Raw genomic sequence first — 72089 nt, forward strand, 5'->3', positions numbered from 1 at the left:
TAATCATCTAATGTTAAACAAAGAGCTTAGTTGACCATGCCCCCCCTAAGAATATACCAGATCCTCTAATGATATGTAATAAAAATACAAGGCTTGTTGTAGCAGATGCTTGTTCATACATGATTGATATATACTTGATCAATACATGGCATCCAACAAATAGAGTATTTCAAGCCATCAACCAATTATCATCAACAATAAATATCATGGCATATGCATAGATGAAATCACAATGAAAATAGTTGGAAGCATATGAGATCTTCATAACCATGTGGTATAGTATCAATATGTCAACATGTCAACCAATAAAAGAAGAGATGGCAGAAACCCAATTTCCAATCACTATTAAGAAATGCAAGAAGACCGATCAATGACAACAATGAACTTATTATAGATTTACATAAACCATGACATAGTGACATCAAGATTTATCTTCCAAACTCAAACAATGTACCAATATAAGAAGATTGATAGAAAAATACCATATATCATATTAGATAAGTTGTGCTCCTGCTAATCATAATGAACCATTGGAAACATAGGATAAGATTCCCTTAATCTTGTGATATTTATTCATCACCAATCTTGATCATAATAGATGCATAACTCACATCACACTCAAACATCAAATTTGAAATAAACCAATGTCATAACCATAATGCCAAGAATGAGTTGTTGTATCAAATAAGAAGATCCTCCCAAACATGTGATATATTATCTTGTACATCACAGATGTAGTATTTATAGCATAAATCATCACCAAAAGAACAAACAACATATGAAATCATCATCAATGCAAGGCTCCCCCTGCGATCATGCACCATAGATCTTGTGAACCTGATTTCTCCATATGCACTTATGCAGTCCTTACAGAAATAACATCGGACATTATAGACTGTAGTGGGGACTATTTTCCTTTACTCTAAATCTGAAGAAGAGGAGATAGACATCTTATTTCAAACTAGATTCTTCTTTATTACATATAATTTATCTGCATTTCTGAATCCTTTTGCTATAACTTCTCCAGTGTGTTATTCTATGACCTTGCAACCAGTTGATGTAAATATAATTATTTTCCCTTTATCATATATTTTTCCCACACTTAGAATGTTTTTCTTTAGCCCTTCAACCAATAATACATTAGTTTCTTCTCTATTCTTAACATCAAGATCAACATTACCCATTCCTAGTATCTCTGCAGGCATAATATTTCCAAGAATAACCTTATCACTCTTGTCTTTCTTGAGAGAGATAAATTTTATATTGTTTCCAAACATGCGATGAGAGAATTCTCTATATATGTACCATTTATCTTCTTCTTCAAATGAACACAGATCAAGGCCACACCTTACATGTTCCTCTTTCTTCTGATTAGTGTTGGTGGATCCATCTTTTTAAAGTCTTTTGATAACAATAATCTTGTCTGGTTTCTTACTTTGCATGGAGTCTACTTGTTGTTTGTATGAATTCATTGTCTTGTTCATGAATTCTTTTGCTACATGTCAAAGCTTGTTACATGTAGAACACCATAGATGACCAGATAAGGGAGCAAGAGAATAATAATATTTGTGCTTCATAATTATCTTATTGTAATCAATAGCTTTGTGACCTAACATATTGCATGTAAAATAATATCCCTTAAACAAACTTGAGTACCTGGGAGTCTGATATCTAAAAAATATGCTTCTATAATAGGCTACAATATGCCCATATATATGATAGATAAAACATTCAATATCATTGTTCAAAGGTGAGAATTGGTTGTTGTTTCTATAATTGGGAGAAAATTATTTCCTTTCAAAATTCACATTCCTTAGTTATTGGTCTAGCTGATTGCTTAATTCTTTACCTAGATTCTCAAAGTTTTCTTTGTTACCCTTATAATTGTTTGCATAGGCTTATGAATGAGATTCTCCCTTAACATATTCATGAAAACCAAGGCCTGATTTGATGGAGGGTGATATTTGACTATTAAGTAGATTGTCCAATATCTTTGTACTATCATGGAATTTCAAATGTTTGTACTTTTATATTAATTTACCTTTTAGAATGCTTACCTCAGCCTCCATACTTCCATATTGATCTTCATTTTAGATATATTGCTTCCTCATTCCTTCTTTAATATGTCTTCCTTCTTCTTCTTGTGTTCCTAATTCAATAATCTCTTCCTTAAGCCCATTCGCTTGTTCTTCAAATACTTGGAGTAGCTCTTCATTTTGTTTTTTTTACTTTTCTAGATATGATCGTAGAGAGATGATCTCAGCTTCAAGTCCTTCACAATATCATCTTCTTTCATTAAGTTTTTCAGTTACTGCTACTGATTTATCTTGAACCCTGTTTTCATATACCTACAACTTATTCTCAAGATTGTTAATATTTTTCAAACCAGAAGCAAGTTTCCTTCTAATTTTAAGTACTTCCTTTAACTTGTATTCTTCTAAATCAATAACTCCATCTAATATAAAAAGGGCTCTTTCATGATCACTCTCATCATATAAAAAATAATAATTTCCTTTAGGTTCATTCAATGTATCAGGAACAATATTACCTGTCGGTTTACTTGATGAGAAATATTCTCTTACATTCTTTTCTTCTCCTTCATGGATGGCCTGTAGATTATCCCATACCTCCTTTACGGTTTCACAATGCATAACTTTCTCTAATACTGAATATGGTATGGTACAATAGATTTCATTTAATGCCTGACTATTCTTCTAAACTTCTTGTCCTAATGGTGGAGTTTTACTATAACGATTACAGACTAAATTCCAAACATCAGATTTGTGGAACATTATATTCAAATTTTCTTTCTAACCCTCATAGTTAGTATTATTAAGTACAAGCATACCTTTATTTTCCATACTTTCTGGCTTGGCTTGTTTTGCAACTGATTATCCTTGATCTATGAATGTAGATATTACCACAACATCAAATACATTATTGTTACTACTTGACCTCTTCCTGTTAGAAAATAATAAAGGCACAAAGATTTTATCTTGTTGATAATTACTTGTGATTTGTTTGAATTATTATTATCTTTCTTATGCTCTTCTTTTATCTTAGTTCATCAATAAATTACCAAAACCAAAACACAAAGATCAAGGACACCAGACATAGGCATACATCTAGGGAAAAACCCCTATATAGGGGAAAACCTAGTCAAGAACTCTTCCTTCAGTAATTCAAATGAGATAGACCAAGACCTTATATCGACAAACCTTCCTCGTCCACCAAGTCAGATTGAAGGCAAAAAATCAACAAGAAGCATACATTCAATAAAGACAACTATTTAAAATGATAATGTCAGGCTTAAGATGAGCACCTATAGGTCCTACATTTGATGTCGATCCCGTGGGGTCAAAACCCTCTACTTCCTCTGAAGTAATCATACCTACAACACAACTCAGAGAAGCATATACATAGCAAGTAGTTCAAAGTGTGTACATAATAAACATGTTAGATAATCAAGCATACATATTAATCATGATATATTAGACATGAATCATAAAAAACATGAGATCATAACATTTAAGGAACAAAACATAGCTTCTTCATTGATATCAACAAATAGGAGTGGAAGAATACAACTTGATCTGACCATGGCACCAATGAAACCTTCCTCTAGATCCGTTCAGCCCAAGCCTCAAAGATCACCTCTCAAGCATGTGAAAAAGGATGTCCAATAATGGAAGATGAAGATCTATGCAAGGAAACAAGGGTCTCCTATGACTGGGAGTGCATGAGGCACAGGGAAAATAAGACTTGATTTGGGGGCAAAAAGGACTATAATGTAGATATCCTATCTCCTAATATGATTTTGGCCTTCCTATGAGTGTATAAATACCAGCAAAAATAAGTTGATTCAGTGAGGCCATGAACTCCTGTAGGTGGGATTTCGGTGAAACCCATAAACACTATCCGAGAAATAGGAAATATTTTTATTTTTTCATATTTTGAATTATGTTCACGGGTTTTGTATTATGGTACCCACATGTGTACGCATTTTTTAAAGGGCAATGTCGCGTATGGAATTGAAATTATTATTTTTTAATAAATGATCAAGTGTGAATATGAAAGGTGTTGGCTTGATGGGAACTGACCCAAGTTCAGAGTTAATTAGCCAAATAAATCCCTATACTACTGGCCCATTCAGCAACAGTCTGCGGAGCGCGGACTGAGGTCTCACTTGAAGCAGTATGGGGGGATGCTGGAACCAGGTATCCGCACCCTTGAGATGTCTTATGGGTTGATTTAGTCCAACTGCGAACACCTTCGCATAGGTTACTTCACGCACTTTCCTGGCCTGCGAGGCCTTCACGCTCTTGTTCTATTTGTCTTCACGTAGCCCTAACCAGGGGCTATGGGGCTTTCGCACTGCTAGAGCAGTGATCTATGCTATTTACAGAAGTCACACTGTGGATCTTACTTATCTTCTTATAACAATTAGTTATCTTCACGTAAATGGATACCTTATATTATATTTACTTATTCAGCACATTCATCTAAGTTCGCGCAACAAATAAATAGTAACTTGCCATTCATACCCAATATAATTCAATGCATAAAACAAGAAAAGATACATAGAACTATTGCAAAACTTCTCTTTATTAATGATTCAATTGGTTACAGACTCAACCTGCCCTACACACTCAGCTATAGGGGTCCGTGCACTTAGCTGCAGATTACTAGGCCTCTGTGCACTTAGCTACAGAGCCTTCTCCTACTCTATGACCCAAAGACATGACTCTACACTTCAACTCAATGCTTCCTTATTAGATTTTCCATCAATTTCTTAGATATCCCTTTACATTTAGAGCCTCACTCTATTTATACAATCCCATGGTCCGCGGACCATGGGTAGATCTCTCAAACTGACATTACATTACAAAAATGAGGGCGTACAACCCTCTGACTCATTTACCATCTTCGCGCTCCACACCCATAAATCGTGGAGTCTTTACATCGAACTTAGTCAAAACGTGGGCTTTAAGCCCAAAAACTAGCCTTGGGGGGATCCCATGCCCAATAGGCCCCCAACACAAACATCGTGACTTGCCCTCGAGTCACTCTGTTGGTGCGGAGATCTTCGCGTGGAAACCTCCCAACTCTGCTTAGACGACTGCAAGGTCGGTAGCGCACTGAGCAGTTACCTATCGTATCTCTTGTACGTGCTGTTCCGAGACGCCCTCAGGTGCCCAGGCTTTACAACGACCTCAAAGTCATATTCTTGGAACAATAAAAGCCACCTGCATATGCGCCCCCCCAAAACAGGGTTATTGACCAAGTATTTCAGCGCGGAATGATCTGTATACATCTTGAAGTGCCCCCCTAGCAAATAGTGCTGATATTTATGGAGCACGTACACCATAGCCAATCGCTCGAGTTCAGTTGTGGAATAGTTATTTTCTTCTTTAGACAACCTGAGACTCGCGAACATAATAGGGTGATCCAAGCTCTCTTCCCCCTCCTGTGTTATTACCGCTCCCAACACTATTCACGACACGTCAACATGGACATGAAACTCATCGTCCCATTTTGGGAAGACCAGGATCGGTGCAGAGGCCATTTTTTCATTTAGTACATCCAGTATTTTCTTGCAGTCATCGTTCCAACAGAACGTGACATCTTTTTTCAACGGCTTCTCCATTGGCATGGTGATCTAGGCATAGCTTTTGATGAACTTCCTGTAGTACCTCGTATGTCCATGGGTAGCACGTATCTGTTTCACACTTTGTGGTGCTTCCGAATTTAGAATCACCACAATATTCACGGGGTCTATCATCAGTCCTTGGTTGCAAACCACGTGTCCCAGTAGGTTCCCAAAAGGAATGAGGAACGTACACTTCTTGAGGTTCAACGCAATTTGGTGTCTTCGGCAAGTATCCAGCATCAAGCGTAAGCTTGCTACATGGTGCTTAACCAATTAAATACAGTCCAATCATCTAGATAAACCTCTAGGAACTTGTGGATATATTCCTTGAATGCTACAACAACTATGTGTGAAAATATGGCTGACGCGTTCTTCAATCCAAATGACATAATAGTGTATTTAAAGCAGCCCCACTCAGTTGCGAAGGTTGTATTACTCCTATCTTCCTACGCGATTTTGATGTGGTGGTACCCTGAGAATCTGTCTATGAAAGAATATGCTTCCTGCCCATCGACATTTTCCAATACTTCATCTGTGAATGGAGTTGGGAATGGATCGTGCACACATGCGTCATTCAATTTTCTGAGGTCCACACATATTCTTATCTTTCCTTTCTACTTCTTTTCCTACACCACCATAGGGCTTACCCAATTGGATTCTTCTACCGGCTCAATTATTCTTGCTGCAAGCATTTTGTCTAGTTCTACACGGGCCTTCTTCTTGTATTTTGGATTCAAGCAGTAAGGTTTCTTCTTAACTGGCTTTGCGTTAGGATTTAATGTGATGTGCATCATTCCTAAATCTTCATGATTCCTCTTAAGTCCATGATCTTGTTCGGGAATAAGTCTCAGTACTTGTGGAGTAACTCAATGACCTTATCCACCATCGCGTCATCATAGTAATCGCCGAGCGTTGCATACTGAGGTTCAGCTTCCGTACCAATGTTCACCTGCTTTGTCTTTAACAACACAGTTATTTCAGGGTCTTCAATCAGGGGTCCTTGAACCTCGCGATGTGCTTCAGTTTCCAGAATGTTAATATTTCGCAGATCCTCGTCGTCTTCTTCAGTATTGACATTGTAACACTCTAGTGCGCAGCGCAGCTATAGCCCATGCAGGCTGAATCAATTCTATTGGTTCCTGGGGCATCTTAAAGATAGTTGCTTTTACATCTTGTAGCGTGTCATCAACAATGTCCCACCAACGATCCTCAAAACTGAAGGTTAATAGGAACCCTTCACTCAAGATATCCCATTCACTCGTCCCATGGTGGAGCTTCGTCTCCATATACCAGTTCATGGGTATAACATCTAGGGTATGACAAAATAGGTGCACCCACTCAGATTGTGGCTCTTCCCCATAGACCTTTGTCCACTTGGTGAGGTGCGCGTGCGGATCATCCCGTCCATCATACTTGTCTGTTAGACGCATCTGAGGCTTCCCAAAATGCATGCGCATCATTCTCCCACATTCGCGCCAGTCCTCAAAGCTTCCTTGGTGCGTACCCCACCACCTCATGGGCGTAGCGCGTAGTACCCATTTTAGAGTCTCGAGATGTTGTGGTTCCGGCACCTCTCTTTCAAATATATTTAGGAAAGCATCTACCTCACTTAACCCATCATAAGTAGGCAGATCCCTTACTTCCGCCGATACGCAGCACAACGATCTTGTCATCATGTTGTAGTTCAGCGTGGTTTCCTTGTGTAACCGGTTCTACCATCGCTCTATCTCTTCATCCGAATCCGATGCACAGGAGCTTTCACATTCCCATGAGATTCGTCCATCCGTAGTGGGAGTTACCCAGTCTTGTTCTCGTGCTGTTATCTCGTAGATACTGTCTAAGTTGTCGTCACTTTCATAGTCATGCACTAGCTCTGTGTAGCGTGATCCTTCTATAGGGTCCAACGGTACGACTACGTGCAAAGACTTTTTCTCAAAAATCATCTTGCATTTCTTCAGATTTGTCACCCCATTCATGTCAGTGGCCCAATCGATTTCTAATAGCGTGGGGTAGGGATTGCTGTCATCAACAATCTCTATCACTTCAAAGTCTGCTAGCGCGCTTGCCCCTTCAATATCCATGGTGATTCCTTGCAATCTCCCCATGGGTATTATCTTTTGCTGGTTCACCATTCACAGCTGGATAGGAGACCATTGCACCGTAGGCCTTCCCATGCGCTCCCATGTCTGCTTCGGCAGAACGTTCGCGTCTGACCCTAGGTCCAGAATTACTTGGTCCATCTCATATTCTCCAATCTGCGCGGTCAACCTCATTTCTCTTCCCATCCTTGTCGCATGCTTTCCAATTTTTTGGACTACGCACGGTTCTCCTGGCATGGTCCCAACACATCTATTAATGAGTTCTTGAAATCCCTTTATAGCCTTACTGTCGCGTAGTATCTTCATGCATGTTTCCAGGAACGTCGTGAGCATTGATGGGTCCATTTATGGTTTTAGTCTATCTTTGCTTCTTGAAGTGGAGGCATCAATGAATATCTTCCTAACTTCCATAAAGGTTTCCTTAGTGTGCTCCAAATCAAACTCTGGTTCTTTCATCAGAGCCTTGCGAACCCAAGTACTATCTTCAGGCTGCTTGTGTTTATCATCCCCTATCGTAATTCCACTTCGGAGCACAATGTTGACATTAGGGCCTTCCTCGCATAGCTCAGACCTCATCATCTGCAAGTTCTGAGTCGGGGGAGGTTGGAGCGCTCCCTTGTTGTGCAACCTCGCTATCAGTGTGGGACAATCCTTCGTCTCATGATCAAACAAGGTACAATACAGACATGATGGATGCTTTGGATTCATACAATCACGGGCATAATGCCCTAGCCCCCTGCAATTGTAACATATCAGCTATCTGTGACCTCTTCCAGGTCCTCCTCCCCCTCGGCCTCGTCTGCACTCCTGAAATCCGGTTCGCGCCACCACTACATTCTAGTTAAGGGGTCGTGTTTCGGCTGAACTTTGTAGGTGGGAATCCTATCCATCATCAGCTCATAGCTTCTACAGGTGTGCTCATCATGTCCCACTGATCTACAGAAATTACAAAACAACTATTGCGAGTTCTGCGTGTACTTCTGCAACAAATGGCAGTTGTCTGTAGCATGCTTTCCTTGTTGGCATTATGAGACAAGTGTTGTCCTTGATGGAAAATTACACAAATGATAAATTATAGTGTAGCAAATTTATTTGATAGATTATAGTGCAACAAAGTTTCCTTCATGTAGAGAAAATTTTATTCCATGTAGAGAAACGTTCACGCACTTTTATGCAGAGAAAAGTTTATTTCATGTAGAGAAATGTTCACGCACTTTTATGCAGATAAAAGTTTATTCCATGTAGAGAAACGTTCACGCACTTTTATGCAGAGAAAAGTTTATTTCATGTAGAGAAAAGTTCACGCACTTTTATGCAGAGAAAAGTTTATTTCATGTAGAGAAAAGTTCACGCACTTTTATGCAGAGAAGAGTTTATTTCATGTAGAGAAATGTTCACGCACTTTCATGCAGAGAAAAGTTCCCTTCATGCAAGAGAAAAGTTCATGCACTTTCATGGTTGGTTCATGGTATTAGTCCGACAGTTTTTGATCCTATGGTTTTGGTCCGTGGTATTGCATCCAAAAGTGTTGATCTCACGCACTTTCATGGTTGGTTCATGGTATTATTCCGACAGTTTTTGATCCTATGGTTTTGGTCCGTGGTATTGCATCCAAAATTGTTGATCCCAAGTATTGGGTCTGTGGTATTGTGTTATTATGGTTTTGGACCGTGGTATTGTGAAAGGACTAAGGCTATAAAAGAGGAAGGAGATCATTTGGCAAAGCATCATCTGAATTATTGAATATCTAGATCTGGAATACTGTGATTGGGTTATGGTGTAGATCTGGATCTGAGCTAAAGAGGGATCTCACTGGTTGATGGAGAACAAGATCTAAGGATAGATCGGGATCAAATGGTTTGAAATGAACTATCTCTATATAGTTGATTATGCTTATTCTAGATCTGTATACTGACGCTTGTAATGATCTGAACTGGGTATAACTTAAGTTTGAAATCGCTGCAAGTCATGATTGAATATTTATAGATCTGTACGTGGGTTGGCTTTGGTGAAAGCACGTATGTACGCAGGTTTGGTTCATTGTAGTAGCATATACCATTTGAGCTATGATGTTTAAAGTTACAGGTGGTTCAGGTTGTTGATGTGTTCTGATGACTGTTTAATGGTGTTAGTATTCTACATATTCAGTTTGAATGATTGTGTTGATGGATGAGATCTAGTAATGGATCTAATGGACTAGATCAGGTTGCTAACACTCATATTATCCTTGTATATGTATTGATCTGGTGATTGGGTGATCCAGAAGATTGATTGATTATGTGCTTCAATGATATTTATGGGTCCAGTATGAAAATTGGATGAAACGTGGCCTTTCAGATTATGTGTTGTGCTTCAGGTGTATCCAGTCTGAAAATGTATGAAACGTGGTACCCGGAGGAGAGAAGATTGTAGGCCGGCGCCTACGTACTAGTATCTTAGCTAGTACAAGATCTACGGGGGTGGTAGCTCCCTTACAGTAGCAGTTGAAAACTTTGGAGCATTGTAGCAGGTAGCAGCATGCGTACTAGTAAATGGATCGGCTAGTACAAGAACTATGGGGGTTGTAGCTCTCTGCAGGTAGAAGCCTGCGTACTGGTATAAGACTGCACCAGTACATAAATATTGTAAAAGGATTTTCTTAATAAGAAGAAGATTGAGATTACTTGCAGCAGGTGGTTTTCTCCCACATTGGGTTTCCACCTTATATCATGGTGTTCATGTGTGTGGCTTATGTGTGATGATTTGTTCTATTTTACTGCACCTGTTTACTGTTAATATGGTTGATAATGTTCTAATGCACTCATTAAGGATCAAATAACTGAATCATAAGAAATTGTGGAAGTAGCATATATGAACCTGAATATGGAAATGAAAAAGTTTTATTGATGTGATAATACTGATTCACCCCCCCCCCCAGTATTATTTCGAACAATTGGTATCAGAGCAGGTCCTTTGGTAGAAGCTTTATCGCTTGAAGGAGATCCGTGGAACAATGGGAAAGAAGCTTAAGAAGAAAGCTCATAAGAAGAAGAAGACATTCCAGAAGAACTATGACAGTGGAAGAATCGATTAGGGATTAGGTATAAGAAGCTCTTCAGATTCAGATTCAGATTCAGAATCAATTCATAATGAAGATGAACTATCAGGTATGAATTTTCTATCCTCTGATGTTCCAGCTATCTATCCATTTGGAAAAGATGGAAGTGATAACGAAACAACTGAATGTGCTCTTATGGGTGAGGAAGAAGGATATCAAATAGAAGCAGAATTTAACAGGCTGACAAACAAAATTAGTGAACAAGAAAGACTTCTGAACATAAAGAGTGGTGCCCTCAAAGAAGCTGTTACTAGACAAAAGGCTCAATGAGATTTATTCAAGGAGAAATATCAAAAGTTGCAGGTTGAAGCAACATCTCTAAGAAATGAAATCAATGAAAAAAACACAACCATCAAGAAACTCAGAGATAGATCCAGTTACAATGAAAGTCGTGAAGCCACGATCCGCTCTCTAAAGGAAGATCTTGAAGAATCAAAGAAGCAGAATAAAGATCTAGTCCAAGATATTGAAAAACAGGGAAACAAAGTTATCAGCTTAAAATCTCAGCTAGAATGTGCCTTCAGAATTCATCAAATGCAACAGGATCTGAATGAAGAACAAGAAAAGGAGATTCTCAAGCTAAAGCATCAGTTGGAAGAAGAAAGGAAAGCTGAAGAAGACATGAAGAAGCAATATCTAGAAAAAGAAGAACAACTTCAGGTTGAGATATTCCCAATTGATGATACTTGGTTCATGCAGATTTGGATGGCTATGGTGTTTCTCACATATGATAGAATGTGAATGATTCTGTATATACAGAATTCTATTCAAAATGATGAGTTGATACGGACATACCTTGATGATTCATGCACTAATACAAGTTGCTGATCTAGTTGCTGTTGACAGATGCTATGGAGCAGATCATACAGTGTTGTTGCTGATATTTATCATGATCTTATTTAGGTGTTTGGTCTTTGTTATAAATGTCATGTATATCATTCGATGTAAAGGTCATATCAAGACTCATGATGTAATAGTGTGTCTCTATTTATTGTAGTCATTTGATGAGATCTCTTCAGGTCATGTAACGGCCTATGTTGGTTTCCCCACTATGCTTGGGATGAATGATGTTATTCTCTTATGTTATCATATGTAAACTTTTGGTATATCACCATTGTGATGGGAGATAGATGTATGTATGAGTCTTTGGTGATAGGAAGGTCATTTATGATGTATAGAGTCATGTTCTTCTTGTAGAACATCTTTTTGCAGACCTTGCTTACAGTCAGGGGGAGCATGAACAACATATTTCAGCAGAGCAGAGATTTCAGCATGGACAGATTGGTGCACCATGGCATATACAAAGGGGGAGCTCATTTAGAGATTTCAACAGGTACTCAGGGGGAGTATGGACAACAAAGGAAGAGAATATCTTGGTCCGCCCTTTGCCCTTGATGTCAAAGGGGGAGAGTGATTTGGTATTGTTGCCATCAAGTCCAAAGGGGGAGATTGTTGGCATTATGATGCATGTGTTGTACTTGATGGCACCAACTCGTAGAAGATCAACTCACTTATATATATCTAGATGAATCTACGGAAGAGATATCAGATGTGACAGAATGCATGGGATGCCGGAAAACTCAAAGGAATCAGATGACAGTTCTCAGTATGACAAGTTAGCTTTGCCATCAAGTCCAAAGGGGGAGATTGTTGGCATTATGAGACAAGTGTTGTCCTTGATGGAAAATTACAAAAATGATAAATTATAGTGCAGCAAATTTATTTGATAAATTATAATGCAACAAAGTTTCCTTCATGTAGAGAAAAGTTCACGCACTTTGATGCAGAGAAAAGTTTATTCCATGTAGAGAAAATTTCACGCACTTTTATGCAAAGAAAAGTTTATTTCCTGTAGAGAAATGTTCACACACTTTTATGCAGAGAAAAGTTTATTCCATGTAGAGAAAATTTCACGCACTTTTATGCAGAGAAAAGTTTATTTCATGTAGAGAAACGTTCACGCACTTTTATGCAGAGAAAAGTTTATTTCATGTAGAGAAAAGTTCACGCACTTTTATGCAGAGAAGAGTTTATTTCATGTAGAGAAATGTTCACGCACTTTCATGCAGAGAAAAGTTCCCTTCATGCAAGAGAAAAGTTCACGCACTTTCATGGTTGGTTCATGGTATTAGTCCGACAGTTTTTGATCCTATGGTTTTGGTCCGTGGTATTGCATCCAAAATTGTTGATCTCACGCACTTTCATGGTTGGTTCATGGTATTATTCTGACAGTTTTTGATCCTATGGTTTTGGTCCGTGGTATTGCATCCAAAATTGTTGATCCCAAGTATTGGGTCCGTGGTATTGTGTTATTATGGTTTTGGACCATGGTATTGTGAAAGGACTAAGGCTATAAAAGAGGAAGGAGATCATTTGGCAAAGCATCATCTGAATTATTGAATATCTAGATCTCGAATACTGTGATTGGGTTATGGTGCAGATCTAGATCTGAGCTAAAGAGGGATCTCACCGGTTGATGGAGAACAAGATCTAAGGATAGATCGGGATCAAATGGTTTGAAATGAACTATCTCTATATAGTTGATTATGCTTATTCTAGATCTGTATACTGACACTTGTAATGATCTGAACTGGGTATAACTTAAGTTTGAAATCGCTGCAAGTCATGATTGAATATTTATAGATCTATACGCGGGTTGGCTTTGGTGAAAGCACGTATGTACGCAGGTTTGGTTCATTGTAGTAGCATATACCATTTGAGCTATGATGTTTAAAGTTACAGGTGGTTCAGGTTGTTGATGTGTTCTGATGAATGTTTAATGGTGTCAGTATTCTACATATTCAGTTTGATTGATTGTGTTGATGGATGAGATCTAGTAATGGATCTAATGGACTAGATCGGGTTGCTAACACTCATATTATCCTTGTATATGTATTGATCTGGTGATTGGGTGATTAAGAAGATTGATTGATTATGTGCTTCAATGATATTTATGGGTCCAGTATGAAAATTGGATGAAACATGGCCTTTCAGATTATGTGTTGTGCTTCAGGTGTATCCAGTCTAAAAATGTATGAAACGTGGTACCCGGAGGAGAGAGATTGTAGGCCGGTGCCTACGTACTAGTATCTTAGCTAGTACAAGAGCTACGGGGGTGGTAGCTCCCTTCCAGTAGCAGTTGAAAACTTTGGAGCATTGTAGCAGGTAGCAGCCTGCGTACTAGTAAATGGATCGGCTAGTACAAGAACTATGGGGGTTGTAGCTCTCTGCAGGTAGAAGCCTGCGTACTGGTATAAGACTGCACCAGTACAGAAATATTGTAAAAGGATTTTCTTATTAAGAAGAAGATTGAGATGACTTACAGTAGGTGGTTTTCTCCCACATTGGGTTTCCACCTTATATCATGGTGTTCATGTGTGTGGCTTATGTGTGATGATTTGTTCTATTTTACTGCACCTGTTTACTGTTAATATGGTTGATAATGTTCTAATGCACTCATTAAGGATCAACTAACTGAATCATAAGAAGTTGTGGAAGTAGCATATATGAACCTGAATATGGAAATGAAAAAGTTTTATTGATGTGATAATACTGATTCACCCCCCCCTCTCAGTATTATTTCCAACATTCCTCATATTTGAAAAACCGCGCACCACAAAGCAGGCACCGCGCTAGGTCTTTCCTGGGCCTCCGGTCTTAACAACATCGGTCCTCCTCCTGCGAGGTAATTCGTGAGCACTGGGCAGTGGTCCTTGTTATGACCCTGACCCTTACATTTAAGACACCATACCTCTTTGCGCACTTACGGGCAAGCTGTCCTGTCCTGTTTCAGACTCTGCATCTCAAGACATAAATTTTTAAACTGCATGTGGATCTGCTAAACTCCTAGGTTAGGATCCTTTATAGGGGTCTCATGCAGCCTCATCGCGATATCCAAGGCCTCTGCCTGAGTTGTTAACCTTTGTTGTGACAACGCATTCCTTAAATGCGACATTAGTGATGCTACAAAACATTCGCGGTGTTGTCCATCCGTTAAAGTCATATTAGCTTCGCGAATCGTGCACTTCAGTCTCTGGTCCAATTCCGAGGGGGTCTCGTTTGATAGCATCGTGATCTCCTTGAACCCAATGATCGACTGTGCATCTGACTTTGGCCTACTAAATTCTTTGTTCAGTGCAATTTGGATATCCGTGATCCCCACATTCGGATTGTCATTAGAATGCTTAATATACCAGGTCAACGAACAATCCTACAGAGCGCTGACCAACATTGCTTTCTTTATATTTTCATCTGTAACTCCCTACGCTTCCCATATTGCTTTTATCATGAACCAAAACTGGTCTGAATCTTCATTTCCTACTCCCTTAAACACTGGAAAATTTATCGTGCTTGCCATATTGACTCGCGGTGGTGGTACGGGCGAAGATGGCAGTGATTGCGGTGAAGCTGGTGGTGGTGTGGGTGGGGGTGGTATGCACAGAATCCTTTTCCTTCTCAAGTTGATCACACTTCTTGGTGATACCTTCACGAGCTCTTCCTTGTCCCCTCATGGAGGTGAAATCAAGGGGCCAGTTTCTAGTTCTGCACTACCTTCATTTCTGTAAATTCTCCCACATTGCGTAGCCCCAAACATTAATGTATTCGCATAATCCACTTTTCACACAGTAGCATTTTAATCCAAGTGTTCAGAGACTTAACTTACTTACCTCATGGTCCTTTGAGAAAGTGTCGCTCGGCCTCGCTGTAGCTTACCGTAGTGTCTACTGCGAACTCAGTAATGAATCCTCCTATAATCAGACCAACCCAGTGATCAACAACACGCATGATCTTATCCTCCAATGCTTCCAATATGCACATCAACTCTAGGGTCCACATAATAAGATTGTCGAGCTTGCACCTTCCTTAGCTATCTGCTAACTTTGCGATCCACTCGGACAACTCAGTAGGGAAATATGCGAAGAAAATTTCATGGATCTCTGTGTATAGGTAGTAGTCTAACCACTCTTCTTTTGATAGTCGCAGATTCCTGTTCTCCTGCGCCGTGAACTCGTGAATTCTTCTGTCTAGCCAACCTTCAATTTCTTCTTAGTTGGATTCCAATGATACGAAATCAGACATCTCTATGCAGATTCCGGTCCTAGCAACGGAACCATTTGTTGGCTTGATGGGGCTTGACTAAGGTTTAGAGTTAATTATCCAAACAAATCCCTGTACTACTATCCCTTTCGGCAACAGTCCGCAGAGCGCGGACTGAGGTCTCACCCGTAGCAGTATGGGGGGATGCTGGAACTAGGTTTCCGCACCCTTGAGATGTTTGAGGGGTTGATTTAGTCTAAATGTGAACACCTTCATGCACTTTCCTGGCCTGCGAGGCCTTCGCGCTCTTATTTTATTTGTCTTCGCGCAACCCTAACTAGGGGCTGTGGGGCTTTCGCGCTGCTAGAGCAACAATCTGCGCTATTTCCCCAATTCACACCACAGATCTTACTTATCTTCTTATAACAATTAGTTCTCTTCATGTAAATGGATACCTTATATTATATTTACTTATTCAGCACATTCATCTAAGTTCACGCAGTAAATAAACAGTAACTTTCCGTTCATACCCAATATACTTCAATGCATAAAACAAGAAAAGATACATAGAACTATTGCAAAACTTCTCTTTATTAATGCTTCAATCGGTTACAGACTCAACGTTCCCTGTGCACTCAAATTCAGGGGTCCACGCACTCAACTACAGACTACTAGGCCTCTGTGCACTTAGCTGTAGAGCCTTCTCCTACTCTACGACCCAAAGACACAACTCTACACTTTGACTCAATGCTTCCTTATTAGATCTTCCATCAATTTCTTAGATGTCCCTTTACACTTAGAGCCTCGCTTTATTTATGCAATCCCATAGTATGCGGACCATGGGTAGATCTCTCAAACTGACATTACATTACAAAAATGAGGGCGGACAACCCTTTGACTCATTTAATATCTTTGCGCTCGACGCCCATAAATCACAGAGTATTTACATCAGAGTTAGTCAAAATGTGGGCTCTAAGCTCGAAAACTTGCCTTGGGGTGATCCCACACCCAACAGGCCCCCAACACAAACATCATGACTCACCCTCCAGTCACTCTGTTGGTGTGGAGATCTTCATGCGGAGACCTCCCAACTCTACTCAAACGACTGCAAGGTTAGTAGCACACTGAGCGGCTGCCTGCTGTATCTCTTGTACGCATTGTTCCGAGACACCCTCAGGTGCCTAGGCTTCACAACGACCTCAAAATAATATTGTTAGAACAATAAAAGCCACTTGCATATGAGCCCCCCCAAAATAGGCTTATTGACCAAGTATTTCAGTGCGGAATGATCTGTATACTTCTTGAAGTGTCTCCCTAACAAATAGTGTCGAAATTTATGGAGTGCGTACACCTTAGACAATCCCTCGCATTCAGTTGTGGAATAGTTCTTTTCTGCTTTAGACAACCTGTGACTTATGAACGTGATAGTGTGATCCAAGCCCTCTTCCCCCTCCTATGTTAGTACCACTCCTAGCGCTATGCACGATGCATCAACATGGACATGAAACTCGTCGTCCCATTTCAGGAAGACCAGGATCGATGCAGAGGCCATTTTTTCTTTTAGTACATCTAAGCTTTTCTTGCAGTCATCATTCCAACAGAACGTGACATCTTTTTTCAATAGCTTCTCCATCGACACCATGATCTGGGCATAACTTTTGATGAACTTCCTGTAGTACCCCATATGTCCCAGGGTAGTGCGCAGCTGTTTCATGATTCGCGGTGCTTCCAAATTCAGAATCACCACAATCTTCGCGGGGTCTACCATCAGTCCCTGTCTACAAACCACGTGTCCCAATAGGTTCTCAAAAGGAATGAGGAACGTCCACTTCTTGAGGTTAAATGCGATTTGGTGTCTTCAGTAGGTATCCAACATCAAGCGTAAGCTCAATACATGGTGCTTAACCAATCAAAATATAGTCCACTCATCTAGATAAACCTCTAGGAACTTGTGTATATATTCCTTGAATGCTGCAACAACTATGTGCAAAATGATGGTCGGCGCGTTCTTCAATCCAAATGGCATAACAGTGTATTGAAAGCAGCCCCACTCAGTCATGAAGGATTTCTTACTGCTATCTTCTGGCACGATTTTGATCTGGTGGTACCTTGAGAACCTGTCAATGAAAGAATATGCTTCCTGCCCACCGACATTTTCCAATACTTCATCTGTGAACGGAGTTGGGAATGGGTCATGCACACATGCGTCATTCAATTTTTTGAGGTCCACGCATATTCTTATCTCGTGTTTCTGCTTATTTTCCTGCACCACCATAGGGCTTACCCAATCAGATTCTTCTACCGGCTCAATGATTCCTGCTGCAAGCATTTTGTCTAGTTCTACGCAGACATTCTCCCTGTATTTCAGATTCAAGCGGTAAGGCCTCGGCATAACTGGCTTTGCGTCAGGCTTTAATTTGATGTGCATCATTCCTAAATCTTCGATGACTCCTTTTAAGTCCGTGATCTTGGTTAGGAATAAGTCCTGGTACGCGTGGAGTAACTCAGCGACGTTATCTACCGTCGCATCATCCCAGTAGTCTCTGAGCATTGCATACTTAGGTTTGGCTTCCGTACCAATGTTCACCTGCTTTGTCTTTATTGGCACGGTTATGTCAAGGTATTCAATCAGGGGGCCTTGAACCTTGCGATGGCCTTCAGTTTCTGGAATGTTAATATTTTGCGGATCCTCATCATCTTCTTCAGTATTAACATTGTAACAGTCCAGCGCAAAGCTCAGCTGGGTAGCCCATGCAGGCTGAGTCAATTCTATTGGCTCCTGGGGTATCTTAAAGATAACTGCTTTTACTGCTTATAGCGCGTCATCAATAGTGTCCCGCCAATGATCCTCAAAAGTGAAGGTTAACAGGAACCCTTCGTGCAAGATATCCCATTCACTTGTCCCATGGCAGAGCTCCGTCTTTATATACTAGTTCATGGGTATAACATCTAGGGAATGATAAAATAGGTGCACCCACTCGAATTGTGGCTCTTCCCCATAGACCTTTGTCCACTTGGTGAGGTGTGCGCGTGGATCATCCCGTTCGTCATACTTTTCTATTAGACACATCTGAGGCTTCCCAAAATGTATGCACATCATTCTCCTACATTTGTGCCAATCCTCAAAGCTTCCTTGGTGCATACCCCACCACCTCATGGGTGTTACGCATAGTACCCATTTCAGAGTCTCGAAACTTTGTGGTTCTTGTACCACTCTTTCAAATCTATTTAGGAAAGCATCTACCTCACTTAACCCATCATAAGTAGGCAGATCCCTTACTTCTGCCAATGCGCAACACAATGATCTTGTCATCATGTTGCAGTTCAGCGTGGTTGCCTCGTGTAACCAATTCTGCCATCGCTCTATCTCTTCATCTGAATTCGATGCATAGGAGCTTTCGTGCTCCCATGAGATTCGTCCATGCACAGTGGGATTTACCCAGTCTTACTCTCGTGTTGTTATCTTGTAGATGCTGTCTAAGTTTTCATCGTTTTCATAGTCGCACACTGGCTCCATGTAGTGCGATCCTTCTGTAGGGTCCAACGGTACGACTACGTGCAAAGACTTTTTCTCAAAAATCATCTTGCATTTCTTCAGATTTATCACCCCGTTCATGTCAGTGGCCCAATCGATTTCTAATAGCGTGGGGTAGGGATTGTTGTCATCAACAATCTCTATCACTTCAAAGTCTGCTAGCGCACTTGCCCCTTCAATATCCACGATGATTCCTTGCAATCTCCCCATGTGTATTATCTTTTGCTGGTTCTCCATTTGTAGTTGGATAGGAGACCATTGCACCGTAGGCCTTCCCATGCGCTCCTATGTCTGCTTCGCCAGAACGTTCGCGTCTGACGCTAGGTGCAGAATTGCTTGGTCCATCTCATATTCTCTAATATGTGTGGTCAACCTCATTTCTCTTCCCATCCTTGTTGCATCCTTTCCAAGTTTTCGGACTACACACGGTTCTCCTGGCGCGGTCCCAATGCATCTATTAATGAGTTCCTGCAATCCCTTTCTAGCCTTACTGTCGCGCAATATCTTCATGCATGTTTCCAGGAATGTCGTGAGCATTAATGGGTCCATTTCTGGCTTCAGTCTGTCTTTGCTTCCTGAAGTGGAGGCATCAGTGAATCTCTTCCTAGCTTCCATAAAGGTTTCCTTAGCACGCTCCAAATCAAACTCTGGTTCTTTCGTCAGAGCCTTTTGAACCCAAGTACTATCTTCAGGTTGCTTTCCTTTATCATCCCCTATCGTAATTCCACTTTGGAGCACAATGTTCACATTAGGGTCTTCCTCGCACAACTCAGACCTCATAATCTGTAGGTTCTAAGTCGAGGGAGATTGGAGCACTCCCTTGTTGCGCAACCTTGCTATCAGTGTGGGACAATCCTCTATCTCATGATCAAACAAGGTACAATACATACATGATGGATGCTTTGGATTCATACAATCACGGGCATAATGCCCCGGCCCCCCGCAATTTTAACATATTAGCTGTCTGCAACCTTTTCCAGGTCCCCCTCCACCTCGGCCTCATCTGAACCCTTGAAGTTCAATTCATGCCACCCCCGCGTTCTAGTCAAGGAGCCACGTTTTAGCCTGAACTCTGTAGATGGGATCTTATCCATCATCAGATCATAGCTTCTACAGGTGCGCTCATCATGTCCCACTGATCTACAGAAATTATAGAACAACTGTTGTGAGTTCTCTGTGTACTTCTGCAACAAATGGCTATTTTCCATAGCATGCTTTCCGATTATTTGACAAATCACGCACCACAAAGCAGGCACCACGCTAGGTCCTTCTTGGGCCTTTGGTCTTAACGGCATCGGTCCTCCTCCAGCGAGGTAATTCGCGAACACTGGTCAGTGGTCCTTGTCATGACCCTGACCCTTACATTTAACACACCATACCTCTTCACGCACTTCCAGGAAAGTTGTCCTGTCCTGTTTCAGACTCTGCATCTCAAGGCATAAATTTTTCAACTGCATGTGGATCTGCTGAACTCCCAGGTTAGGGTCCTGTATCGGGGTCTCATGCAGCTTCATTGAGATCTCCAAGGCCTCTGCCTGAGTTGTTAACCTCTGTTGTGACAACGCGTTCCTTAAATGCGGCGTTAGTGATGCTACAAACCATTCATGGTGCTGTCCATCCACTAAAGTCATATTAGCTTTGTGAATCATGCACTTCAGTCTTTGGTCCAATTCCTAGGGGGTCTCCCCTGGTAGCATCGTGATCTCCTTGAACCCAATGATCAACTGTGCCTCTGACTTTGGCCTGCTAAATTCTCCGTTCAGCGCAATTTGGATATCCGCGATCCCTGCATTCGGATTGGCATTGGAATGCTTAATATACTAGGTCAGCACGCAATGCTGCAGAGCACTGACTAGCTTCACTTTCTTTATATTTTCATCTGTAACTCCCTGCACTTCCGATATGGCTTTTATCACGAACCAAAACTGGTACGGATCTTCATTTCCTACTCCCTTGAACACTAGAAACTTTATCGCGCTTGCCATATTGACTCGCGGTGGTGGTACGGGTGAAGATGGGGGTGAAGGTGGTGAAGCTGGTGGTGGTCTGGGTGGGGGTGGTATGCACAGAATCCTCTGCCTTATCAAATTGATTGCACTTCTTGGTGAGACCTTCGCGATCTCTTCCTCGTCCCCTTGCGGAGGTGAAATCAAGGAGCTAGTTTCTAGTTTTGCACTACCTTTGTTTATGTAAATTCTCCCACTTCGCGTAGCCCCGAACATTAATGTATTCGCATAATCCACCTTTCACATAGTAGCATTTTAATCCAAGTGTTCAAAGACTTAACGTACTTACCTCGTGGTACTTTAAGAAAGCGTCGCTCAGCCTCGCTATAGCTTATCGTAGTGTCTACTGCGAACTCAATAATTAATCCTCCTATAATCCGACCGAGATAGTCATCAGCAGCGCGCACGATCTTATCCTCCGATGCTTCCAATCTGCACACCAACTCTGGGGTCCACACAATAGGACTATCGAGCTTGTACCTTCCTTAGCTATGGCTAACTTCGTGATCCAATCGTACAACTCAGTAGGGAAATATGCAAAGAAAATTTCATGGATATCTGTGTACAGGTAGCAATCTAACCACTGTTCTTTTGATAGTTGCATATTCCTATTCTCCTACACTGCAAACTCGTGAATTCTTCTATCCAGCCAACCTTCAATTTATTTCTTAGTTGGATTCCAATGATACGACATCAAACATCTCTATGTAGATTCTGGTCCTGGAAATGGAACCATTTGTTGGCTTGATGGGGCCTGACCTAGGTTCAGATTTAATTAGCCAAACAAATCCCTGTACTACTGGCCCTTTCAGAAACAGTTCCCGGAGCGCGGACTGAGGTCTCACCCGAAGCAGTATGGGGGGATGTTGGAACTAGGTTTCTTCACCCTTGAGATGTCTAAGGGGTTGATTTAGTTCAACTGTGAACACCTTCGTGCACTTTCTTGCCCTGCGAGGCCTTCGCGCTCTTGTTCTATTTGTCTTCGCGCAGCTCTAACCAGGGGCTGTGGGGCTTTCACACTGCTAGAGCAATGATTTGCGATATTTCCCCAAGTCATGCTGCAGATCTTACTTATCTTCTTATAACAATTAGTTATCTTGCATAAATGGATACCTTATATTATATTTACTTATTCAGCACATTCATTTAAGTTCACACAACAAATAAACAGTAACTTGCCATTCATACCTAATATACTTCAATTCATAAGAAATGAAAAAATACACAGAACTATTCCAAAACATCTCTTTATTAATGCTTCAATCGGTTACAAACTCAACCTTCCCTGCACACTTAGCTGCAGGGGTTTGCGCACTCAGCTACAGACTACTAGGTCTCTGCGCACTCAGCTGCAGAGCCTTCTCCTACTCTACAACCCAAAGACACGACTCTACACTTTGACTCAATGCTTCCTTATTAGATCTTCCATCAATTTCTTATATGTCACTTTACACTTAGAGCCTCGCTCTATTTATACAATCCCATGGTCCGTTGACCATGGGTAGATCTCTCAAACTGACATTACATTACAAAAATGAGCGCGGAGAACCCTCTGACTCATTTACCATCTTCGCACTCCGCACCCATAAATCGTGGAGTCTTTACATCAGAATTAGTCAAAATGTGGGCTTTAAACCCCAAAACTTGCCTTTGGGGGATCCCATGCCCAACAAAAGGGCTATCCAAGGCCATATCAGAGAATCAAAACTATAGGAGTGTTGAATGATTCTATAACGTATGCCCCCTAATATATCAGGTCAAAATGGGTACATGATGGCCGAAATTTATTAAGTATAAAGAGAGATCATTTAAGGACTTGTTGAAGCCTCATATATTTGCTGCTCCAACATGGGGGATAACCAGCCGGTCCAGACCTTAAAGGAAACTCCTTTTCCATTTTGTATGGTGGCTCCGACTAGGGATGATGGGACCAGTTTCCCATAATGGGTTTGAAAATGAGAATGGGTGGTTTTCAAGTGATTGCAATAAGAATAATGATAACTAAATGACCTATTCTAGCATGCAAGTCTCTAGCTAACTTAATCTAATATAAACCCGGAGTATTTTGTGCGAGATGCGATCTAAAAATATGTATGTTTGACATGTCATAATAAAGATCATTCACATATTAAACAAATACGATAACATGTAAAGATAATTTATTTGACTAAATAGTTAGTCAAATAAATGTTTAAACTATATCGCATATATTAATGATCATATATGAAAATAAGCACTTTTAGCTAGGCATCATACAATAGTGAAATTACCACATAATAGAAAGAACATACTCCATATATAATTCATGAAAACGAAATTTTGGCACCATTTTTGGTGTGGAGGTAGTTAAGCATCACAAGGTCATTCACTGTATGGTTTGACTAAGAATTGCCAGTATGCTTCCCAGTTTAGCTTGCTCATTTGTCTGATCACCTCCTCCTTTTCCTTTGCCGCCTGTCTCCACTGTTTCTCTAATTGTTTGGCATTTGGAAGAAATCCTGGTATAGACTCTGCAACCAGGTTGGCGCCATGTAGATTTTCATTGATGGCTTCAATGATGCTATTTGTTGCTGCTTCTGTGACTGTCGTTGCCCTTTCTACTTGCTTGAGCTGAGAATCCCAGTCTGTGAATAAGATGTCTTTATGCGATTCCTCCAGTTTTGGCAAATCAGCCTTCCTCCCATCTTCTGATTCTTTCCAGGTGATAAAGTCAGAAATCCTTTTATGGATTTCATCATACTCAAGCTTCATGTCAACAACTTGGCTTGTTAGCTTATCACTAATCTCGCAATAAGGACTTATTTGTGAGATTTTCTGGCATAGAACTTCCTTTTGCTACATTAGTTGGGAGTTAAGACTGAGTGCTTCTTTTATGAACTCATCGATCCGTGGATTGTCTTTATACTTATCTGTCATAGCTTGTATCTGCACATCTCTTTCCGCTAGGTTGGAATTATGTTGTATTTGCATATGCTCAAATTCCTGCTGGAGCTTGGCTACTTGTAACTCCGCTTGTTGGTTAGATTTCTCTTTCTCTAATTGTTGTTCCAACAAAATAATATTTTGTTCTTTTTATGTAAGAAACATTTGGACCTTTGTCGCTTTATCAATAGTTGCCGTAGCGTAGGCTCCTACAAATTGTGACAGTCTCGTAAGATTTTCAGATGGGTCCATGGGCGAGTCTTTCCAGACAATGTCCATTGGTTCATTGTTAGGAGTGGTAATCATTGCAGCATCTAAATTTCTTTTCTTCCTCTGCCTTTTAACAACAACTTTGTGGGTAGGGCTATAAAACACATCTAATGGAGGAATTTCCTCAATTCTCAAAATAATTTCTGAAGTGGGGGTAGCAGGAATGAGCTCCACATCCTGAGTGCCTATAGTTTTCTCCACTATTATTTCTTGATTTGATTTGTGCTATGGGGTCTGTATCTCAGATGTTTTTTCCTTTGTGTGGAGCTTCTTGTTAAAATGCTCCCATTCTTTTTCTAAATCGATAACTGGGGGTTTTGCTGATTGAGTGGAAGTAGAGTGAATTTCAGCTTGTTTCTTTGTCGAGGTTTTCTCATATGTTTTCTCTGTAGTTCCTATTATATGGAATTTGCATCTATAGATAAACACATTTTCGATAGGTGGGTAGTTACACTTAGAAAAATAGAAAGAAAGTGGTTTAACCTTTTCCTATAATAGATAGATGAGATGAAGGAACTTACTTGTAATCTTTCGCTTCCTTTATCTCCTTTGAATTGATCTCGTCGCTCCCACTCGAACTGAATCCGCTAAATTGGTACATGTCAATAGAAACAAAAGACGACAACGATCAAAGTACATGATCTATCTACTATAAACCAATGGAATCGACAACATTGAAACATATATGCATCATAGATATGAACAAGAATATGGGAAAAGGAACAAACAACTTTATTGATGTAGAAGGAAGAGTTACACCCAAAGCGGTTCGATCCCATGTCACTCCTCCAACTCCAATCCAAACCCTCGTCACACAAAAAGAACATCAATCCGGCAACATAACATTACTTGACATGAACTCAAATCTCAAACCAATGGTATTTCTCTACAATCTTCAAATTCCAACCCCCTGATCACTATGATGAGTGGTCAATTTATAGGGAAATGTAGGTGGTTATCTCATAAATTGGGCATTGAATGGCTTTCCAAAATTTGAGTTAGTTTCCATGGAGAAAGGGATGAGAGGATAGAGGGTTAATTGATCCATAGCCTATCCAAAGTTGACCTCATAAGATGAGATAAGAGCTACGCATCCTTCTAGAATGCTCTAGAATCAGAGAATATTCCCAGAATCCAATGTCAATTTCACTCATTCTCACCTAACGCAAGTTAAAGAGAGCCTAAGTGCACTGTAGTGCATGCTTGAATTGGCCTGCCTACTCTGCAGCACAGTTACCCCTAACCAAGGCTGTGATGGTGTCCCAAGAAGGCATTTCAGCAAGAATTCAGGCTAGGAAATTTTCATAGATGGAAGCATTCAATGAGATGACTTGTCTAGGGCATGTAACAATTGAAATAGGGTTTGATGAGCCCTAATTGTACTGATCTAAATGTCGGGAGTCATGTGCCCAAATAGACCTATAAATGTTCTGGCTGTGTCCCTTTTAGACTCTCTATTTTTATTACCCCTGTTAGGGTAGGATTCATAATTTTGAATTGGCTATGGTTAGTCTTGTAATATTGTACATACTATTTCTTTCTGCAAAATGTTTTCCATATTAAAAATTTAAAAATGTAAAGATGGTATGTCCTAAAAGAAATATCAAAGGAAAAATTGAAAAAGATCAAAAAATTGAAAAAATATGAACCCCAAGCAAAAACAGATCATGAAAGTGTGCAAATTCAAGTGCCACTACCTTTACTTTTGTGTGCAAAATAATGGTTGTGTGCAACTTGTCATAAATGCCACAGCCCAGTCCATAGCTTAATCTTGACTAGTTCATGCTTTAAATTACATGTTTATAGAAAGAGAATAAGGATCTAGCCAAACTGTTTAATCTTGGCAGATTAGTAGTTAGGTAGACAAATAAAATGTGCTCAACAGCTTAATCTGAGCCACTGGAAGATTTAGTTAGAATTAGATAGTTGTATTTTCAAAAGAAAGAGGAAAGAAAGGGTTTGCTAGCTTAAATGCACCCAATAAAGTGAAGAAAAAATGTTAGGATAAGTAAAGGGTAGGTAGAAGAAAGGTTGCAGAAATACAAGGTTGTCAAAGCATAAGCACATTTATCATGCTTAATCCTATGTTTCAGTGTGCAGGAGCAGTTATGAAAGTGAAAAGATGTTCACAAGTTGATTTAATTAACTTCCCCTCATTTCATTTCACCCCCCATTACATACATGATGATTTCCCCATTATCCCATCATTTCTTAAGAATATACCCTTTTCCCTTCATTTTGACCCTTACCCCTTGGTTTCACACATTTCCCTAGAAAATTACCCTCCAAAGGTCATTTCCCAACCCAAAACCCCTCTTCCCTAGTGTGAAACCCATTCCCCTTTGAAAAAATCATTTTCCCCTTATTAATTTCCCTATTTTATCTAAAAAACCTATAAAAACCCCCTTGTCCTATGTTTAAAATTCCCCTCCTCATTACTTAATTAACTCTGCCATACCATATTTCACCTAAAAAACCCATAAAACCCCTTTATTCTAAGTTTTGTTTCCCCCCTTATTATTTAATTAACTCCGCCATTCACATTTTTCCCGACATAAACCCGTTTAACCCACCACCCTTGGTGTAGTTAACAAACCCCACCACATTTAAACCCTGGTCCCACTTTATTAAACCCACTTATATTTAACCCCACCTTATTCATTAATTAATTACAGTTAAGTGTAATTAATCCCCCCGGGCCCCACAAATCTCTGCCCTTATTCCCTCCATGCATTTCCACCGTGTGACAACCATTAGATCTTGCACCTCCAGATCTGACGGTGCACATCCATATCGCATTAATTCTCTTTCTTAGCTTTACCAACCCGAGAGCACGCAAGATTTGTGGTTTTGCTTGGGCCCCTTTTGGTTACGTGGCAGCTCTAGGTGAACTCGCGTGCTCTCAAGGAAATACCACCCAACTACCAAAAGCGGTGTGATGGCCCCTGAAACCGCCTCCCTGCGTAAAATGAAACCACCCACTATTCATTTATATAAATTCTGTGCCAAATGTGACCGTTACCTGTTAAAAGGCCGAAGATGCTCATTTTCACTCTTTTCACTCATTCAAACTGTGAAAGCTGCCTAAGCCTTCCTACGCCACCCTGAGCCTCTGCAACCGAATTTGACCACCAATTACCTTCCAAACATGCTCCGGACTCCATCCACAGACATCTCAGTTCAATAAAGCCATTCATTGCCTTCCCCGCAGACCAATTCTTTATTGATGATTGTTTTATTTTGCAGATGATTAGCAGAACGAGAGCTTGCATAAACAATTTTGATACTAGTTCCAAAACCTGTTTACTCCAAGATTCGCAAGGAAATGTATTCAAAAGGCTTTATTCAGAAGGAAAAGACAATTATCACAGAGCAGAAGGAAACAATTTACATAGTAAATGTTAAAACAGAGATGAAATCATTTTCACCAACACAACAAAAGATTCTTACAAACTACTCTCCAAGAAACATTTTGTATTCTACATGTGTCTTTTAGTAAAAATCATTTTTACTAAAAACACAGAAGCATGAAAGAGTGAGTAAGATTTACAGTAAAAGGTAAAAATGAAAGCAGGTGAGAGCATATAGTTAAAAGACTAAACAGAGGAGGCAGATGAAAGTGTATCAGATGAAAGGTCATAAGTAAATATGACATCTAGCATGAAGACCAAACAACCAAGCAACTTAAAGGGCAAAAGATCAAAGACTAAAAGACAACAGAACCTAAATAACAGGGACAATAAACAACAGTTCAATAGCTATCTCTATCTTCTTGCATGAAGATATTTCTTTTTCCTAGATTAGTTCTCAATGTAGTTTGAGATATTTTGTAAGTTCTTTTGTATAAATACTTCATAATTTGAAGTATTGAGGGTGGATTGCTATACATTTGTAGAGTTATTTTGATCTTAAACCTAAGGGTTATTGTACCAATTTTCAAGTCAATAGACTGGAGCAAGTAATAAAAAGATTTCACTATAGGATTCATGAGATGAGCTATTGCAGTGAAGTATCTTCTTTGTCTAATTTTGTTACATTATTATGTGTTTCATAAACTTAAATGTTATCTAAATTTGAATGAATTAACTAGAAATTTAACTTAGAATTTGTTTAAGTACACTCTGTTTTGCACAGTTAATCATTTATATGTTTTCCTCTGATATCCAAATTTGAGAACCCTTAATTTCTCTCCCATCCCGGTTGACCTCTTGCAATCTCTCTTCATAATACAGCCTAGGCAACCCTTAATTTCTCCCTGGATCTGATTGGAAACCATTTCACCATCAAGCCTTTGAGATTTGTAGTAACTCCTCTATCTTGCCCTGTAGACATTGTTTTTAGAACTTAATCCAGTCCTGTTTGTCTGACATTTGACCCCATATCCCAATGGTAAAAGACAACCCTTTTTCATCTAAGTAAGTGATCCCACCACCCAAATTCAAATAAAAAACCCCAACACAATCATAACTAGCCTAAAATCAATTAACTAAAACAAAGTTAAATCATAAAGAGAGAGCCCTCTCTAAGATTAGGAAGGCTAGATCCTGATCTCCAAAGTTGGTTTGTGGTTACCTCTATCATTTCTTTCTTTAACAACTTCTAAAGAAATTTTGGAGCGATAACATCATTGGAAACCATACTGGGGACTCGATTCTCAGTCTGATAAAAAATTAAGGAAACCTTAAATTTCATGTTGAGCCCCTTAAGGTCATTTTCACAAGTTGTTCTTGAAAAATTTCATAAAAAATAGTTAAAAAAGTTAAAATTCTGGCTCCCAAGAAGACTCACTATATCGGGGCAAATAAAAATCCAAACCCTACTACCATAGTTGATGGTCCAGACAGGAATTTAAGAAAACCAAAAAACGTAGAAACTCAGGCAAGTAGTAGCTAGTTAGTCAAAGAAAACTCATTCCCTGAGGAGTTGTCAACTTTAGAGGAAATCCCTTTTGGTTTGTCATTTGACCTCTCATTATTTAGAATTAAATCGGAGAATGAAATCCATGAAACAGTGTTAGACCCTAATTTTATTCAACTCATTGAATCAAAAAGGGTGATTATCCATCCAGATTTAGATAAATTTGTCTTGGACACTTTTGACAAGTTAGAAGCTTTAACCTCCACATTGATAAGCCATATAGATGATGCTTATCTTCAAGAATCTATTTAACTAGCTGCCCTCATTGCTACTACCTATGAAGTTTCTGTGTAATCTTCACTCACTATAAATATGCCTTCTTTTACTACAACCTCACCTATAGTATCCACCACAGTCCATTCCCCTAAACTAGTTATTCGTCAACCATCCTCATCATCATCTAGTTCATCTCCATCTAGTTCAAGCCCTTCCTCAAGAACCACTACTTTACCCCGTAGGCAAGCCAGAATCTCAACCATGGCAAACTAATATGCACCCCTAGTTTTACCAGCACAACTTCATGCCATGCCCCAAGATTATCAAAGAAAAATATTTTTGTTTGATGCTACTAGTCAGTACACTACCTAATAACATGTGAACAAAATAACTGACTATTTTGAGTTGCATGAGATAGATGAATCTAATGTCAAAATGAGGTTGTTTGCCCAAACATTAACTGGGGATGTTAAGAAATGGTTCAAAGCTTTGCCAGCTCATCATATTGCAGATTTAGATTCTTTTCATAGATTATTCATTGATAGATGGGAGAGAAAGAAAAACCCTTTGCAAATACTTTTTGAATATCATAACATTAGAAGATCTCCTAATGAGTCAGTTCAAGATTATTATATTAGGTTCAATAACATCTACAATGCAATCCCTACCAGTATTAAGCCTCCACCTGACCTAGCATTAATCAAATTCCTTGATGGTTTTGACACTGACATGTCATACCAATTAAGGGAAAGAAACCCTAAAACATTGGAATAAATGAAAAGTAATGTTGTTAGTGTAGAGGCCAACCTATTAGCCAAGAAAGCTAGAATGAGAAATGAAAAGAGAGTTGTAATTAAAGAGGAAACTTCCACTTCTGATGGAAAAATGGATAGTTTAGCAAAGAATGTAGAGAGAATAATGGATAGATTAGAAAACATGGAAAGAAAAACTCAGTGGGGGAATCAACAACCACCCCCAATAAGAAACCCCAACTTTAGGGAGAATCCTAACACTGGAAATAATGCTATACCAAATCAGCACATTAGGCATCCCTTCTAGGAAACTATGCTAAGGGTTCACATAACCATGAAGAAGAGGATGACACCTAGATAAACTTATTAGGAATCAAGAATGAAGATGCTATTTTTCTTACTCAAGAAGAACAGGAGTTGTATATGATGCAACAATTGCAGTTAGAATTTGGTGAGTCCTTCGACTTTAAACAGGGTTATGAGTCAACCATATATGAGGTTCACAAACAGTATAGCTTAAGAAGTAAAAAGAACAATGAAGCTCTGACTAAAAGATCAATATAGACCCAAACTAAAAATATAACAGAAGCTCTTGTCACTAAAATTTTACAAATCCTCCCTAGGGGAACACCAGAGACTTCTTCTCCAAAAATTGTAGATATAACCTCTACTAAAACTCAAACTGAAACAATTACTGAAATCAATCCAAACAAGAGAAATCAAAGAAAAACAGCTGAAGCACATAATGAAATGCCAAGTACTGAAAGACAAGATAAAAACACAGAAACTACATTTGTTAAGGAAGATCTCATCCAAACAAACAAATATCAACTCCCTTTCAACCTCAAAACTGAAATAGCAAAATTGAAGATATCGGTTCCCTTGACCAGGTTAGTAAAGAATGAATCCTATAGATCACAGATAACTGAAACATTAAATATAGGAGTGGGAGAAGATGTTGTCAATTTGAATGATGATCAACTTGAATTATTGTTTGGCCCTAAGGAAAATGGTACTCATTAGCAAGGGTGAATCCATCCTTTCTACATTAGCTTGAACATTCATGACAAAATATTACATAATGCTATGTTAGACTTAGGGGAATCCCATAACTTGATGCCAAAAGAAATCATGGAGAGACTAAACTTAGATATTACCAGACCATATAAGGACTTGTTTTCCTTTGACTCTAGCCAAGTTAAATGCCTTGGTTTGATCAAGGATTTATGTGTAACTCTAGTCTAGTGCCCAGCAAAGAGTATTGTGATGGACATAGTAGTTGCAAACATCCCACCCAAATATGGAATGAAATTATCTCGCTCATTGGGAGCAAAATTGCAGGTATCCTTGCAGTTAGACTTGTCATATGCCACCATATCTGCTTTTGGCCAACAAAGGAAATTGTATAGAGATACCTTGATGAAATACATGGTGAGTAGTGTAGAAAAACCACAAAATTTCCCAATATACTCCATGCATTCTAATATGGACTCTTTCATCTTGTATAATTCAGACCATGACAAAAATCAAATCACAGCTGAAGAACTGAAATACAAAACAGTTGAGAGTGAAAACATTTTTCATGAATCACTTTGGCATTTAGACTTTGATGGATCTGTGAATAGACTAGGGGCTAGAGCAGGAGTATGGATCTAATATGGAGAATAATCATTCTGAGGGACATGCATTCAGATTAAACTTCAAGTGTACAAATAACATGGCAGAGTATGAATCTCTGATCTTAGTATTACAAATGGTTAGAAAACTTGGAGCCAAGAGAGTTTCTATACTTGGAGACTCAGAATTGATTATTAAACAAATTAATGGTGAATACTCTGTAAACAATCCCAGACTTAGTCAATATAGGGAGACTGACTTGGATTTGATTAAAGACCTCCTGGAAACAAACTTTGTTGCCATTTCTAGAAAACAAAATATGCAAGCCCACAATCTTGCCACTTTTGCTAGTACCTAAAAATTGCCCTTCCAACCCAATCATCAGTACACTGCAGAAGTGAGACATAGGCATGTTATTCCAGGAAATTTAAAGTATTAGCAGATTTTCTCCTAGGATTCTCAGATTTATGATTTCATGAATGTTGAAGGTGAGTTTCAGAATTGTAAAATAGATACAGACTGTATAGTAGACAATGACATAGATAGTGACATAGATGTAAATATTTTAGAAATAGGTAAACCCACTAATTTCACTAAATTAGAAGTAGAAAACTTAGAAAATGTAGAAATAGAGGAAATAATGAATGATGATCTTGAAATTCTTAATCTTAAAAATAATTTTTCGCCTAAGGGATTAGTCCCCTTAGAATATTTGTTTGATTCCAACGATGTAGCTACGAGGCTGAAAATGGAGCCTTTGAGAGCAGATATAGAAGAATGTAACATAGGAACTAAAGAAAAACCTAAACTCATTAAATTATCAAAAGCCTTACCTCTAGAAGAAAAGGTTAAATACATAAATATTTTTAAAGAGTTTCAAGATGTATTTACATGGAGTTACAAAGACCTAAAATCTTATGACACCAGCATAATTCAGCACAAGATACCTATCAAAGAGGATCATAAGCATTTTAAATAGAAACTTAGGAGAATTAATCCCAGTTCTTATGCAATCTATTGAGAAAGAAGTTAAAAGAATACATGATGCCCAAATTATAGCTCCCATTAGATACTCATATTGGGTTTCAAACTTAGTCACTACTAGGAAGAAAACTGGAGAAATCAGACTTCGTGTTGATTTTAGAAATTTATACAAGGTCTCATTAAAAGACAACTATACTTTACCAAAAATGGAAAATATCCTTCAGAGGGTAGTAGGCTCATCTAGAATTTCACTACTTGATGGATTTTCTGGATATATCTAGATCTTAGTTCAACCAGAGTGTTAACACCCAGGTTGTTCCCTATGACTCCCAAGGGAATACGGCCGGGGTAACCACTAACCAATCTTTGGATTACAGTTTCTAGCCAAACTGTAATCAGAGAGGGCTCTCTCTTTATGATTTGTCTCTGTTTTGATAGTGTTTTAGGCTAGCTGTTATGGTCAGGTTTTTGGTTTATGTTTTGGTTGAAGGACTTCTTTCAGTGCTTAAGATGTAGTGTTCAGGCAGTATTATATCATTGGGCAATGGAGTCTAGAGTTGTGAACTGTTTTGGAATGCTGAAGTGAGAATGTTTAGACTGCAGGGCCTATTGGGTATCTCAACAAACAAAATTTAGACTTAAGTGGTGATGTATGGTCAGCCAACAGAAAGCAATTAAGAATTATCCATTAAGCTGGTGATGGGAAAGTGAAACATGTTGCTCAGGAGCAAACTTGAATTCCTGAAACAAAGGTCACTGTGAAAGATATATTCTGAGAGTGTAGCAATTAAGAATTACACTTATCAAGATTATAGCTGAAGAAAACACTTACTAACAACATAGATTGAGCTCCGGGTATTGCATGAATAAATCCTGAAGGCTATTCTTTTTCTTTGTTGCTAAATACTTAGAAATTAGAAACATATATGGATTGCAAAAGATTGAAACACATAACGAAGAGAGTTACAGAAAACTTATTGTATTGTGAAGTACACAGGAATCCTGCAGTTTTCAACAAACACCAGAACACATTCAACACTTCAGAACTTTGAGAAATTCCATCACTTTGTTTATTAAACTCCGAAAAGATTACAGCATAAGAACTTCTTCAAGAGAAATCAACAACAACCCCTGCAAGCTTGTGCGAGGGGCAAATATATACAAACAGTATTACAAAATATCTAAGGCGTTGAGTCATCTGAGAAATAAATATTTCACCAACTTTGTACAGAACAGCAGATAAGAAGTTATTGCTGCCTTTAATACAACATAAATGCATCTTTCTATCTGTCAAAAGAGATTTTGGCTCTTGAAAGACAATGAGTCGGTTGGAGTGATCTTCATTAATGCTGGAAAATGCGCTTTTGGAGCTGCTCTGTTGTAGCTTCTCGGCCTAGACACCTGTAGCTTCTCACCTTGCTTTGTTGGCCGTAAGTTCTGCTGAGTTGGCTCAGCTTTCATCTTTAATGCATGTTGATTCTTTTAAACTGTCCTGTGCATGACAATTTGCATTTTCTATGAACAAGATTTATTAAATGGTTTCCTATTTATAAAATCATCTGTATTGCCTTAGTCCACCATTCTTGTGTAGGTAGTTGATGCCTGAGAATTGCATCCATAGTCTCCTCTGCCTCTGTATATTTATAAAAATTGGGAGGCACTTCAAACAGGTGTTTAATTTCATTCATTATAAAAAATAAACTTTCTACTCTGTTGTAGAGAGTCTGTCCTGTGGCTGGCCCTGTTTCCTCTGAGGTGTTGGGCTTCTCATTGATTTGACTGGTGGCAAATGCATTGACCCTCTTGGCATACTGCTCATGTGTGAACAGTCTCCCTGCGCTGTTCAGTAAGCTAGGGAGCCCTCTGTTTTGTAATACCTGAAATTTGTCCATAAACCTGTTTACCTCAGTCTGCATGTCTTGGGTTCTTCTCTCTAATGTCTGCACCAAGTTTCTCAGTGTAAGAACCCTCTTGACTAACTGAATGGTCTCAGTTCTGTTTGAAATTCCCATGGTAGACAACTGAGTACTTGTTCTATTGTTAAGCACATTAATCATCCTGGTGGCAACTTCAGGCATATTGCTTAGAGCAGCTCTTGATCTCTGAATTTCAGTCTGTGCTTTTGGAATGAGCTCTAACTGCTCATGGATTGTCTCAATGTACTGCCATTGATCATTAATAGACTGGCCAATGTTAGCCCACAACACTATTTTAAGCTCAGCCACAACCTTATCTAATTTGAGCTCATTCTCTAGCTCTTTGATCCTGTCTTTGAGGGCTTTTATCTCCCTGCCCTTTTCTGCCACAGCCTGCTTGGATTTGTCATATCTATCATTTACTTTGGCCAATTTCTCCCTGGTCTCATTTAGTTCTGTCATTTGAGCTTCCAGGGCCTGAATCTCATTTCTTAGCTTTTGCATATCCAAGCTAGGGCCCTGCTCTGTTGTTGGTGGTGCTGAAGTAGATGGTGCTGCTTGTTCAGTCTGTTGAGGAGGAGGAACAGAAGTTGGAGCAACTTCCTCAAGGTTAATGATTTGAGGAGGAGGCTGGGAGGTCTGACCTTCTTCTCTTTGTTTCAGAGTTGCTTGTAATGCTGCCTGTGCAGCCTCTAATTCTCCCAGCTTTTCTTGTGTCTGGATAAGCTGCTTATAGAGAGACACCAGCAAAGCTGCGACATCTTGATCATGCCTTTGTTGAGCTACTTCATCCATTTGAGGGTGAATTGTGGCTGGGAGTTTGATCTTTCTCCTTAAAGCTGCCATATCTGCATCCCTCAATTTCAATATTTCTTGTATGCCCTTGATATCTTTGGAGTCATGCCCAATCTCAATAATTATATCTTCTAAGGACCTTATTCTGTTGTCCTTAGCTTGAGAGGATGCCCTTTCCAACTCAAGTTGGGCAGCTGTATTATGAAGGCTATTCTCTAGCCTATAATTATCAAATGTCTTGTCTGCCAAGGAAGCATAGACCATCTCACCTGTTTGTTTATGTAATTCAATTTTGTCCATTGGGTGGATGTCCTTGGCCAAGACCTCAAGATTGGTCCTCAAGTAATCTGAAGGGGACTGTGGCTGCAAAGTAGTTGGCATGAAGTGACTCATGATCATCTTGCCCTCCTGGACATCATATGCAGACATTAGTCGCTGCTGGTTGGTGGGAGCCATTTTCAACAAATGGTTATATAGCTGTATTTTTATGGGCTCATTCCTCCTCTTTATGTCTATGAACTGCTGTTTGATTCCTCCTTCAGCTTCTCTTTGGTGGCTTGAGGAGCTGACTTCTCCTCCCATTGTCCTCTCTTGTTCCTGTTGGAAGGAACTTGCAGATGCTTCTCTACTGGGTGGGCCCATGCCCAGAGACTGCCCTATTGGCATTTCCTCCTCAGAGAAAGGATTCAGTCTCTGTCTTTTCTCACCATGACTTATTGATGTGGTTAAGGGAGTCTCTCTGTCCCTTTTCCTACTTATATCCTCCTTTTGTGGAGTCTGGAGGATTGATGCTTCCGCTGATGTTTCTTGCCTGGGAGGCACCGTGTTTTGGGCCTACTGTTCAGTGAAAATTGGGGCCTCAACTGCCCCTTCTTGCTGTGGGGGCTGCTCTCTGTGATGTTGCCCTTCTCTTTGCTGTGATTCCTGTTGTTGCTGTTGCTCTACCTGCTGCTGCACCTCTTCTTGCTGTTCCATCTCTTTATCTGTTTGGTCTTCAGTCATGGGAGGTGGTTGCTCTTGTTCCACCTGCTTTTCTTTGCCTTTGCTGCCTGTCTGTTGAGTGTCCATGGCAGCTTGCTGATGTGTTGTTGAAGAAGAGGCAGCTGCTCCAAGTTGCCTTTGATATGATAAGGAAACCTATCCACAAGTTTCCAAGTCAGCCTCTTTTTGCATATTCCTAGCCTCTCTTTCTAGCATCTGCTCTCTAGTAATTGGCTCTTCTAGAGTGCCCTCTTTCCAGCTCAAGGCATTAGCATACTGCTCAATATGAGGCAGCTTTACATGTGCATAGGTACCCAATTTGTGTTTTATCCTCCTGAGGGAAATAAAATGATTACGGTCATAAGGTGACCATTTGAAACTGGTTTGCAATTTGAGGCCTGCTAGGATCATATCTGCCTCCTTCCACCCCTCCTCTCTTTTGTTGTACAAAAAAGGGCGTAGCTGGCTCCTTACCTTCAGTTGCACCTTCTTGTTTTTGCTTTGGAAATGGATGTAGTCAGCATTTCCAAACTGCCTGAAGTATTCTAAGGCAAAAAGTCTCATGGGGACATACCTTGGAAGCCTAAAAGGGTCCAACTCACAGCCATATACTCTGATTACTGTGTGATGTTGGTAAAAATACCAATCACCAATGCTGTAGGATTTGGAGAGATGGAGGATTCTCTGCATGTCATCGGTTAACCTTGGAGGAGGGACACCATACAGCAATGCCATAGCTGGGTGAATGAACAGGTCTATAAATTCACAGTATGTGTATGGTGATTGAGAAACATTATGGAAAACTGAAGTCCAAAACACAACTGACCTTGGATTTCCCTGGGCATTAAGTTTCTTGAGGGGAATGGAGAAACTGTCTGGCTGATAAAACAAGAACAGGTGGTAGATGTATGAGGTGTATCTGAACACCCTTTCCCTTGGTAGATTCATTAGTTGTTCATGGATCTTTTCTGCAATATAGGTGGCATAGTCATAGTGTACAGCTGGAGGCTTTCCAGGAGAAAACATGGACAACATTGCCATTATAGTGTCATCAACATCCTCAATTCCCTTGTACCCCAGGGTATAGCTGATCAAGTCCACTAGCATTCTGCCCAAGTCATTCAGGTAGTGATATCCAATAGGAGGAGTTCTCATAGTTTCAGAGCTTGGCTGCACAAATAGCTGGTTAATTTTGATAATCTGGGCACTTGACAAGTTACTCCCCTTCTTTATTAAATCCAACATGGAAAGAGGGGTCAATGGCCTTGCAGTATGGAAATGCAGCATTTCATTTATGGTTTCTGGGGTGATAAAGAACAAAACTGAGCCTGTAGGACTGAGAACAGCTCTCTGGCAAGGATCATAGCATTCCTGGCATTTATGGATCAAATCTGGCAGGGGATTGATTTGAGGGAGGTTGTAAATGGGCAAATTTGAGTCCCAAATCCCTAAAATATCAGCTCCACCAAGGTGTTGGGCTTTCAATTCATTTAGCATGTGAATATTGAACTTGGAACCCATTGGAAACCAATCTAACATCTGATAATCTACATCTCCCAGGGCTTTCCATGCTATCTCCCTTTGAGGGGCATTCAGAGGCTGGATATTCAGGGCTATTGGTGTCTCCATAGCTAATAAGGCTTCTGATTTGTATGTAAACTGGTTCTGAATGATCAGAGCAACCCGGAGGAGTTTCTTTACAATGGAAGTGTGAATTTCAAGGAATAAAGGGCAAATGAACAGCTGCAGCAATTGAAATACTGCTTTGAAGTGTAAATAAGACCAATGTCTGGTCTCAATCTGTCTCTTTTAGCAGGTATGTACAGTTTGAGTGACTGGTTCGCGATTGCGCGAACAGAGTACAGTTTTTTATGAAAATGTGGGCAAACAAGGCTCAGCTGGTGCTTTTCGACCTCACAGTTGCGAATGGGGGCTAGACACAGGAATTTTACCGGCAATTTATAAGTTTCGGTGTCTTTTAAGCTTTTTTGAGGGAATTCACAGACAAATTAGGCGTATGAAGGATTTACAAGGGTAAATACCTAGTAAACAGCGAGCAACGGTCACAAATGTATGTAGAAATGGCGCGCCGGAGGTCTCCAAATTGATTTCAGTAAGGTGGTGCAAGTTTGGACGTGAAAAAACCATGCAGAGAAAGCAACAGCGAATTGGCAAAAAGTATGAAAAAACGCGAAAATTGGCCAAAATATGGATTTTTGGCATATTGGCGCGTTTTTTGGATGACGTCAGCATGACGTCATCAGGTGGGGTCAAGGTCGGATGACGTCAGCATGACGTCATCGGGTGATGTGGTGAGCTATGATTGGTCCACGGGGATAGTGAGGTGGCGGACATATCAGCGCGGGGGCGGACGAAGGAGCTGATGCGGCGGCAGGGTGGCAGTGACGTGGTCCTGACGCGGGCATGGCAAAACTGGTGGTAAACGAAAAAACGGTAATGGTTTTCTCGGACCGCCTACCATACGGCGATGGTTTTGTCAGAGGGCAACCCGAGAAATCATGAGGGCGGCGCGTGGCAGGGGCCTGACATCACCCTCTGACAGTTTCTCGGGTTCTAAACGTCGGACGTCGGGCCCAACCCGATATGTATAATGGTCGTCTGATCAAAAGCGCTCGATCGGACGGTTGACGGGTCAGTGAAGTGATCAGTCAATACGGAAGGGGGGCGGGATTAAAATAATACTTCTTTCGGGATTTGTGCTCGGCGGACACCTCTGGGATGCGGTGGTTTGTAATGTTTTTCAATGTATTTTGAAAATAAAATAATATGCGCCGATACTTTGGATAAGTGCAAAAAGTGGGTTTTTGGTGTGTTATTTGCAAATGAAGCGGGTTATAGGTAAAAAGGGTTTTTTCTAGGTTTTCTTAGCAAATGAAGGTTTTAATGGGCCAAATGGATTCAAAAGAGGGGAGGGGGGCAAGACTTAGGTTTATCAAAGTGACCAGATGTCATTTTGATCCCTGGCAGAGAAAATATGGCTATAATGCCAAGGGGAGGGATATTTATACAGTGCTTGGGGTTTATACACCATGGTGTTATAATACTATGGAAAAGGTAACATAGGGGAATTATATAATAGAGTTAGGGTTAATATGGATGAAAAAGGGTGGATGAGGGGAGATACCACTAAGTTTGTTTGAAAATAACTTAGCTTAGGGAGCAGATCAGAATGAAAGGATTTTTAGACAAGAAATGTGGCTTTTAAATGAATAGGAACCCATATAAAACCACAATTCTTTCATGAATCTCCACTGATGAGGGAATGTTAGTAATGAAATGGGAAAAGGGGAAGAAGGGAGGTTAGACATGCTTCTTTGCTTTGCTGCCACCTGATGGAGAAGAACACCTTCTCAATTCATTGATTTTGCTTTGTGAACAAGGCTAACACACATGCAATTTGTAAGAAATGACATTTCTGCAACCCCAACTGCCTACCCATCTACTTGCCTAGCATTTTTTGTTTCTTCTTGGAGGGTGCACTTAGGCTTGCAGACCCTTATTTGCCTTTTCTTTTCTTTGGCTTTTTCCTTTTGATTTTCTATCTAATTCTACCCTTATTGCTTCCAAGGTCCCAGATTAAGCAGTTGGGAGCCTTACTTTCTCTACCTAAGCTACTTGTCTGCCAAGATTAAACAGTTTGGACAAACTTCCTTCTCTATTCTACAACTGGAAATTTAAAACATGGCATGATCCAGATTAGGCTGTTGGACCATCCATCAAAATTAAGTCCACATCAAGCTATAAGCACAGATTGTATTCTCTTGGAAATATGTGATCTTTGCATCATCAAATTAGAGCATATTTGGACCTTTTCATTGCCAATCATGAAATATGAAACCTATTGATATAGGTAGCTAACACAGAGGACCAAGCCAAAACTGCATTTACTACTCCTTGGGGTACCTTCATGTATTTGAAGATGCCTTTTGGATTAATGAACGCAGGAGAAACATTTCAAAGAGCTATGGATATAGCTTTTGCCAAGGAGATCCATGATTTCTTAGTGGTTTAACAAGATGACATCACAATCTTTTCTAAATCTGATAATGAACACCTAGATCACTTGAGAAGAGTTTTCATCAAATGCAGAAAATTTGGGATTTCTTTAAATCCCAAAAAGACACTCTTTGGTCTAGAAGAAGGAAAGTTGTTGGGACATATAATATCCAAAGATGATATTAGAATAGATCCTGCTAGAATAGAGGCCATTTTAACCATCACCCATCCTAGAAACATTAAAGAGTGATAGTCATTTTTAGGCAAGATAAATTTTCTTAGGAGATTCATTTCAAATCTAGCAGAATTGATTAGAGAACTAAATAACATGTTAAGAAAATATTAAGAACTTAAATGGATAGTGGAGGAAAAACAGTCCTTTGAAGGCATCAAGGAAGCCCTAACCAAGACTCCAATACTGATAAGTCCTGATTTCCAGAAAGATTTTATAATTTTTTCTTTTGCTTCAGAACACACCATTGCAGCAGTTTTGTTGCAAAAGAATGACCAAGGATATGAACAACCAATTGCAATCTTCAGTAAGTCATTAAGAGATGCCACACTCAAATACAACATTATGGAAAAACAAGCACTAGCTTTAGTCAAATCTATCAAAGATTTTAGAGTATATATTTTGTATTCTCACATCATTGCTTATGTCCAAATTCAATAGTTAACGACATTTTGACACAAAATGGGCCTGAAGGAAAGAGAAGCAAATGGATTGCCACTATTTTGGAATATGACATAGAAATAAAGCCTACTAAACTTATCAAAGGCCAAGTTTTAGCCAAACTCATGACTGAATCGAACTTATAGGCCCTATATATTAATTTCATTGGTGCCATTGATGATCATGAAGAGATGGCAACTCCACAGATCAGTGAACCTTTTACAGATTCACCCTGGTATGCATATATCATATTTGTATTACTAAACTTACGAGCTCCTCCTAGTTTAATAAGAACTAAAGCTATATTTTTGAAAATGAAGTCATTAAAGTATAGTATCATAGATAATGCTTTGTTTTGGAAAGACATTAGTGGTATTCTTTTGAACTGTTTGCTGAAAGATGAAGTTGATAAAATTATGCAAAATTTCATGTAGGGGATTGTGGAGGACACTTGTATTAGAAAACTACTACTGAGAAAATCTTGAGTGTTGGTTTCTACTGGCCCACTCCTTTTTTAGATGTTAAAAAACATGTGACCTCCTATCATAAGTGCCAGATATTTGAGGGAAAGAGAAAAATTTTACCCTTGCCTCTTAAACCAATCTCCATAGAAATGCCATTTCAACAATGGGGATTAGACTTCTTTGGAGAAATACACCTAGCCTCCTCAGCTCAGTATAAATGGATTCTGACAGCTACTGATTACTTCACCAAATGGATAGAAGCCATCTCTTCTAGACAAGCCATAGACATTGTCATTATCTCATTCCTAGAAAATAATATCTTGTCAAGATTTGGATGCCCCCAAAATCTCATTAGTGATAATGCAGCTGCTTTTAAATCCAAGAAAATGATAGACTTCTATAACAAATACCACATCACCCTTGGCCACTCCACTGCCTTTTACCCTCAAGGTAATGGACTTGCAGAATCCTCTAACAAAATCCTTGTCAATATCATTAAGAAATTACTAGAAGAAAACAAAAAGACATAGAACAAAAAGTTGGTCAATGCCTTATGGGCAGACAGACTAACTACCAATAAGTCCATGTTGGAAACAATACTGAGAGGGGGGGTGAATCATTATTTACAAATAAATAACTTTTTCATTTCCATAATCAGATTTATATATGCTACTTCAGTGAAGGGAACTCGCATGTGCACGCAACTGTTCTTAAAGAAAAGAGTGTATATCCAATGAACTTATGATTCAGTTAATTCATCATATGCTAATATTTAATTAGTGTATCAGTACTTTATTAAACATTAAACAATAACAATGTGCAGTAATAACAAAATAACCTATCACACATAACCAACACACATGAACACCAAGATTTAAGGTGGAAACACAATGTGGGTGAAAACCACCTGCTGCTGTCGTCTCTATCTTCTTTTAATAATAAGAAAATCTATTTACAATATTGTACTAGTGCAGACTCATACCAGTACACAGGCACCCACCTGCAGAAGGCTACAACCTTCTCTCATTTTCCATCTTCTACTGGAAGGGAGCTGCAACCCCCTAGCTCTTGTACTAGCCAATTTGTTTACTAGTACATAGGCGCCAACCTACAGAAGGCTCCAACCTTCACTCGTTTTTTAGTTTCTACTGGAAGGGAGCTCCAACACCCTGGCTCTTGTACTAGCCGATCAATTTACTAGTACATAGGCGCCAACCTACAGAAGGCTACAACCTTCACTCCTTTTCCAACTGCTACTGGAAGGGAGCTCCAACCCCTTGGCTCTTGTATTGGCCGATATGTTTACTAGTACGTAGGCCCCAACCTACAGAAGACTACAACCTTCTCTCTTCCTCTAAGGACCAAGTTTCATGAACTTTTATACTGGACACTCCTGGAACACAACACCACAATCTAAAGGCCACGTTCCATCCAATTTTCATATTGGACCCACCAACAACTTTTAAACTTAAACTGCATCAACCAACATTCAATTAATCTGAACGATCAGATCACTGACACCAGAACACTGTGCTGAACCTAGAAACATGCATCATCATTCAGAACCAATTGTAACCTCAAAAACCATGCATCAGACTATATACGCTACTTGGATGAACCCAAACTACATGTATACGCTACTTCCGTTAATCAAACCTCCGTATACCTCCAAAGCTACTACAAACATAAACTTTTGAATCAAGTCTGTACCAACCAACAATATATTGAACATCCACTTTCAACTTACAGAGCTTTACACAGGAAGAAACAAAGATCACTTCTTCTCACTTATATAATCAATCTATCAAATATCAAACTCCTTATTCATTCAGTTTTACATTCAGATCTAAGAAGACTTCATTGATAGACAACAATAAAACAACAACATTGATATGATAGATCAGTCATCCTTGAACATCAAGATTTTCTTTTGCATACGCTACTTGGAAGAGCCAAACCAGCATGTATATGCACCTTCACCAAAGCGAACTAGTGTATATCTGCAAATACTCACTTATAACTTCGCTGCAATTCCCAACTTCAGACATACCTAGATCATCACATATAAAGGATAAAACATGTGTTAGTAATCATATCTAGCCCATCCATTATCAGATCACATAATGATAAGTCATTATGATCCTGATCCATCATTAGATCTCATCCATCATCAAACACTCAGGTGCATATTTAGTCTAGATCAAGCAAAGCATCAGAAACCCATAACATGTATATTTGCTTTTGATCTAACACTTCATAATATATTCATTACTTGTGCCCTTAGCCCTTTGATATTCTCCTCCTTATATAGTTTTAGCCTTTCTCAATAACTCAGATCAAAACAACACTTAGAGCCTGTGGTATTCTTAGACGTGATCAAATAACCGTTACTCCACTCAATATTGTGGGCTAATACCATGGTATTGACCCTTGGTATTCTTTCACCTTAATTTCCTTAATTTTTCATCCCATACGCACTTTTTCTTCTATGAAAGTGCGTGGATATGTATATGCTCTTTTTGTACAGTGAACCCGCATATACAACTTAACATACTTGAAAATGTCCTTTTTCTTCAACTTCTTGATTCTGATATGTAGTCCTTTGTTCCTTCATCCTATTCTTTTGTACCATGACTTTGTTACCTCTGAATAGACCTATTATAATGAGATTTTCCATTGTACATTACTTCTGAATTGATTCCTTTGAACTGCCCTGCATTTTGTCACATCTGCAAAGACAACTTCCATGCATTTTGTCACTTCTGATATCTCTCCTCTAGATTCATTTAGTTATGTAGATTCATCTAGTTACCATATAAAAGTGAGTTGTTCTACTACAAGTGGGTTTCCATCAAGTACAACACATGTATCATAATGCCAACAATCTCCCCCTTTGGACTTGATGGAAACCATGTTGGTGTTGATTACTGCAAGTTGTAGAAGCTATTAGAGATAATAAGCAACACCAAAATACTCTCCCCCTTTGACATCAAGGGCAAATGGCAGACCAAGATACTCTCCCCCTTTGACATCAAGGGAAAATGACGGACCAAGATACTCTCCCCCTTTGATATCAAGGGTAGAGGGTTGAAAAAAATGATGACTTTCATATCTGAATAGCTGAATATGAACATTGATCATGCTCCCCCTAGGCACATGCTGAATTCTCTAATTAAACTCCCCCTTTGTACATGCTGAGATGCACTATGTCGTCCATGCTCCCCGTGAGCACATGCAGAGTCTACAGAAAAATATTTTCCAAAAGAATAACATGACTCTATAACTCAACTATGTGAGTATGACATTCCTATCACTAATGACTTAGACATACATCAACCTCCCAACCAAGTGGGGATATACCAATTGTTTATACATGAATGAAATATAGCAATTATTATATCATCCTTCCCATGCATAGTGGGGGTACAAATTACATCATATGACCAAAAAGGACTCATTAAAATATTATGATAGACAGAGACATATTATGGGCCTTCATATGACATTTTCATCAAATGATATACATGACATTTATAACAAAGACCAAAGATCTAAATAAGACCATGATAGTCATCAACATCTATCATACACCATACATGATCTTCTCCATAGGCATCTGTCAGCAACCTGTATATGTCCATCATCAGTTCCCAATATATGACAATGTAAATATTGTCAACCTGTGACAACGTATGCTGCATATAGATATCAACTCATCCTCTTGATCTCATCAAGATCAACTTTCTTTGTTTCCTTAGTATAAAGAGCCTTATCATAACCTTCCATGAATCAACTAAGCATATGTCATATCTTCAAGCAATAAAATCATATCATATGTATGTGAAAACACCATAGTCATCATCTATGATCATAACATCATCATCAAGAACTGCATGATATTTCCACGAAAACACTCAATATATCAACCATGTATCATCACTAGGGAACATCCCACATCTGATAAGCACCAACCATGATAATCAACATATGTGATTATCAAACCTATCATCATAAAGTAAGAAGTCATCATCATTATGTGACTAAGTAAGCCATGTCTCTGAATATCCATGTCTTCATGAGACCTGTAATAACACCATTCTCTTGGCCAACCAACAATATTTATCAATATGAAACTTAAGTAATCATCCATGTATCCAACATAATGTGTATCCATCAAAGAGATAGAAATATGTATCTAGCAAACCATGAGCTCATAGTCATTTGTCAAGCTTTCTTGATACCATCAGCAGTAGAAATCCTTAACCATGTGAGAGCCAAGAATTATAAGAATCCTACTTCATAACTACACCATATGAACTTTATGCATCTTTGAAGGCATGATGACATCAGCATAAAAGAAATGAGTGGCTCGTCATCAAATAATGAAGTTGTGTACTCAAGATTTGTACTTCTCCTTGTCCTGTAAGCAACATATCATATGTATTGTATGCACCATCAAAAAGGTTATCCACAATCATCCATAAATCTTATCTAAATAACAACTAGGTGGCTCAAGTAATATAAGTATCATCTGATATTTCATCATAGGAAACTCGTGAATGTAGCATAACATGATGTATCATTTAAACACTTCAGCAACATAAGTACCAAATAATTCTAAACATAATGCCAACAATGCAATATTAGAAGTATAAAATATTCTCCCCATAAACCTATGCCAACTGTTCACTATCAGATCTGATCATTGCATATATCAGTAAGGATCATCAAGGCATCATCATCAACTAGTTATACATCAAGTCATCAACAACTTATGAGGGTCAAAATCACTTCTACATATCATCAATAGACTATAATCATCATCAATCAGAACAAAAAGATAATTGATAATTGACTGAACCATATCAGACCCCTTTTCCTGAGTTTGTCCCACTGCTTCTTCATCAAACCAACATATACACGACTGTGCAACTTCTAACTAGCGTATATATATGACTTGTCTTCATTATAACTGCGTATGAGAATTAGAGCACTGAAATTTCATACTTTTAGTTCTTCCTGAGTCTATTTTGTCTGTATACTAAGCTATGCCACATATTTCTGACTGTACTTCCTTCTTCTTCCATACCTTGGAGTGTGATGAAGTTTTCTCCTTTTGGTATGTTGGCCGAAATTTTCTCCTGCATTCTTTTGCTATAAGCCCAATTTGTTACAAACATATCATCATATATGTTTCATATTCCCTCTATAGCAGTCAATGGCTTTGTGACCAAACATATTGCAAGAAAAACAATATCCCTTGAAGTACCTGGAAGCTGATGATGTTTCTGTGTGACGGTTATTAGCTTGAACCATTCTACTTCTACATCTTGCTGCAACATGTCCAAAATTATGACATATAAAACATTCAACATTATTCGTCAGAGGCAAAAACTAATGATCACTTCCATAGTTAGGAGTAAATGATTTTCTTTGAAGACTTTCTTTCCTTGGTTGTTGATGGGGTTGACCTCTTATCTCCTTGTTGAGCATTTCAGATTTTGCACTAGAGTTCTTTGCTTCAGTTTGTGAGCTAGATTCTCCTTTAACAACTTCATGAAAACCAAGACCATATTTGATGGTAGCAGACCTTTGACTACTAAGAATATCATCCAAAATATTAGTACTATCTTGAAATCGTAAAAGTTTATCCTTTTCTTCTAATTTACCTTTTAGGATATTTACCTCAACCTAATATTTCTCTTACTTTTCAAGATACTTCTTCTTCATGATTTCTTCAGCTTTTCTTCCTTCTTCCACTTGTTTCCTTAATTCGAGAACTTCGTTTTCTTGTTCTTCAAATGCATGGAGTAGTTCTTCATTCTTCTTATTTGAATTTTTGAGATCTTCTTTTAGAGAAATGACTATAGCTTCAAGACCTTCACAATAGTTGGTTCTTTCTATAAGTTCCTTGGTTGTTGTGTCCTTTTCATTCACTTCATTTCTCAATGATGTCACTTCATCCTACAGCATTTGACTTTGATCTTCCTTTTCTTTGTACTGCTTCTTTATTTTGTTTCCTTCCTCCAACTGGGCTTTTAACTTGGTAACTTCTTCTTTATAGGCACATTCCCTTTTATCAATTAGATCTTTTTGATCTCTAATTTTGTCTGTGAGCTTTTTAAATTCCGCCTCTATTTGATTTCTTTCTCTTTCACCCATAAGAGAAAATTCAGGTGTTCTGCTATCACTTTCATTATCTTCAAATGAACAAAGAAATGTATCATGAGAGGATAACAAATTCATAATTGATAGTTCTTTTGCTTGTTCATCTTCATTCTGAGGTGATTCTAAATTTGAAGAGTTGCTTCCACATAAAGGCCAATCGTCTCTCCTATTGTCACAGTTCCCTTGACATGTCTTCTTCCTTTGAGGTGATTTCTTCTTTAGCTTCTTTCCCATTGTTACTATGGATCTCCTTCAAGCGATCAAGCTTCTGCCAAAGGACCTGCTCTGATACCAATTGTTGGAAATAATACTAGGGGGGGGGGGGGTGAATCAGTATTTACAAATCAATAACTTTTTCATTTCCATAATCATATTTATATACACTACTTCAGTGAAGGGAACTCGCGTGTGCACGCAACTGTTCTTAAGGCAACTAGCGTATATCTAGTGAACTTATGATTCAGTTAATTCATCATATGTTGATCTTTAATCAGTGCATCAGTACATTATTAAACATTAAACAGTAACCATGTGCAGTAATAACAGAATAAACCATCACACATAAGCAACACACATGAACACCAAGATTTAAGGTGTAAACCCAATGTGGGTGAAAACCACCTGCTCCTGTCATCTCTGTCTTCTTTTAATAATAAGAAAATATATTTACAATCTTTTACTGGTGCAGACTCATACTAGTATGCAAGCACCCACCTGCAGAAGGCTACAACCTTCTCTCGTTTTCTAGCTTCTACTAGAAGGGAGATGCAACCCCCTAGCTCTTGTACTAGCCAAATTTGTTTACTAGTACGTAGGCACTGACCTACAGAAGGCTCCAACCTTCACTCATTTTCCAGTTTCTACTAGAAGGGAGCTCCAACCCCTTAGCTCTTGTACTAGCTGATCAATTTACTAGTACGTAGGCGCCAGCCTATAGAAGGCTCCAACCTTCACTCGTTTTCCAACTGTTATTGGAAGGGAGCTCCAACCCCCTGGCTCTTGTATTGGCCAATATGTTTACCAGTACATAGGCGCCTGCCTATAGAAGACTACGACCTTCTCTCTTCATCCAAGGACCACGTTTCATGAATTTTCAGACTGGACACTCCTAGAACACAACACCACAATCTGAAGGCCATGTTTCATCCAATTTTCATACTGGACCCATCAATAACTTTTAAACTTAAACTGCATCAACCAACATTCAGTTAATTTGAACAATCAGATCACTGACACTAGAACACTGTGATGAACCCAGAAACCTGCATCATCATTCAGAACCAACTGTAACCTTAGAAACCATGCATCAGTCTGTATACGCTACTTAGCTGAACCCAAACTACATGTATATGCTACTTTCGTTAATCAAACCTGCATATACCTCCAAAGCTACTGCAAACATAAACTTTTGAGTCAAGTCTGTACCAACCAACAATATACTGAACATCTACTATCAACTTATAGAGCTTTACACAGGCAGCAAAAAATATCACTTCTTCTCACTTATACAATCAATCTATCAAATATCAAACTCCTTATTCATTCTATTTTACATTCGGATCTAAGAAGAATTCATTGACAGACAGTAGTAAAACAGCAAAACTAATCTGATAGATCAATCATCCTTGAATATCAAGCTTTTCTTTTGCATACGCTACTTGGAAGAGCTAAACCAGCATGTATACGCACCTTCACCAAAGCGAACCAACGTATAGATCTGCAAATACTCACTTATAACTTCGATGCAATTCCCGACTTCAAACATACCCAGATCATCACATATAAAGGATAAAACATGTGTTAGAAATCAGATCTAGCCCATCCATTATCAGATCACATAATGATAAGTCATTATGATCCTGATCCATCATTAGATCTCATCCATCATCAAACACTCAGGTGCATATTTAGTCTAGATCAAGCAAAGCATCAGAAACCCATAACATGCATATTTTATTTTGATCTAACACTTCATAATATATTCATTACTTGTGCCCTTAGCCCTTTGATCTTCTCCTCCTTATATAGTTTTAGCCTTTCTCAATACCTCGGATCAAAACAACACTTAGAGCCCATGGTATTCTTAGACGTGATCAAATAACCGTCACTCCACTCAATATTGTGGGCTAATACCATGGTATTGACCCTTGGTATTCTTTCACCTTAATTTCCTTAGTTTTTCATCCCATACACAATTTTTCTTCTATGAAAGTGTGTGCATACGTATACACTCTTTTTGTATAGTGAACCCCCGTGTACATTCTCTTTTTGTATAGTGAACCTGCATATACAACTAAAAATACCTGAAACTGTCCTTTTTCTTCAACTTCTTAATTCTGATATGTAGTCCTTTGTTCCTTCATCTGATTCTTTTGCACCATGACTTTGTTACCTCTGAATAGTCCTGTTATAATGAGATTTGCCATTGTACATTACTTCTGAACTGATTCCTTTGAACTGCTCTGCATTTTGTCACATTTGTAAACACAATTGCCATGCATTTTTTCACTTCTAATATCTCTCCTCTAGATTCATCTAGTTACGTAGATTTATCTAGTTACCATATACAAGTGAGTTGTTCTACTACAAGTGGGTTGCCATCAAGTACAACACATGTATCAGAATGCCAATAGTCCATTGGCACATCTCCCTATCAGTTAGTATATGGGATGGATGTTGTTTTTCCATCCTCTTTGGGAGTGCCAGTGATGAAGATCATCCAGGAGTTGCAGGTAGAACCAAATGATATCCAGAGAAGGATAAATCAGACCATACACTTGCAGCAAACCATAGAGGAAGTCTATGTAAAATCACAGGTAATCCAGGACAAAATCAAAAAGATATTTGATAAAAAGACCAAAGTTGATGATTTTTACATAGGTGATAAAGTTCTTAAATTGGATTCAATAAGAGAAGACAAAGGAAAACATGGAAAATTTGACTTCTTATGGCAAGGGCCTTATGTCATTTATGGTTACAAGGGTAACAATGCATTTTTCTTGAGAGAGATAGATGGATCAGATCTACTAGGAGGACCTATCAATGGTAGAATGTTGAAGCATTACTTTTCCATTGATTAACAATAGTTCATTTTACTTTGATCATTGTACATAACATTGTAGAGTTTAGATTGGATTGGATGGTGATCTTTTGAAGTTGAAGCCCAGAGAGAAGGCCCTGAGCTTTGAAGGTTTCACCATCATAAGTATGAATAAGGCAGAAATCACAGAAGAATGGTTTATAGGGTAGCTACAGTCACAATTCAAAGGCCACTGATCTTAGAGTTCTTAACATTTCACCAGGAAATTCCATCCCCATGTGGAGCCACTTTTAGGGTCCTATAATAATAGGATTCATAATCTTGAATTGGCTATGGTTAGTCTTGTAATATTGTACATACTTTTTCTTTCTGCAAAATGTTTTCAATATTAAAATTAAAAAATGTAAAGAGGGTATGTCCTAAAAGAAATATCAAAGGACAAAAGGGAAAAGATAAAAAAAGTGAAAAAATATGAACCCCAAGCAAAAATAGATCATGAAAGTGTGAAAATTCAAGTGCCACTGCCTTTACTTTTATTTGAAAAATAATGGTTGTGTGCAACTTGTCATAAATGCCATAGCCCATGATAGTCAAATAGCTTAATCTTGACTAGTTCATGCTTTAAATTTCATGTTTATAAGTAGAGAATAATGATCTAGCCAAACTGTTTAATCTTGTCAGATCAGTAGTTAGGTAGAGAAATAAAATGTGCTCAACAGCTTAATCTGAGCCATTGGAATATATAAGGTTAGAATTAGATAGTTTTCTTTTCAAAAGAAAGAGGAAAGAAAGGGTCTGCTAGCTTAAATGCACCCAATAAAGTGAAGAAAAAATGTTAGGATAAGTAAAGGGTAGGTAGAAGAAAGGTTGCAGAAATACAAGGTTGTCAAAGCATAAGCACATTTTTCATGCTTAATCATATGTTTTAGTGTGCAGGAGTAGTTATGAAAGTGAAAATATGTTCACAAGCTGATTTAATTAACTTCCCCTCATTTCATTTCACCCCCCATTATATACTTGCTAATTTCACCATTATCCCATCACTTCTTAAGAATATGCCCTCTTCCCTTCATTTTTACCCTTACCCCTTGGTTTCACACATTTCTCTAGCAAATTACCCTCCAAAGGTCATTTCCAAACCCAAAACCCCTCTTCCCTAGTGTGAAACCCATTCCCCTTTGAAAAAATCATTTTCCCTTATTAATTTCCCTATTTTATCTAAAAAACCCATAAAACCTCCCTTTCCCTAAGTTTAAATTTCCCCTCCACATTACTTAATTAACTCCGCCATACCATATTTCACCTAAAAAACCCATAAAACCCCTTTGTTCTAAGTTCCCTCCCCCCCGCCGTATTATTTAATTAACTCTGTCATTCACATTTTTCCTGACATAAACCCGTTTACCCACCACCCTCGGTGCAGTTAACAAACCCCGCCACATTTAAACCCTAGTCCAACTTTATTAAACCCACTTATATTTAACCCCACTTTATTCATTAATTAATTACAGTTAAGTGTAATTAATCCCCCCAGGCCCCACAAATCTCAACCCTTATTCCCTCCATGCATTTCCACCGCGTGACAGCCGTTAGATATTGCACCCCAAGATCTGATGGCGCTCATCCATATCGCGATGATTCTCTTTCGTAGCTTTACCAGCCCGAGAGCACGTAAGATTCATGGTTTTGATCAAGCCCCTTTCGGTTACGTGGCAGCTCTAGGTGAACTCGCATGCTCTCAAGGAAATAATGCCTGATTTCTAAAAGCGGTGCGATGGCCCCTGAAGCCTCCTGCTCGCGTAAAATGAAACCACCCACTCTTCATTTATATAAATTCCACACCAAATGTGATCGTTACCCGTTAAAAGGCCGAAGACGCTCATTTTCACTCTTTTCGCTCACTTAAACTGTGAAAGCTTCCTAAGCCTTCCTGCACCACCCTGAGCCTCTGCAATCGAATTTGACCACCAATTACCTTCTGAACACGCTCCGGACTCCGTCCACAGACATCTCAGTTCCATAAAGTCATTCATTGCCTTCCCCGTAGACCTATGCTTTATTGATGATTGTTTTATTTTGCAGGTGATTAGCAGAACGAGAGCTTGGATAAACAATTTTGATACTAGTTCCAAAACCTGTTTACTCCAAGATTCGCAAGGAAATGTATTCAAAAGGCTTTATTCAGAAGGAAACGAAAATTATCACATAGCAGAAAGAAACAATTTACATAGTAAATGTTATCACTGAGATGAAATCATTTTCACCAGCATAGCAAAAGATTCTTACAAACTACTCTCCAAGAAAAATTTTGTATTCTACATGTGTCTTTTAGTAAAAATCATTTTTACTAAAAACACAGAAGCATGAAAGAGTGAGTAAGATTTACAGTAAAAGATAAAAATGAAAGCAGGTGACAGAGCATACAGTTAAAAGACTAAACAGAGGAGGCAGATGAAAGTGTATCAGATGAAAGGTCATAAGTAAATATGACATCTAGCGTGAAGACCAAACAGCCAAACAGCTTAAAGGGAAAAAGATCAAAGACTAAAAGACAACAGAACCTAAATAACAGGGATAGCAAACAATAGTTCAATAATTGTCTCTATCTTCTTGCATGAAGATATTTCTTTTTCCTAGATTAGTTCTCATTGCAATTTGATATATTTCGTAAGTTCTTTTGTATAAATACTTCATAATTCGAAGTATTGAGGGTGGATTGCTATACATTTGTAGAGTTATTTTGATCTTAAACCTAAGGGTTATTGTACCAATTTTCAAGTCAACAGAGTGGAGCAAGTAATAAAACGATTGCACTACGAGATTCATGAGATGAGCTATTGTAGTGAAGTATCCTCTTTGTCTGATTTTGTTACTTTCTTATGTGTTTCATAAACTTAAATGTTATCTAAATTTGAATGAATTAACTAGAAATTTAACTCAGAATTTGTTTAAGTACACTCTGTTTTGCACAGTTAATCATTTATATGTTTTCCTCTAATATTTGGATTTGAGAACCCTTAATTACTCTCCCATCCCAGTTGACCTCTTGCAATCTCTCTTCATAATCCGGCCTAGGGAACCCTTAATTGTTCCCTGGATCCGATCGGAAACCATTTCACCATTAAGCCTTTGAGATCTATAGTAACTCCTCTATCTTGCCTTGTAGACATTGTTTTTAGAACTTAATTCAGTCCTGTTTGTCTAACATTTGACCCCATAGCCCAATGGTAAAAGACAATCCTTTTTCATCTAAGTATGTGATCTCACCACCCAAATTCAAATCAACAACCCCAACACAATCATAACTAGCCTCAAATCAGTTAACTAAAGCAAAGTTAAATCATAAAGAGAGAGCCCTCTCTAAGATTAGGAAGGCTAGATCCTGATCTCCAAAGTTGGTTTGTGGTTACCTCTATCATTTCTTTCTTTAACAACTTCTAAAGAAATTTTGGAGTGATAACAACCCCCATTTTAAGACTGTTGCTCTAAATGCTTTGACTCATGAGTAGATCTCTCCTAGGTCTTTGCTTTAGAATCTTCATTGGAATTCTCTTTGGAGCTTCCCTCCAAGCTTACACTGGGAGTTGGCTCCCTTATTGGTTCAATATGTAGCAGGTCCAATGGGACCTTTAATAATCTCCTCTCTCTATATTCACAGAAAGCTTCAACATCATCTGGGGAAAAAAGTAGTGATGTCGTATGTGTCACATTTGAAAATATCTCTTTTTGTAGGAAGAGGTCATCGAAGGCATCTTCCTCATGGGTGAATGGTTTCACTTTCACCATAGTAGTGAAGTCCTTGGAAGTACCATTTGGGTCATATTTCCTTCCTAGGAATGTAGCTAATTTCAGATATTCATAATCTCCGCCTCTTTGCATGCATGTCCAAAATAATGTAGTTCAAATGCACCGCATTGCAATGGTAATGTAGGCCAAATGGCCTTTTTCTGTTCTTTCAATTGTTTGCTCAACCCACCATTCCCTGCCATTTTGTAGGCTATCTCCCTAGCCATTAACTTGTCAGGGACATAGAATGGGAGGACATGCGGTGAAGAAATGCTCCCAAATACTCTGATATATGTAAATGTCTCCTCCCCAAACCATTTGGCTACATGTAGGATATCTACTTCAACTTCTTTGGAAAACCTATGGGCGATTTTGTTGTAGACTTGTTTATGGATAGGTAGCATAACTCCTTGACAAATATTGTAAAAATGGGGGTGAAAATGAGACTCCCACAGAACCTTATGATACACATGGATAGGAAGCGGGCTTTGCACATTCCACTTCCATCCCATGATAGGAAATTTGGAGCCAAAACAGATTGTGTCCATTAAATAGGCACTCATGAAAAATGGGGGGTAAACCCTTGAAGAGGGACTCCGCTTTCTCCTATACTCCATAGTGTATTTTGCCAGATTATTAGACAAAATTTGGGCCCAATTCATTATTGTTGTGTTTACAACTGTTTCTATTAATGGCAGCCATTCTGGGGAAAATTTGGTACTATTGGGCTTGCCAACAATCTACATAGCATGGTTGCTACAAAACTATAAGGGGGAGAGATAGATGTTGTAGAATACATAACCGTCTTATCCTTTTTTATCTTGATTTTGTTCTCTGTCCAGGTCTGTGTGATGTCTGCTAGGTCATCATTCTCCTTAGAAAATTTCTCGAGGAATTGTTTACTGTAGAGCTTCTGTGGCTCTGGTAAATTGTACATAAGTCTCAGACTATCTGGTTAAAAAGATCTGATAACCTCCTTCCAGCAATTCTTGAATTCTCTGTTTGAGACATCCACCATATCAATTATCCACTTAAACATATTTTCATATGGAATTATCTTCGGTCTTGTGGCTATGTGGTGTATAAAGGAACATGTTGTCTCGAAGAAGAAGGCGTTAGAGGAAATATTAGCATCGGCTGTGGCCTTTGTTACCATAGGTCTTGGTTTCTCTTCTTCTAATAAATCATACATGGCTTCCCATGTTGAGGTTCCTCCGTCTCTACTGCACGTAGTATCAGAGAATAGAGGAATCATTTCTGATTTTTTAGACGCGCCTGCCTTTCTCCTCATGTCCATTGCTCCCAATGACACTTGTTGCGAATTTTTCTTGAAAATGGAGCAAAGAAGAAGCTATCGGATAGACACAAGTAAAAATGAAAATAAGAATGAATGATACAGATAACCTTGAAAAGGTGACAAGATATGAGTTTTGAATAAATGCATGTGAGAATATATCGTATCATGTCGAGCTGTCTTTCAAGTGTAAATGCCATTAACCCATAGTAAATGCCCACTAATGGTTCCTTATCTCTAGCTTTATTGATCATTAATGTTTTGCATTGTAAGTCGGGAAAGAAACTTTTTAGGGTGGCGAGCTTTAGCTGTGAGAATGTCGATTTTGCGATTGCGATGCAATATCGCAAATCACATTATCGCATTTTGTGTGTGCACTTTCTTTAAAGTTCCTTTGGTTTCTGTAGGATGCGAAATGCGGGACGTTCCTTATTGTGTTTAAAGCATAGCTTGTTTGATAGGATTTTCTTTATAAATCCTTTTTTATTGTGCAACAGACTTAAGTGTTATTTTATAACATAGTTTTCAATCGGGTCCGGGCTTCTATCGCATTTCGCAATATCGCATGGTTGGTAAGGTTTCAGACCTTTCTTAAGTATTTCCAATGCGATGTGATAAGGCTGACCATGTCATCGCAATATCGCATTTTGCATGGTTAAAGATACTTTGTGAGGGTGCACCCTTTGTAAGTGGCGATATGCGATGCAGGCCTTATTTTAATAAGAAATGCCTTAGGACTTAGTTTAAATGAAAAATCCTAATAACATCTAGGTTAAGTGTGGTAATCCCTTTTGATCGCTTTTCATGAGTTTCATTCGTTAACAAGGCTTTTGACACGCTTGGTCGTGCGACATGCGAAAAAGGCGAGCATTTGCTAGCTTTCAAAGGGTTTTGTCTTGATATCTTGCTTTATTCCAAAAATTTAACAAGAAAATGCCTAAATGCTAAATTTATTTTTTGGAAGGATTTTTTAAGGGTCCCCATTTATTAATAGAATATTAGCTATTATATTAACAAATGGGGGGGTTGTTGAATAGCACAAAAATTGGCGATTCACTAGAAGAACCAGTTATCTCTGACAGTTTTTTGAAATTTCTAAAAACTTCCAAAATAAAGGCAGTTCAGAAAATAAAAATACATGAAATATAAGATAAGTAACATTACTCTGAATAATAAAAACAAAATCTACCTAACTATCACCCTTTTGATCATCCTCTTCAATATGAAAGTTTCTTTGTCTACATCAGTCATTACTTGGTTTTAAAGATAAAAACAAGGGATTCTCACAAATCAGCTTTTGGATATACTCAGTTGTCATAGGTAGAGCCTCTGCTGCCAGCAGGCATCCATAGCCTTGACAGGGTTACCTTTTTAACCAACAATGATTCAATATCCCATCTAGATAAGAATGCAATTTTTAAAGATAAGTTCAACTTCATATACTTATTTTTCTTTTCATTTTTTTTTGTTTTCTAAACAATTCTCTTTTCTTTAAAATTTTCATTTTACTCCTTAAAGGCCATTGTCTTGGTTTGGTGACCAAAAATGACAATGCCACTCACTGGTTGTAACTTAACTGAACAAGCTGGCTCTTGATGAGACCCCTTGTCTTTTGATTGATACAATCTCAAGACATTACCCTGTTTTGATATGCAGTATTGGTAATGTCAGCTAGTTATTTCCCTATGATCATAGTAAGTCGGCTCTTGATGACACCTATTATCCTTTAAGTTTAAGCATATTTTAGAATTACACTTTAAAAAATGAAAGCTTACTAGATGGGGAGAATCATTGACTCCTTAAGAGTTTCTGGATGACAATTATAGAGTTAAAGATGCTTTTCTATAGAGATGCTTTTCTTTGTTATAGATACTTTTCTTGACTAATGGTAGAGCAAAGGTTTCTTTACAAAGTTGAGGTTTAGCAAAGGAAAAATAATTTCGGTAGAGGACAAGAAATTTCAGAGTAATAGAACTTAACCCATGTTTCAAATGTAAAAATCATCTTCTTAACAATCTCTACTTATACAAGTGAAAAGTCAAAATATAAAAGAGACTATTATTTGTAAGTCTATGTCGTGGCGGAAAAAGTCGTTTGTGCGGACACAACTGACCTCCCTAGGAGTCTAAACTCTCTAGCGACAAATAAGACAAAATGGAGTGATCTTTCTCTAAATATACCTTTTAAAACATGAAAACTACAAGTGTTTAGGTTTACCTTATTCCAAAACGCGGTTGTTGTAGTCCGTCCTTGCCAATCCGGATGAGCTCCTCCTTCAAGTCAATTCCTGCAACCACAAACAATCAAACAATTACCAAGCACTTGCATTTCATATAATAAAACATATATTTAACATGCAGACCAAGGAACACATGAAATAACTCATTAACACAAGCTATTGAGAAAAATAAACCAGTTTGTATTAATAACGAAACAAAGAAACTCTTACAACCTGGCCTTGGTGTTGTGCAAGTTCCTCCCAGGGTCCATCAAGGGTTTTCCTCTACTTTGACAAAGCTCACCCACTTCCAAGTAGAATCAAGCAAAGACAATCTCTCCTCACAAGGTTCTAAATGGGAGTCCTAATTCCTGCAGCATTTACCCAAAGAAAATGTATAGCTCCAACCTCCCCTCCCTCTGGCTCAATGTCTTTATTTATAGTGCTGTAAAGAGGTTATTCAGGTCCACCATCAATGGGATAATCCCCCTCTTTGGGTGGGATAGCTCCCTTATTGATGGGATAAGTTAACCCCTTAATAGAGATACATGAACCAGCTGGAGGCGCATCCAATTCATCAAACCGACCTCTAGAAAGTTCTAGAAGTAACCACAAGTAACTTTTTTAAGATGAAACTCGCGCATTTTGCCTTTTACAGAAGGACGCACCTGTCCCTTAACATATAGAGCGTCCAAGGACGCACCTTTTGTGAACATGGTCAGCGTCCCCGCAGGTAAGGCTAGAGAGAACCTGCGACCCCAGAGATAAACATATTTTTTACAAGACTTTCTCTCTTCTTTGAGTTTGAGATGGATAGAAGAGGCATAAGACTTGCCTAAGAGGGTAGCATGACTGTTGATTTGAGCCATACTAACTGTAAGTGGTCATGGTGACATTTTTTAGTGTAACAGATTGCCCCCTAAAGTGCGAAGCCTGGAATAGATTTAGGGTTTTGTAATTCTAGGAAGGGTGAAGTGCTTTATCATTTCAAGGATTGTCTTGTGGATGACCTAGTTGGAACCTGCAATTTTCAACACAAAATACATGTATAAGATTATATCATCACTGAGGTAGGCATTCCCATACTCAGATTCAAAACTTTAACTAATGGACTAACTATTCTGATACAGGAATGATCTTGCAGTACATCATTTTTTATAGACTTTTGTAGACACAGTATGGACGCAGCCATCTGTTTATGATTAGTCTACATAGATAATGAATACAAAACTCCTCGCAGCCTGGATGGTAGAAACTAGATCCAGGGTCTTCACTTCTACTTCCCGAATTGGTACGATTCTAGCCATGTGATTAAATGATTTGATGTCGAACATGTTAGAAACCACTTGATTAATAGTCGATGACGTAAACTGTTAACAAGCATGAGAGAAACCACTAGTAATGTCAATGGTTCTCAAAGTACCAAGCACAACCCGTGAAATGTGAATAGATGTTTTGATGTCGAACACTTCACGGAATCCTTTGATCGAAAGTCAATGATGTAAACTGACGTCAAAGGCGAGAAACCTGCCATTGATGCATGCAGACTTCAAGGTGCTGTCGATTCCTAAGTCATCTCTCTAGATAATGTGTCGATGTCGATAGAAAGCGACCCGTTGCAGGCAAGCCCGCAACACGAAATCATTGTTCAAGTTGAAGAAATGTTGCTGTAAGGACTGACTCAGGGATGGTCAAATGGATGACAAGTATTTTGCAGATGAAAGTTTTTGCTTGCAGACCTCTTGAACACATAATGACACGACAGATGGCTTGGTGACGAATAACTCAAAGTTAATCCCCGGAACCCGGTTAAAGACTTTCAAAGTGGTTTGGTCAACTGTGAGGTAAAAGATTTCCCAACCCAGGTGAATGAAAAGTGTCGTGTTCAAGAGTGGTAATAAAGTTTCTTTTGAGACAAAAGGTAATAAACAGGTTCATTCTTCTCTCTTTTCCCCCACCATTTCTGGCAAGTACCTCTTTATTTTTAACAAGCTTGAGGAGGATAACATATGCTTGATTATAAGCTCATCCTTCGGACGAGTCCAACCTAGTTTAAATTCGAACCCTAGGAAGGAGTGGTTCGTTCCTGTTTGTAATTGAACAGGTCCTTTACTGTAAAAGTTTAACGAGTCCAGTATAGGAGAAACTCGGCGTTTTTCATTTTTAGAGAGTCTGAAAAAACAAAAGGAGACTCCACGTTGAACTTTTTCGTATATTTGTGTCCCTCAAGCCCGAAAAAGTATAAAATAATACCTGGGGGAACCGCTTGATCTTGCGACCAAGGAGTACTTTCATAATAGTGTCGTTGACCTGAAAAGTAAAAAGCGATCAAGGACACGTCGTTTTATTTCCTTATCGAGTTCGAAACGACAAAAACCCGGCAATCTTTTCCTGATTTTGCGGTCAGAAAAGAGCTAAAAGGGGACCGTCTTTTAATTCCGTTTTAACGAGTGTAAAAGAAGCGCTCGGCGATCTTTTCATGTTTTAGGAGTCAGAAAAGGGCTTAAAACATGACTCTGATATTTTGTTTGTGAAAAAATTACAATTTCCCTCGAAATCCCTTTGTCCTGCACAAAAGCGACACATTACTCATACCTGTTTAAAATAGGCAAAAATACATCAAAAACATCTTTTCATGGTAAAAAATGAACTAATTCATCCAAAAAACCTATAAAAAGACCTTTTACCATGTCATTTTTACCGTTTGACTTTGGAGGTTGAAAAAGGAGCTTTTGACAAGAAACTTCCCGTGGTCGCTGCGGAAAATCTGACCGTCGGAATCGAACGCCGTCTCATCCAGGTATTTTACACATCCTACTCTGCATTTCTATCCGTTTAGAATTAATTTTTAGGTCTTAGTTTCATTTTTTGGGGGGGTTTTGGTTTTGGAATGCGCCTTTGGTTTGTATTAATAACGAAACAAAGAAACTCTTACAACCTGGCCTTGGTGTTGTGCAAGTTCCTCCCAGAGTCCATCAAGGGTTTTCCTCTACTTTGAAAAAGCTCACCCACTTCCAAGTAGAATCAAGCAAAGACAATCTCTCCTCACAAGGTTCTAAATGGGAGTCCTAATTCCTGCAGCATTTACCCAAAGAAAATGTATAGCTCCAACCTCTCCTCCCTCTGCCTCAATGTCTTTATTTATAGTGCTGTAAAGAGGTTATTCAGGTCCACCATCAATGGGATAATCCCCCTCTTTGGGTGGGATAGCTCCCTTATTGATGGGATAAGTTCCCCCTTAATAGAGATACATGAACCAACTGGAGGCGCATCCAATTCATCAAACCGACCTCTAGAAAGTTCTAGAAGTAACCACAAGTAACTTTTTAAAGATGAAACTCGCGCATTTTTCCTTTTACAGAAGGACGCACCTGTCCCTTAACATACAGAGCGTCCAAGGACGCACCTTTTGTGAACATGGTCAGCGTCCCCGCAGGTAAGGCTAGAGAGAACCTGCGACCCCAGAGATAAACATATTTTTTACAAGACTTTCTCTCTTCTTTGAGTTTGAGATGGATAATAGAGGCATAAGACTTGCCTAAGAGGGTAGCATGACTGTTGATTTGAGCCATACTAACTGTAAGTAGTCAAGGTGACATTTTTTAGTGTAACAGATTGCCCCCTAAAGTGCGAAGCCTGGAATAGATTTAGGGTTTTGTAATTCTAGGAAGGGTGAAGCGCTTTATCATTTCAAGGATTGTCTTGTGGATGACCTGGTTGGAACCTGCAATTTTCAACACAAAATACATGTATAAGATTATATCATCACTGAGGTAGGCATTCCCATACTCAGATTCAAAACTTTAACTAATGGACTAACTATTCTGATACAGGAATGATCTTGCAGTACATCATTTTTATAGACTTTTGTAGACACAGTATGGACGCAGCCATCTGTTTATGATTAGTCTACATAGATAATGAATACAAAACTCCTCGCAGCCTGGATGGTAGAAACTAGATACAGGGTCTTCACTTCTACTTCCCGAATTGGTACGATTCTAGCCATGTGATTAAATGATTTGATGTCGAACATGTTAGAAACCACTTGATTAATAGTCGATGACGTAAACTGTTAACAAGCGTGAGAGAAACCACCAGTAATGTCAATGGTTCTCAAAGTACCAAGCACAACCTGTGAAATGTGAATAGATGTTTTGATGTCGAACACTTCACGGAATCCTTTGATCGAAAGTCAATGATGTAAACTGACGTCAAAGGCGAGAAACTTGCCATTGATGCATGCAGACTTCAAGGTGCTGTCGATTCCTAAGTCATCTCTCTAGATAATGTGTCGATGTCGATAGAAAGCGACCCGTTGCAGGCAAGCCCGCAACACGAAATCATTGTTCAAGTTGAAGAAATGTTGCTGTAAGGACTGACTCAGGGATGGTCAAATGGATGACAAGTATTTTGTAGATGAAAGTTTTTGCTTGCAGACCTCTTGAACACATAATGACACAACAGATGGCTTGGTGACGAATAACTCAAAGTTAATCCCCGGAACCCGGTTAAAGACTTTCAAAGTGGTTTGGTCAACTGTGAGGTAAAAGATTTCCCAACCCAGGTGAATGAAAAGTGTCGTGTTCAAGAGTGGTAATAAAGTTTCTTTTGAGACAAAAGGTAATAAACAGGTTCATTCTTCTCTCTTTTCCCCCACCATTTCTGGCAAGTACCTCTTTATTTTTAACAAGCTTGAGGAGGATAACATATGCTTGATTATAAGCTCATCCTTCGGACGAGTCCAACCTAGTTTAAATTCGAACCCTAGGAAGGAGTGGTTCGTTCCTGTTTGTAATTGAACAGGTCCTTTACTGTAAAAGTTTAACGAGTCCAGTATAGGAGAAACTCGGCGTTTTTCATTTTTAGAGAGTCTGAAAAAACAAAAGGAGACTCCACGTTGAACTTTTTCGTATATTTGTGTCCCTCAAGCCCGAAAAAGTATAAAATAATACCTGGGGGAACCGCTTGATCTTGCGACCAAGGAGTACTTTCATAATAGTGTCGTTGACCTGAAAAGTAAAAAGCGATCAAGGACACGTCGTTTTATTTCCTTATCGAGTTCGAAACGACAAAAACCCGGCAATCTTTTCCTGATTTTGCGGTCAGAAAAGAGCTAAAAGGGGACCGTCTTTTAATTCCGTTTTAACGAGTGTAAAAGAAGCGCTCGGCGATCTTTTCATGTTTTAGGAGTCAGAAAAGGGCTTAAAACATGACTCGGATATTTTGTTTGTGAAAAAATTACAATTTCCCTCGAAATCCCTTTGTCCTGCACAAAAGCGACACATTACTCATACCTGTTTAAAATAGGCAAAAATACATCAAAAACATCTTTTCATGGTAAAAAATGAACTAATTCATCCAAAAAACCTATAAAAAGACCTTTTACCATGTCATTTTTACCGTTTGACTTTGGAGGTTGAAAAAGGAGCTTTTGACAAGAAACTTCCCGTGGTCGCTGCGGAAAATCTGACCGTCGGAATCGAACGCCATCTCATCCAGGTATTTTACACATCCTACTCTGCATTTCTATCCGTTTAGAATTAATTTTTAGGTCTTAGTTTCATTTTTTGGGGGGGTTTTGGTTTTGGAATGCGCCTTTGGTTTGTATTAATAACGAAACAAAGAAACTCTTACAACCTGGCCTTGGTGTTGTGCAAGTTCCTCCCAGGGTCCATCAAGGGTTTTCCTCTACTTTGACAAAGCTCACCCACTTCCAAGTAGAATCAAGCAAAGACAATCTCTCCTCACAAGGTTCTAAATGGGAGTCCTAATTCCTGCAGCATTTACCCAAAGAAAATGTATAGCTCCAACCTCTCCTCCCTCTGGCTCAATGTCTTTATTTATAGTGCTGTAAAGAGGTTATTCAGGTCCACCATCAATGGGATAATCCCCCTCTTTGGGTGGGATAGCTCCCTTATTGATGGGATAAGTTCCCCCTTAATAGAGATACATGAACCAACTGGAGGCGCATCCAATTCATCAAACCGACCTCTAGAAAGTTCTAGAAGTAACCACAAGTAACTTTTTTAAGATGAAACTCGCGCATTTTCCTTTTACAGAAGGACGCACCTGTCCCTTAACATACAGAGCGTCCAAGGACGCACCTTTTGTGAACATGGTCAGCGTCCCCGCAGGTAAGGCTAGAGAGAACCTGCGACCCCAGAGATAAACATATTTTTTACAAGACTTTCTCTCTTCTTTGAGTTTGAGATGGATAACAGAGGCATAAGACTTGCCTAAGAGGGTAGCATGACTGTTGATTTGAGCCATACTAACTGTAAGTAGTCAAGGTGACATTTTTTAGTGTAACAGATTGCCCCCTAAAGTGCGAAGCCTGGAATAGATTTAGGGTTTTGTAATTCTAGGAAGGGTGAAGCGCTTTATCATTTCAAGGATTGTCTTGTGGATGACCTGGTTGGAACCTGCAATTTTCAACACAAAATACATGTATAAGATTATATCATCACTGAGGTAGGCATTCCCATACTCAGATTCAAAACTTTAACTAATGGACTAACTATTCTGATACAGGAATGATCTTGCAGTACATCATTTTTATAGACTTTTGTAGACACAGTATGGACGCAGCCATCTGTTTATGATTAGTCTACATAGATAATGAATACAAAACTCCTCGCAGCCTGGATGGTAGAAACTAGATCCAGGGTCTTCACTTCTACTTCCCGAATTGGTACGATTCTAGCCATGTGATTAAATGATTTGATGTCGAACATGTTAGAAACCACTTGATTACCAGTCGATGATGTAAACTGTTAACAAGCGTGAGAGAAACCACCAGTAATGTCAATGGTTCTCAAAGTACCAAGCACAACCCGTGAAATGTGAATAGATGTTTTGATGTCGAACACTTCACGGAATCCTTTGATCGAAAGTCAATGATGTAAACTGACGTCAAAGGCGAGAAACCTGCCATTGATGCATGCAGACTTCAAGGTGCTGTCGATTCCTAAGTCATCTTTCTAGATAATGTGTCGATGTCGATAGAAAGCGACCCGTTGCAGGCAAGCCCGCAACACGAAATCATTGTTCAAGTTGAAGAAATGTTGCTGTAAGGACTGACTCAGGGATGGTCAAATGGATGACAAGTATTTTGCAGATGAAAGTTTTTGCTTGCAGACCTCTTGAACACATAACGACACGACAGATGGCTTGGTGACGAATAACTCAAAGTTAATCCCCGGAACCCGGTTAAAGACTTTCAAAGTGGTTTGGTCAACTGTGAGGTAAAAGATTTCCCAACCCAGGTGAATGAAAAGTGTCGTGTTCAAGAGTGGTAATAAAGTTTCTTTTGAGACAAAAGGTAACAAACAGGTTCATTCTTCTCTCTTTTCCCCCACCATTTCTGGCAAGTACCTCTTTATTTTTAACAAGCTTGAGGAGGATAACATATGCTTGATTATAAGCTCATCCTTCGGACGAGTCCAACCTAGTTTAAATTCGAACCCTAGGAAGGAGTGGTTCGTTCCTGTTTGTAATTGAACAGGTCCTTTACTGTAAAAGTTTAACGAGCCCAGTATAGGAGAAACTCGGCGTTTTTCATTTTTAGAGAGTCTGAAAAAACAAAAGGAGACTCCACGTTGAACTTTTTCGTATATTTGTGTCCCTCAAGCCCGAAAAAGTATAAAATAATACCTGGGGGAACCGCTTGATCTTGCGACCAAGGAGTACTTTCATAATAGTGTCGTTGACCTGAAAAGTAAAAAGCGATCAAGGACACGTCGTTTTATTTCCTTATCGAGTTCGAAACGACAAAAACCCGGCAATCTTTTCCTGATTTTGCGGTCAGAAAAGAGCTAAAAGGGGACCGTCTTTTAATTCCGTTTTAACGAGTGTAAAAGAAACGCTCGGCGATCTTTTCATGTTTTAGGAGTCAGAAAAGGGCTTAAAAGATGACTCTGATATTTTGTTTGTGAAAAAATTACAATTTCCCTCGAAATCCCTTTGTCCTGCACAAAAGCGACACATTACTCATACCTGTTTAAAATAGGCAAAAATACATCAAAAACATCTTTTCATGGTAAAAAATGAACTAATTCATCCAAAAAACCTATAAAAAGACCTTTTACCATGTCATTTTTACCGTTTGACTTTGGAGGTTGAAAAAGGAGCTTTTGACAAGAAACTTCCCGTGGTCGCTGCGGAAAATCTGACCGTCGGAATCGAACGCCGTCTCATCCAGGTATTTTACACATCCTACTCTGCATTTCTATCCGTTTAGAATTAATTTTTAGGTCTTAGTTTCATTTTTTGGGGGGGTTTTGGTTTTGGAATGCGCCTCTCGGCGGACGCAGGTGCCCTTCGGGTGACCTGCGTCCCCCGACTTTTTCTCATACGGGAAAACGGTCGGAAGACGCAGCCCGCCTTCAGGCCAGCTGCGTCCGGGCGCCCTGTGCTACAAAGCCGGGGTGCGTCTTCCGAGAAGTGCGCATTTCAAAACCCCAACTCCCTCAAAAACCTACCAAAAATCCCAAATCAATTTCTAATTGCTATTTTTGATATGCAGGGCATTAATCATGTTAGACTGGAGAGAAAGAGAGCATGTAGAGGAAGATGAAGCTGCAATAAATCACCAACCTTCTCTGGATGCCCTAAGAGCATGCGGATTATACAAATATTGGACCATACCGGGCATGAGGGGCCAGGTAAGATTCTTGGAATGGCTGGTTGAGCGATGGAACGTTCAAGAACAATGCTTTTACATAGGAGGGCACCAGCTCGAGATAGAGCCCTCGGATGTATACTTTCTCACTGGCTTGCCAAACAGAGGTGAGCAACTCAATCTTGCGGGGACTAGGCCGGGTGGCCAATCCCTTGATAGTCTCCGCGAGGATTGGTGCACACGTGGGGCTCACCATTCAAAAGGCATAGAGATAAAACACATCACTCTGCCTGAACTCAAAGTCATAGCGTTCACGGTTACCAGAATTTGCGGCGCGGCCGCTTTACACATTGCTTCCGGATCCCAAATGCGGATGGCAATTGACTGTTACCAAGGCACCATTTTCAACTGGTGTGAAGCTGTGTCGGCTCATATGAAGAGCCAACTGACCAAGGCAAAGAACGGACGACTAAAGACTTTTGGATATGGGCCTATAGTCGTGAGCTTTGCCTTGGAGAGAGTTCCAATGCTGATCCCTCAGCAACTCACTGTTGATATCTTGGGTCCTCGGGAGCCAAAGCTGATACGATGGGTTGCGGTGATGGCCCGGCATCCTGACGAGGGTGCGACAGTAGTTCGATTCTCAGATAGTTATTTTCACTGGTTAGAGGACCAGGTTTTTTCGATACAGGACTTTCCGTATGCCGGAATGGATTTCAGAGGTGATCCGGACATGGTTCTTCCACAGGGAGAACAATGGGACGACAGAGGTACTTTTATTTTCACAAGTTTTCTAATTATGTATTTTTTATTTTTCATATATATCGTCTCAAAACTAACAGTAAAATTTTCAAAATGCAGATGTTGGTCCACAGCGTCCAGCCAACCTCCGGCCTTTTGATAGACTACATCCAGCTGCACCGGTACCGGCCCCACAGGACGCGGCTGCAGAAGTACTAGCTGAGTTGGAGCATGATCTAGAGCGTCTCACGGCAGATATACCTGAGACTACTATGGACGACATTCCTATCAGGCTTCAGCGTTTCGTAGTCGCGGTCCCTGGACCGTTTAGGAGATTTTTGCGTAAGGTAGCCCGCGCAGTGGTGTCATACAGAGAGCACCACCAGTGATTGACTAGTCACTTTTGTAGTCACATGTGACATTTTGACTTTTTGTACTATCATTTTGCCGATCATAAGGTGTTTTCAACCTATGATCGAAGACGATGTATATATTTTTTGACACACTTCTATCTATATATATCACTATTACCGGCTTATCTTGTTTAACATATGTGATGAAATGTTTTTAAATTTACTTGCATGATTATCGTAAATGTCTGTCCAACATTCGAGAAGCAATTGCATCTGCTAATGTATTCAAAGACCTTGGAATATGTTGATATTCAATGTAATCAAATTCACGTTCCAAGAGACGCACTCTCAAAAACAACCTTAATAACACAGGATTCCTAATGGCATAAACTCTATTAAGCTGTAATACAACAAGTTCAGAATCTAACCTCACTATCAAACGTCGAATTCCAAATGAAATAGATTCGGATAATAATTCAATCACTGCACTGTATTCTGCAATGTTGTTCGTTGTTTGACCGAGGCTTACCCCATGCATAGAAACTAACTCGTCAGAGGGCGAATAGATAACCCAAGCTGCGGAAGAGATGTTCCGTGTACTACGACAAGCACCATCAGCAAATCCAATGTATGTTTGGAGAGGCGTCGACATCTGCAATATCAAGAGTAAAACCAAGATAAGCCAGAATAACGACGAAAAACCACACTCTCTAAGCTAAGCACACTGACTAAACTAACACACTTGCTAGCTAGAAAGAAAATCTAACCTATCTAAAAATTTCTCCATTCCCATCATTTAAGCATAATACCTCTTTAGGTAAAGTCCATTTCTGGGTTTACCCAAAGAGTCCCCATCAAAGTCAACTAGCTCATAAGCCCCTTTTGCTAGCTTTCGCTTTACAATGTAGGGCCCATGCCACATGGGAACGAATTTTCCGGCACCTAGCTTATCGTTAGCTTGATCATATAATAGTACTAGGTCTCCTTCCGAAAAACTTCGAGGGGTTACATTTCTATCATACTGAGCTTTCATTCGTTTCGCGTGAGTCTCGATTGCCAATGTAGCGTCACGTCGAGTCTCATCTAATTTAGCCAAGTACAATAAACGTTTCTCCTCTTCGGAAGTAGCTGGAAGTAATTCGACAGCCATTTGAAGTGATGGGATTTCGCATTCAATGGGTAACACAGCTTCTAAGCCATAAACTAGCTGGAAGGGAGTGAACCCTGTTGAATTTTTCACTGAGGTTCGGTATGCCCATAGCGCTGAAAATAACATGTTGTGCCAATTCGACCGATGAACACCAATGGTTCGTCGGATCATGATAACTAGAACTTTGTTGATAGACTCAACCAAACCGTTGGCTTGCGGATAATAAGGAGTAGAGCTATCGTGGCGCAAACCAAGCTGGCTTGTAAGCTCAGTCATCATGACATTTCGAAAATGGCTCCCATGGTCAGTAATGATTGCTTGTGGGACACCAAACCTAGTTATGATATGATTGAATACGAAAACTGCAGCTGTTTTGCCGCTTGCGTCGAATGTAGGCATCGCCTCGGCCCACTTAGTAAAATAATCAACCGCAAGGATGATATACGCATGCCCCCCGGCCGAGTGAGGGTTACAAGTAATAAAGTCGATACCCCATTTGGCGAATGGACCAACGGCAATTATAGGGTGGAGAGGAGCAGGTGGAGCGCGCATCTTGCGATCAAACACTTGACAGTTGTGGCATTTCCTGACTGCAATGATACAATCTTTAAACATAGACGGCCAGAAATAGCCAGCGCGCAACACCTTCTGAGCTGTGGCATACCCAGACATATGACCGCCACATGCTCCAGAGTGACAATCATTCAAAACCCTCTCAGCCTCTTCGTGAGTTAAACAACGTCGAAAAACTAAGTCTGCCCCCCGGCGATAAAGTGTATCTCCAATAATTTTGTATGGCTGGGATTGAAACCGAATTTTTCGACGTTCTGCTTTGGAAGCTTCAGGCCGAAAGGTTTGGGTTTGGAGATAATGATTATATCCCCGTACCACGGATCTACAGTACTGATAAGAAACAAAGATTCGTCCGCAATGGACTCCTCTGCCACAGTCTCTGTGTCAGCACTCGGGAAATCACACATCAATTCCGCAAAAACTAAGGATTTCTTAGACTTGGACTTCTCGAACTCCAAGTCGAACTCTTGCAGGATAACAATCCATTTAGAGTACTTGCCCCCTAGCAGTTGTTTTGTCAAAATATAAATCATAGGGTTGCAATCCGAAATAACTGTAGTTTTGCGGAGAAGAATGTAGTGACGGAAACGCTGGACAGCTTGAACGGCTGCCAGGGCCAATTTCTCCACATGCGAATATTTTAGCTCAGTTGGATTCAAGGTCCTACTAAGATAATATATCACATGCTCCGCTCCGAATTCATCTTCTTGAACTAACACCATTCCAATGGTGGAATGCGAAGCTGCGAGGTATAAGAAGTAGTCTTGGTTGTAGTTGGGAGGATGCAATAACGGTGCATGGGTCAACGCGTGTTTAAGTGCATCAAAAGATTGTTGGGCAATCTCGTCCCAAAAGAATTGTGCGTTCTGTTTCAACAACCGTGTAAAACCTTTAGTGACCTCGGCGTAGTTTGGGATGAATCGGCGTAAAAAGTTCGCTTTCCCTTGCAAACTTTGGAGTTGGCGCAAACTCGAAGGAGGAGGCAATTTGATGATAGCCTCGACTTTCGAGGGATCGACGCGAATGCCGGCTTTTGAAACAACAAATCCCAGCAATCGACCTGTTTCTATACAGAAAACACACTTGTGGGGATTCAACCGAATTCGATAATGCCTACACCTCATAAAGATTGCTCGTAGGTGGACAAGGTGATCAGCTCGATGTAAAGAATGAGCAGGCAAATCATCGAGATAGGGTTGCACAATGTGCTTGATGTCATGAAATGCATAAGACATCGCCCGTTGAAAAGTGGCCCCGGCATTCTTAAGCCCAAAAGGTAACTTGCAATAAGCAAATGTCCCCCATGGACAAATGAATGCCGTTTTTGGTTGGTCGGCAGGTAGAATATTGATTTGATTATAGCCCGAAAAACCATCCATGAAGGAAAACATTTCACTTCCGGCACAATCATCAATAATTTGATCGATATAAGGCGTAGGATAGTTGTCTTTTGGACAAGCTCGATTTATATCCCTATAGTCGATACAGATTCTTATTGTTCCTTGTTTCTTGTTGACCGGAACAATATTCGATACCCAATCCGTTAACGGGATCGGATAAATGAAACCTGCTTTCAACAGCTTTTCGACTTCTGCTTTAATCGCAGCCGCTTTTCGAGGGTGAATTTGACGCAACCGTTGCCGGACGGGTTTAGCATCCGGGTAGGTCTTTATTTCATGAACAACAATGGCAGGATCAATTCCCGGCATTTCCTCGTAAGACCAGGCAAACACGTCGCGGAATTCTTGGAATAGGGCCTTGTAAGTTTGGATTTCTTCTTCAGTACATGCGGCACCTATATGAATGTTTTCCTCGATTCCGGGCTTCACTGAAATATCAATGGGAATAGTACGAGAAATATTCCCTAAATTCAACTCTGAATCAGAATGTTTCGTTGGATCCTGAGCGTCTTTGACATATTCAGCGGTAAAGATAGATGAAAAATCATTTTCAAATGCATCATCCTTAGGTAAAAACGAAGATCTGTGATGGAGATCTTCCCATGGTAGATCGTCTACACTTAGGATTTCGCGAAGTTGTTCGTCAGATGACACGACTTCGGGAAACGTTATCCGTTCTAAGGGTGAGGTGAAAAGTGATTCTTCACTGACCACATTCATTTGGTCGACTTCGGTTGAATGAAAGTCAGTAAAAGACATGAGAGCTTCATAAGCAATTTCATATGGACTCAAAGG

Source organism: Pinus tabuliformis, chromosome 6, assembly GCF_031772625.1.
Source record: "Pinus tabuliformis cultivar Carrire ecotype Pingquan chromosome 6, CPIR1, whole genome shotgun sequence".
Classification (NCBI taxonomy): domain Eukaryota; kingdom Viridiplantae; phylum Streptophyta; class Pinopsida; order Pinales; family Pinaceae; genus Pinus; species Pinus tabuliformis.